The following is a 72089-nucleotide window of genomic DNA, read 5'->3' on the forward strand; positions in this document are numbered from 1 at the left end:
CACTCCCCTCAGATATTTCAACTAAAGAGACCCTCATCATAACTAGAAAGGAGCCTGCACATCACATCTAGCGAGTAGCCCACCAGCACACCACAGATAGAAGGGAGCAGCCACACTGCGGCTAGAGATAATCACCCACCACAACTAGAGAAGAGCCCCCACTGATACTCGAGAGGATCTCACCAGCACACTACAACTAGAAAGAAACCCCTATGCCACAGGTAGAGAGGAGTCCCCAACCACAATTAGAGAGGAGCCCCCCAAAGGAACTCCAGAGGAGCCCCCTGCTTCATCTTGACAGGATCCTCTGCTTCCTTTTAGAGGAGCCCTGAGCCCCCACAGCAAAATGATATGTGTCTCCTGAGACAAATAAGGAGGAGCCCATGACTGCAAATATAGACATGCCCCCACCACAACTAGAGAGCCCCATGAACGAAGCAACTAGTTTAGAGTCCTTTGCCACAATAAGAAAGTTGCACCATGCCACTGCTAGAGAGGAGCCCACACAACACAACTAGAGAGAAGCCCCCCACAACTAAACAGGAGCACCTGGAATTTGACTTAGAGTGGAGCCCGCCTTAACAGCAATAGACAAGCTTCCTCCTGAAACTCCAGAGGAGCCTGCATTCCTCATGTGAAGACCCCCAGACAAACCACAGCTATTGAGGAAAAGCCCCGCCCAACGCAACTGGATAGGAGCTCCCTCACCACAACTAGAGAGTTGACCACCCATCACAACTAGAAGGTGTCAACCCCACCAAAATGAGTGAGGGACCAATAGCACAAAAAGTAGAGAAGACCCCTTGCTGTGTAGCCCACCCCCACATGACAAATGCTAGAGAAGGCACAACCACATCTCAAGGGGAGTTCCGAGTACCTTACAAAAACTCTAGAGGAGACCTTCAACCCAACACGAGAGAAGCCCCCATCCACAACAGGAGGGGAGTTCTCTGGACATCACATCTAGAGAGGAGCCCATTCACTGCAAAGAGAGACAAGCCTCACATCACAACTAGAGGAGACCCCCTGCACATTGCAATGAGAGAGGAATCCCCACAGACAACACAACTAAAGAAGAGCACCTCACTACAACTAGAGAGGACCCTGTACACTGCAGCTAGAAAGAGGCCCCCATATTACAGCTATAGATGAGCCCACCATCACACCTAGAGAGGAGCTGCCCACTGAAACTTAAGTGGAGCTCACCAGCACAATACAACTAGAAAGAGGCACCATGCCACAGCTAGAAAGGAGTCCCCCACCACAATTACAGATGATTGTGTGTTAGCTGCTCAGTCGTCTCCAACTCTTTGTGACCCCATGGACTGTGTAGCTAGCCAGGCTCTTCTGTCCATGGGATTCTACAGGCAAGAATATCAGAGTGGGTTGTCATGCACTTCTCCAGGAGATCTTCCCAACCCAGGGATCAAACCCAGGTCTCCTGCATCCCAGGCAGTTTCTTTACCATCTTAGCCACTGGGGGCCTATGATGAAAAGTGAAAGTGAATTCACTCAGTAGTGTCTGACTCTTTGCAACCCCATAGACTATAGCCTACCAGGCTCCTCCATCCTTGGGATTTTCCAGGCATGAGTACTGGAGTTGGTTGCCATTTTCATCTCCAATTTCAGATAAGCCTGCCATCAAAACTTGAGAGGTGCCTCCTGCAGCAACTCGAGAGGTGATTCATGCTACAACTGGAGAGGAGGCCCAGCCACAAGTTGAGAGCCTCGTGCACCCAGTAGCTACCTCAGAGCCCCCTGTCACAACTAGAAAGGAGCACCCCTCCACAACTAGAGAGGAGCCTGCACAACACAACTAGAGAAAAGGCCCCCACAACTAGAGAGGACCTTTCACTCAGATTGTAATAAGAGAGGAGCCCCACACCACAACTAGAGGGGAGAACCCCACAGGAACTAGATATTAGCCCTGCTGATCGTTGCCACTAGAGAGAGACACACCTACACATCACAGCTAAACATAAGCCCCCTGCTATGAGTAGACAAGAGGCCAACACACCACAACAAAAGAGGATGTCCTTTGCTACAATTAGAGTATATTCCTTCAACTCACAACTGGAAAAAGGGCCCTTTCACATCACAAGCACAGAAGAGGCACCCTCACCAGAGTCCAAGAGGAGTATGTTACCACATCTAGAGAGAAATCCTCATACCACAACTAAAGAGGAGCCCCCCACTCCAGACACAACTGTAGATGAGTCTGCAAACCACAACTAGAGGGGAGCAGAAACAAAAATGTCAGTTGACCCCCACTGCAACTAGAGTGGAACCCTATGCCGTAACTATACAGTAGAATACCACACATCACAACTAGACAGGAGCCAGCCTACTAATTGCTACTAGAGACGAGCTGCCCCACAGAGCTCAAGAGGACACCCCTCCACAACTCTAAAGGGACCCCAAGTTATCTGTCACAACTCGAGAGGAACACCAAGTCCTCCACCACAACTCAACTGGAGTCCTTTGCCATCACAAGGAAGGAGCCCCCAGCGACGAAACTAGGAACCACCCCCCTCACCAAAACTGGAGAGAATTTCCCTGCCAAAACTAGAGAGGAGCCCTCTGGCACATTGTGCCTAGAAAAGAGCCCCTGTGCCACAAACAGTGATGAAGACAGTGAAGTAACTCAAGAGAAGCCTGTCACAACTAGAATGGAGCAACCCCATGTAAAACAGTTAGGAGCCCCCAAACAACAAGTAGTGCCAACATCCACCCCGCAGAGAACCCCCAGATGAGGCACCTTGCAATGAGAGAGGAGCCTCAAAACCCCTCCTGAATTTAAGAGGAGGCCTATGCCACAACTCAAGAGAAGCCAGTGGCCACAATAAGAGAGAAGGTCTTTTCCTTGAAGTGGAGATGTCCACCACAGGAAGCCTTCCACGGGTGAAGAGGGGAGCAACCCACAGACCCAGCAGTTAGGCTGATTGTGAAACGCTGCATAGGAGTGAGCCCAGGACAAGAAGGCATTGTCTTGAGGATTAAATGGCAGACTCAGGATTTTTTGAGTCAGAAGAAGTAGGCTCACATAGATTATCAGGCCCATCTGAAAAGTACAAAGTCAGAGCATAGAAAGTAAAGACATAAAATGAAGTCACTTAGTTCTGGTCAGGGTGCCACCTCTTAACTTGAGTGTGATGTACCCGTGAATCAATTCCTAGCACTTTGACAGCTGTAGGAGAAGAAAGAACAACCTTGTAAGGGCCTTCCCAGAGGGGCTCAAGGGATGGCCCCCAGACCCCAATGTTTTTATGAGGACCTCCATTCCTGGCTCAAATAGAGGCTTGCTTGACTCAGAGGCTGGGTCAGGAGTCCTCTCCCGGAGTTCTGTTAATGTCCGTTGAAAAGCTCAGAGCTGAGTTACATAACTAGTTAATTCCAAGGCTTCAGTGTCTATAACAATGTCCCAATGTCCGTGCATAGGAAAGGCCTTCCATAAATACATTCAAAGGGGGACAGCCCCCTCCTTTTGGGGGGCAGTTCAAGCCTTCATGAAACCTATGGGTAGGGCTTTAAACCAATTGTCCTGTGTCTCTTGAGTTAATTTGCACAGATGTCTTTTGATAATGTCATTAGCTTTTTCAACCTTTCCTGAGGATTGGGGTCTCCAGGAACAATGTAAGTGATATTCTATTCCTAGAGCTTTAGACACCCCCTGAGTTACAGCAGCTTTAAAGGTGGATCCATTGTCACTCTGAAGGCTCATTGGCAGCCCAAACCTGGGAATAATTTCATGGATTAAAATCTTTATCACCACAGCGTAACCTGCTTTATGCTTTCCATCCCAAACAAAAAAACTGCCATCAGTAAATACTTCCATGTCAGGATTGTCTAATGGGGTATCCATTAGGTCTTCCTGAGCTGCATAGTTTAAAGTTAGGAATTGGGAACAATCGTGATCAGGTGCTTCATTTTCCTTCTCAGGAAGGAAAGTGGCAGGATTTACATTTCCACAAACTTTAAGCTTAGCTACTGGTCCTTCTAACAACAATGACTGATATTTAAGAAGCCTACTGTCTGTCATCCAAATATTAATCTTAGAATTTAAGATTCCACTCACATCATGAGAAGTAAGTACACTAAGGTTTTGTCCATTAATTATTTTTAAAGCTTCAGGTGCTAATAAAGCCGCCACCCCAATTACTCTTAGGCAGTGGGGCCACCCACGTGAAATTACATCTAATTCTCTGCTTAGATAAACAATAGGTTGTTGGTCCTCACCTCGGGGTTGTGTCAAAACTCCCAAGGCCACACCTTTTCTTTCAGTGACAAATTAAATTCTGACCCTGTGGGCAAGCTCAGAGCAGGAGCTTGCAGGAGAACAGTCTGAAGAACCTTAAAAGCCTTTTGAGTATCTGGAGACCAAACCAGTTTGTCAATTTGGGCCTGCTGAGTTTCAGCTATAAGTTTATATAAAAGCTGGGCAAGTTCCCCATAACCCAGAATCCAAATGTGACAGTAACCTGTGATTCCCCAAAATCCTCTCAGTTGTCTTAAGGTCATAGGTAGGGGATGATTTAGTATAGGTTTAATTCTCTCAGGGCCTATGGCCCTAGTCCCTTCTGATATGATTAGGCCCAGATATCTAACAGATTGTTAACAAAGCTGAGCCTTTTCTCTTGATGCCTTGTAACCGAAGCCTGCCAGAAAGTTTAGGAAGTCTTCTGAGGCTCGTGAAGAAACTTCCTCTGTCTCATCACAGAGCAAAATATCATTTACATATTGTAACACCACTGCTTCAGGGCTATTAAAGTTTTGTAGATCCCGTGACAAAGTTTGTCCAAATAAGTGAGGACTGTCACGAAATGCCTGGGGCAAAACTTTCCAGGTTAACTGAGAAGCTGGCTGCATAGGGTCCTCAAAGGCAAATAGAAATTGACTTTTCTCCGCCAAAGGCACTGAATAGAAGGCATCTTTAAAATCAATTACTGAGAAATATTTGGCTTGTTCAGGAATTTCAGACAATAGATTATAAGGATTAGGCACCACGGGGTGTGAAGGAATTACAGCCTCATATATTATTTGTAAATCCTGAACTAGTCTCCATTTACCATTTGATTTCTTTGTACCCAAAATAGCAGTGTTGCATGGACTGTTACAGGGAATTAATAGTCCCTGTTCCTTTAAATTTTCGATGATGGGTTTTAACCCTTTCTTAACCTTAGGTTTCAGTGGATACTGCTTCTTATGTGGAAACAAGTTCAGGTCTTTGAGCTTGACAACTACAGGAATAGCATTTTGTGTTTGACCCACAGATTTTCCATCAGCCCATACTCTAGGATTTACATTTTGTTCAGTTAAAGGGAGAGAAAGGGAAGGCTCCATATTCATGAAAACAGAGGCATGGACCTTGCTCAGTATATCCCTCCCCAAAAGGGGTGAGGGAGACTCTGTCAATCAGAAACTTGTGAAAATAGCACCTAATCCCAGTCACAACTGACAGAAACACTGAAGTAATACGTTTTGGCTTGTCCAGACAGTCCCATTATGGAAGCGGATCGGGAAGAAAGTGGGCCAGGGGCTTCAGTAAGCATGGAGTAAGTTGCCCCAGAATCTAAAAGGAAATCAACGGATTGGCCTCCCTACAGTTATTAATACCTGGGGTACCTCAGGTGTAATTAGGACGGGAGCTTTGGTGGGACCCCCTGATTGTTTTGAGAGTCCAACCCCTGAAACCTATGCCTCTGGGGGCAGTCTGTCTTCCAGTGTGGTGTTTTGCAGACCGGACATGGAGCCGGGGGCAGCTTAGATGCCTTAGGGAAATCCCTCTTGAGGTGCCCCTCCTTTTCACAATAATAGCAAGCCCATCCCTTTTCACCTGGGTCCCTCTGGACATTTTTCTCAGGCTGTTTAAGAATGCTTCTCATAGCCATTGAAAGGGCTTCCGCCTGTTCCTTTGTCTTTTTCTGCCTTTCTTTCTTTTCCTCATATTCCCTACCATAATAGACTATCTGAGCCAGTTGTAACAGAGTATCTAAAGACTGATTTGGTCCATACACCTGTTTTAATAGCTTACAGCGGATATCTGGAGCTGACTGAGTGAGAAATCTATCCTTTAAGATCACTTTTCCCTCTTCACTTTCGGGATCAATCTCAGTGACTCTGTGAAGGGCTTCTCAGTCTATCTAGGAATTTACCAGGTGCTTCCTTCTCCTCCTGTTCTATATCTGCCAATTTGCCATAGCTTAAAGGCTTAGCAGGCAGCTGCCTGAGTCCTTCAAGAACACATCTGACAAAGTGACTCTGATCCCATCTTCCTTCAGCTGTGTTGTAGTCCCAGTCTAGTTCTGTATTGGGGACCGCCTGATTTCCAGTGGGGAGGGCGGTTATCTCGTCCTCCCTCTTCCCTACTGATTCTTCCTTTAAATAGTCTCCCAGATCTTCCTTGATTTTTTGTATTTCTTGATAAGAAAAAGGCTTATTAAGTCTCATAGACTGATTACTTCTCCTGGTGGGTGCTTCATGAAGAGGCGACTGCTTGTGTGGCTGTTCCTCAGTGTCTCTGGCTACTCTGCGAATATGATCCCAGAGATAGATTGCAGAAACCTGCTTTTCTTTATCTCTTTGTCTCCTGTCCTCCATCTCATCTAGCGAAGTAGAAGGACAGGAGGGACCTGAAGGAGTCACACCCAAATATATACCCTTAGGACATAAGTCTTCCATATTTCGCAGAGATAAAAAGGGCAACACAGAAATTCCTTCCAAGCGTCACCACACCAGTATAAGAGTCTCCTCTGGTCCACTAAGAGCCAGCATTACTAAAGGAAAAAAAATCCATTATAGTTTCAATCTGAGTAACCTTTAACCTCGGAGATGCTTTTGGAGCTAGAGCTCCATCTAGCTTCCAAACTTTCCATGCCTAGCGAGGCTAGGTGCTTCCTGACTACCAATCCAAGCTTGGGATGTAAGTAACAGTACACAGTAACAGCATAGATCACAAGTCCCTTGAAAGTCTATGATCCGACAGATTAGGTTAGTACTTCTAATTTCCTAGGAGTTATTAAATGGTCAAAGAGACCAAAAAAAGTTTGACCCAGAAAGGAGAGTTCAGTCCTCACGCTTTGCCCATTTCTGGTCAGTCCCCAAAGGAGACATTGGGTGCCTCTTGGCATTGTTGGGTTGGTGTAAACCCCCGACAGGTTTCTGCCATAAGCTGTATGAGGTCATTGTGAAGCCAGAGAGCAGGGCTCTTCATTTGCTTCACACAGGGCATTTCATTCATTCAGGCAAGCACACTGTAGAGTTAGTAAAGTACAGCAGAAAATGTGTTCGCTAGGAGAAGAACTAGAGCTCCAAGCATCCTTACCTTGTCCTGAAGAATCCCAAACAAGCCCCCAAGATGAAAGGTCGTTGCTGAACCACACAAAGATGCCGGGATTCTTGGCCTCCAGGAGAGAAAAATTAAATCTGGGGCCAGAGATGAGGCTTGATCGCTCAGAGCTTTGTATAATAAAGTTTTATTTAAGTATAAAGGAGATAGAGAAAGCTTCTGACATAGGCATCAGAAGGGGACAGAAAGAGTACCCCCTGGCTAGTGTTAGCCATGGAGTTATATACTCTCTAATTGGTTATTACAGTGAATTAAAAGAATGTCTGGAGGTTGTAAAGGCCTCACTAGACATACTCCCATAATTTACATTTTAAGATAACAGGATTAGCCAGCAGGTTTTTTCCAGAGACTGACCTCAAGCAGGATACATTATTGTTATATAATCCTAAGGAATGTAGAGGGACAAAAAAGTTTGTCCTTTCTTCCTCCTTAAGAATTCCAGACCCCTCTCTCCTTGGGGACCCCTGGGCTTCTTATCAATCTGCCTAGGATTTGACTCTCTGAATTGCACCTAGAGAGAGTCACCTCCACAGCAAAAAGAGGTGAACCCACTCCTGCAAGTCGAATAGATGCCCCTACAAATGTCAGAGAGGAACAAACTAGCCAAAACTTTGCAAGTAGACCACACACCACAAATAGAGAGAAGCTCCCTAGTCATTGACACTTGAGAGGAGCATTCCAGCACAAAGCAATTAGACAGAAGTCTCCTGCCAAAACAAGAGAGGAGACACAGACACCACAACTAAAGAGGAGGGGCCATGCCAACATTAGAGAGTAGGCTCGTGGATATTGCACCTGGAAAGAGTGCCTGTGCACATCACTCCCAGAGAGCAAACCCCCACCACAATTCAAGAGGAACACTCCACCACAACTCTAGAGGTGCCCCCTGAACACTACAACTAGGAAAGACCTCCCTTAACACAACTCGAGAGGAGCCTGCACACCACAACTAGAGAGGAGCCCACCCAACACAACTAAGAGTTGACCCCCCCACACCAACTAGAGAGGAGCCCCATGCCACAGGTAGTTTAGCCACGCACATATTGAAGCTAAACAGAAGCAACCCTGCACACTGCTACTAGAGAGGAGCCACCCCCACCCCAAAACTCGAGTGGAGGCCCTACCTCAACTTGGGAGGAACAACAAGTCCCCCAACCCTACTCGATTGGAGTCCCCCACCACAACTTGGGAGGAGCCCAACATGGCAACAAGAGAGGAGCCAAACCGGACACTGCATGTGGAAAGAAGTCCCCCACACCCTGCCCCTAGAGAGAAGCAGTCTTGCACACAACATCTAGAGAGGAGGATCCACTCCAATACTAGAGAGTAGCCATTCAAACGACAAATAGAGATAAACCAGCAAACTGCACCTAGAGAGGAGCAGCACAGCATAATGCAACAAGACAGGAGTTCCCACTCCACAACTAGAGAGGACAACCTCAGGAAGAGTACAACTAGGGAAGAGCACCGCAGCACCTCACCACTAGAGTGAAGCCCAACTGCCAAAACTAGAGAGTTGGATACATGCCACAACTAGATAGCTGACATTCAGGCATAAGGAGCATATAGCTGCAACTACATAGTAAGGAGCATATCGCTGCAACTACAGAGGTGCCACCCCTGCCTTAAATCGCAACTAGAGTGGAGCACCACTGCCATAACTAGAGTCAATAACCCTTGCACACATAGATAGGAGCATGCCCAACACATCACAATTAGAGAAAAGTGCCCATGCACATAAAAACTAGAGTGGAATTCCCACACAAATCAAAACGGAAGAGGAGGCCAACACTGCAACTAAAGAGGAGACTTCTGTCACAACTAGAGATAAGCCCCCCTGAAAATTGCCATTAGAGAGGAGCATACCCACACATCAAAATTAGACAGAAGCCCCTTGCCACGAGTAGAAAGGAGCCTATCATGCCACAACTGAAGAAAACACCCACTACCACAACTAGAGAGTAGCCTCCTGCACATTGCACCTAGAAAAAGGCCCCTTCACATCACAACCAGAGAGGAGCCACACCCATCACAATTTGAGAAGAGCTCTTTACCACAACTAGAGAGAAGCCCAACTACACAACTAAGGAGGACCCCCCCACACACACACACACCCCACAACTAGGGAGGAGGAGCCCACCTACCAAAGCTAGAGAGGAGTCTACAAGCAACAACTAGAGAGGAGCTGACCCACCACAGATCAACAGTGGGTCCCCACTGCAACTGGAGTGGAGCCCCATGCCACAACTAGAGAGTGGAGTCTGACAAATTGCAACAATACAGGAGCCAGCCTGCACATCACTTGTAGAGGATCTTCCCCAGTGCAATTCAAGAGGAGGCTCCACCACAACTTAAAGAAACCCTGAGTCCCCTGCTGAAACTCAAGAGAAATGCCAAGTTCCCCTCTGCAATCTGACAGGAACACTATGCTATAACAAGAAAGGATAACCTGGTCAAATGACAGAGGAGCTCCCCTGGAAAAACTGTAGTGGATTCCCTGGACAGTAGTAGAGTGGAGTCCCCCAGGACATCACACCTAGAGAGAAGTCCCTCTGCAGCAAATAGAAATAAGCTCCCTGAATTAAATGGAGCGGAGTCACTCATAACTAGAGAGAAGCAAGCCCACTAATATTAGGAACCTCTAGTGTCAAAAGTAGAGAGGACCCTTCCCATGGAGCCACCCACACCCCAACCAAAGAGGACATTGCCCTGCAACTCCAGAGGAGACCTCCACCACTACTCAAGAGGAACCCAAAGGACATCACACATTGAGAGGAGCCCCTCTGCTGCTAATAGAGTTGAATATCACACCACAAGTAGAAAGGAGCTTGCACACCACAACTAGAGAGAATCAAACCCACCACAACTAGAGTTGACTCTGACCACAACTAGAGAAATCCCATGCCAAAACTAGTGAGTAGCCACCCGCACACTGCAACAAGAAAGGAGCCACCCTGCACATCCCTGCTAGAGATGAATTGCCCCAAGAAAACTCAAAAGGATGCCCCACCACAAGTTGAGAAGAACCCTGAGTAACCCCCCAATTCAAGAGGAACCCAAGTTCCCCGCCACACCTAGAGTGGAACCCTGAGTTCCACACTGCAATTGGAGAGGAACACTGAGTTCCCACCACAACTAGAGGGGAACAACTCAAGAGGAATCCCGAGTTTCCCACTGCAACTCGAGAGGAACCCCATATTCCCCACTGCAACTCTAGAGGAGCCCTGTGATCAGATTTCCACATTCTCCAGAGTGACACCCTTCACAGACCCTGAAGCGGGGTCACACATCCACATTCACCAGGGTGTATGCACCCAGTTCATGCACCTGGTATCATATGTCCACAGTCTCCAGGTTAACACCCCTCCCATTTCTTGTGCCTGGCTCACTGGAGACTGTGGAGACATCCACAGTCTCCAGTGTGACACCCATGTCTCAGGCACTGCACCTGGGGTCACGTGCCCACAGTCTCCAATGTGACTCCCCTCTTCCACCTGGGGTCACACGTCCATAGATTCCAGGGTGACACCCCTCCCAGACCCTGCAGCTGGCATTACACATCCACAGTCTATAGTGTGACCCCACCTCACCAAACTTTGTACCTCAGTTTATTTGGCCTCAGTCTCCAGGGTGAGCCCATATCTAAGACCCTGTACCTGGGGTCCCATGTTCATGGTGGCCAGTATAACAACCCTCCCCAGACGCTGTACCTGGTGTCACACGGGCACAGTTGCCAGGGTTACCCCAACTTACAGACCCTGTACCTGGGGTCACACATACAGTCTCCAAGGTGAGCCCCTCACAGACACTTCCCCTGGAATCACATATCCACAGTCTCCAGAGTAACATCCAAAATCCTGTACCTGGGGTCACATGTCCAGTCTCCAGGGTGACTCCCTCCCAGACCCTGCACCTGAGGTCACATGTCCACAGTCTCCTGTGTGATGTCACTTCCCAGACACTGAACCTGTGGTCACAGGTCCACAGGCTCCATTGTAACCCCCTTCCCAGACTCTAATTGGGATCACATGTCCTCAGTTTCCAGTGTGACCCCACCTCTCATAATCTGTACCTGGGGTGAGCTGTCCACAGTTTCCAGGGTTACCTCCACCCCCTGCCAGACCCTGTACTTGTTTCCACACGTCCACAATCTCCAGGATGACCGCCCTCCCCTACCCTGCAGCTAGATTCACATGTCCAGTCTCCAGAATGAACTCCATTTCACACACTGAACCTGGGCTCATATGTTCACGTTATCCAGAGTGACACCGCTTGAAGACCCTTTACCCGTGGTTAAAATTCTGGTGTCTCCAGAGTGACCCCCTCATACACTGTACCTGGGGTCACATGTCCAGAGTCTCCTGTGTCATTCCCGCCCCAGACCCTGTACCTAGGATCAGATATCCAAGTGTCTAGGGTGACCCCATTCAGATCCTGTATCTATGGTCACATGTCCAGTCTCCAGGGTGACCCCACACTCAAGACCTTGTTTGTGGGTTCACACATCCATAGTCTCCAGGGTGACCCCACCACCCAGATCCTGCATCCAGGGTTTCATGTCCACTGTCTCCAGGGTGACACCCCTCCCAGACTCTGAACCTGGAGTCACACATCCTCAGTCTCTGGGGTGACAACATCTCACAGTACCTTCACCTGAGGTCAAATTTCCACAGTCTCCGGGGTTACCCATTCCCAGACCCTGTACCTGCAGACAAACGTCCACAGTCTCAAGGGTGACCCCACACTCCAGACCCTTTTCCTGAGGTCACACATCCAGTTTCCATGGTGAAACCCTTCCCCAGGTCCTGTACCTGGGGTCACATATCCACAGTCTCAAAGGTGACACTCCTCCCCACATCCTGTACCAGTGATCACATGTTCAGTCTCCAGGGTGATCCCACTCTCAGGACTTTGTACCTGGCTTCACAAGTCCACACTCCCGGTGACCCCACCTCCCAGACACCACACCTAGGCTCACACATCCACAGTCTCCAGGTTGACCCCACCTCCCAGTACTGTACCTGGGGTCACACATCCAGAGTCTCAAGGGTGACCCCACCTCCTAGACCCTCTACTGGGGTCACACGTCCACAGTCTCCATGGTGAACCCACCTCCCAGAACCTGCACCTGGGTAGCCGTTACAACAGACAATGCAGAAATACAAAGGATTATAATAGACTATTATGAACAACTATATGTCAATAAAATCGATAAAAATGGAAGAAATGGACAGATTCTTAGAAAAGTTCAATTATTCAAGACTGTATCCACAGTATCCAAATTTGGTGAAGATTGAAACACACACCTGGCCAAAGAAGATAAAGAAATTGTAAATAAGCATACAGTAGTATACTCAAGATGCTGGTGGAATGCATGTACAGTCAACTTTGGAAGACAGTTTGGCACTTTTCTCCAAATCTAAAGAGTTTCACCTTAGGAATCAAGAAGTGCACCTCTTGTATTTAGACAACTGCTTTGGAAAACTGAAATAAAAACTAGCATCAAGTAATTTCCTTCTCCAATACATGAAAGTGTAAAGTGAAAGTGAAGTCACTCAGTCATGTCTGACTCTTAGCGACCCCATGGACTGCAGCCTACCAGGCTCCTCCATCCATGGGATTTTTCCAGGCAAGAGTACTGGAATGGGATGCCATTGCCTTCTCTGATCAAGTAATGTATGAGAGCACTATTCATAATTCATAATAATTAAAAACTGAAAAATATCAAGATATCCTTCCATAGATGTACATTCATAGATAAATTAGGGCACAGACAGTTCAAGGGGAGCACAAAATAACACACCTAAAATATGCCTATTTGATAAAAGGATTATTTTAGATGCATTAATTTTAAAAAACAGCAGTCCCCAAAGAATCTTTGAAAACCAAGTAGAAATGCCATTTTATGAAGTAGATTTACATTTATTAAGGATATCTCCATCTGTAAGGATGTGTCCCTCTCTGGACAAGGAAATGGAGGATGACTAAATATCAAGAATGACTTGACTAAATACCAAGAAGATCTATGGAGTAGACTTGGATGTTAATCTGCATAACCACCATACCTTTGTTTACTGTTCTTCCCTTAATAATCTTCCTTAAATGGCTTCTTCCATTCCCTAACCGACTTCTTTCATTCTTAGCTGATGATAGCATTTAAGGTAAAGTCTTGGACCATTTCAGGAAGTGGCCCAGTTTTCCCAGGTATCTTTCAACTATACAGGAGGTATGCATGGCATATATTAAACTTCTGATTGTTTTTCTCCAGTCCATGTCCCTTTCATTATGAGCACCTCAATGAAGTACATTGAGGATAGAGGGAAAATGATTTTTCCTCTCATATATTGCAATACAATGGTATTCAGAGATATAAATTAATGAACAACCAACCCATTTATTAAAAAAAAAAAGAAAATCATGAATCTAACTCATATTACTAAGTAAAGGAATCCAGCCTCAAGTGCTACACACTGTATGACCTTATAAGATATTCTAGAAAAGATAAAACAGACATGATAAACAGTTTATAGAATATGTGGCTGAAACATTTCACATGGTATTTTAGTGATGAACACCTGCCACTATGCATTTGTCTAAGCACATAGATTTTTGTTTTCAGAACCCAATAAGTAAATTATTACCTATTAACATTTATTTATTTATGGTATGGGAGTGTCAAAGGCTGGAATGCAGAATTTAACAAAGAATCTAACGGATTGAGAAATATATGAAAAGCTTCAGACTTCCCCAGGGGGCCAGTGGTTAAGACTCCACATTGTCAATGCAGGAGAGATGGATTCAATTCCTGGTCAGGGACCTAAAATCGCACATGCCACAGCACAGCCAAGAGATTAAAAAAGAAGAAATTTTTTTAAAAGCCACTTAGTGTTAGGACAAAATTATGTGGCCTAAGTTCACTGTGGAAATGAATGGAATCTGCAGGCCAAAGGCAAAATGTACCATACATAAACAATGGGCTCTGTAAGTTCTTTCCATGGGGGTTTGTAGCTAACAGGACTGAAACTACCATATCAGTCATTGAATGGAGCAAGCACTGAATTTGATAAATGACAAGTAGTGGAAGCCAGGTTTCTTACCACTGGAGTGGGAAGTTACAGGCAGACAAAAGGAGAAGGTTATAATACCTGTGTCATAAGAGATCAGGTTGGAGATATCATTATAAACTATCTTTAGCCTAATACAGAAACATATAGCTCTGTCAGGGAATGTTTAACAGGAGGATTCCTGCGTGCTGTTTTCTATTTCTCATAAATCCTCTGTTCCTTATCAGTTCCTGGTAACTGGAACGAGTGGAACGGCACTCTGCTCCCAAGACTGAGGTCATAGGATGAAACACATGCATGGATCTCCTTCAGTAAACATTCTCCTTAGGACAAAACTGCCTAGGCACAATCCTCTTTCTTGAGATATGGATTGTCTCCTGACCTTATGACCATTGTTAATCCCTTGTTCCCTTGATAATGGTTGCTGTACGTTTGGTTTGGTTTTCTGATCTTTATCATTGTTGAAAGAAATTCCTTGTTCAACAGCCTATATGTACTCATAGAAAGATCATTAAAGCACCCTTGCTCCACCAGAGACTTAAGTCCCTGTGTCTTTCTGTCTGTCTGTTTCTCTCTCTGTCTCTCCCTCTGGCTAATTCTCTGGAGTGTGGAAACCTGCCAAGCTCACTCTCCTGCCTGGGCTTTCAAGACCTCCTCAAGAGGGTGCCCTGTGCCTCCATGAGCGGCACAATCCCTGTCCTAGGGCTTTATTGGTTCTCTGCATAACCCAGGGAATATTAGGTTCTTTCTCTCTTTTGCTTTCTTATCATCAACTGTGGACCACCAGGTTCAGTCCATTAAAGGACCACAACATAGCTCCATGTGAAAATCTTCATAACTGTGTATATGCATAGTCTGGGATACATGCATATGTATTTCCATGCGTTGTCTGCTGATATTATTAAGTTCCCACATACAAGTTTTTATTAACATTCTCTAATAAAAAGGAACAAGGACTCTTTAAATATGTGGCTGATACTAGGACTGAGATAGTAAATATGTAAAGCAGCATAATATTAAAATATGAGAAAGAAGAACCAAAAAAAAAAAAACATAAAAGATGAATTATGTAAAATAAAAGCAGGAGAGCATGGAAAAAGCTCTCAAAAGCCAAAGCAAGACTGATCTAAGGAGTCTAATTGGCTGGATTATAGCCAAAAGAAAGGGAAAGTGAAGTTGCTCAGTCATGTCTGACTCTTTGTGACCCCGTGGACTGTAGCCTACGAGGCTCCTCCATCCATGAAATTTTCCAGGAAAGAGTACTGGAGTGTGTTGCCATTTCCTTCTCCAGGGGATCCTCCCCACCCAGGGATCAAACCTGGATCTCCTGCATTGCAAGCCAGATGTTTTTATAGGCTGAGCCACCAGGGAAGCTCCCAAAAGTTTAAAATAATTTTCAGGTGTCCAAACTGGTAAAAAAAAAAAAAAAAAAAGTTTTATGAGTAGTGTTGAATAAAAATCTCCACACAGAAAGATTCTAAAGAATGGACAAGACTCAGCTGTCCATCAAGTATGTAAAGCTAACTCCCCTCTCCTCAGATGTGGGTCCTGCATTATGACTTCCTCCTTAATAAGGCACCCAGGATGGATGTGGGGAAAAATCAACAATAAAGACAAATGACAAATGTTGGCAAAAATGTACAAAATTGGAACTCAAAACTTTACCTGTGGAGATGTAAAATGGTGCAATCAATGTGTGCAAAACCAGCATTTTCTTAAAAACATAAAAATGTAATTATCATATCACTCAGCAATGGCCACAGGACTGGAAAAGGTCAGTTTTCATTCCAATCCCAAAGAAAGGCAATGCCAAAGAATGTTCCAACTATGGCACAATTGCACTCATCTCACACGTTAACAAAGTAATGATCAAAATTCTCCAAGCCAGGCTTCAACAGTACATGAACTGTGAATTTCTAGATGTTCAAGGCGGATTTAGAAAGGACAGAGGAACCAGAGATCAAATAGCCAACATCTGTTGGATCATCGAAAAAGCAAGAGAGAAAAACGTCCAGAAAAACATCTATTTCTGCTTAATTAACAATGTCAAAGCCTTTGACCGTGTGGATCACCGCAAACTGTGGAAAATTCTGAAAGAGATGGGAATACAAGAACACCTTACTTGCCTCCTGAGAAATCTGTATGCAGGTGAAGAAGTAACAATTAGAACCAGAAATGGAACAACAGACTGGTTCCAAATTGGGAAAGGAGTACGACAAGGCTGTATATTGTCACTCTGCTTATTTAACTTATATGCAGAGTACATCATGTGAAATCCCAGGGCTGGATGAAGCACAAGCTGGAATCAAGATTGCCAGGAGACATATCAATAATTTCAGATACACAGATGACACCACTCTTATGGCAGAAAGCAAAAAAGAACTAAAGAGCCTCTTGATGAAAGTGAAAGAGGAGACTGAAAAAGTTGGCTTAAAACTCAGTATTCAGAAAACTAAGATCATGGCATCCAGTCCCATCACTTCATGGCAAATAGATGGAAAAACAATGGAAACGGTGACAGACTTTATTTGGGGGGGGGGCCTCCAAAATCACTGAAGATGGTGACTGCAGCCATGCAATTAAAAGACGCCTGGTCCTTGGAAGAAAAGTTATGACCAACCTAGATAGCATATTAAAAAGCAGAGACATTACCAACAAAGGTCCATGTACTCAAAGCTATGGTTGTTCCAGTAGTCATGTATGGATGTTAGAGCTGGACTACAAAGAAAACTGAGTGCTGAAGAAGTGATGCTTTTGAACTGTGGTGTTGGAGAAGACCCTTGAGAATCCCTTGGACTGCAAAGAGATCCAACCAGTCAATCCTAAGGGAAATCAGCCCTGAATATTCATTGGAAGGACTGATACTGAAGCTGAAACTCTAATACTTTGGCCACCTGATGTGAAGAACTGACTCTTTGGAAAAGACCCTGATGCTGGGAAAGATTGAAGGCACGAGCAGAAGGGGATAACAGAGGATGAGATGGTTGGATGGCATCACCAACTCGATGGACATAAGTTTGAGAAAGCTCCAGGAGTTCGTGATGGATAGGGAAGCCTGGTGTGCTGCACTTCATGGGGTCACAAAGAGTCGGACATGACTGAGTGACTGAACTGAATTATCCTATGTTTTGGCAACTCCACTCCTAGATATACAACCAAAGAATTTAAAAGAGGTGGTCAAATATATACTTGTACACCGATACTTACAGCAGCAGTGTTCTTGAGAGTCCAAGTTAAAAACAATGAAAATGTCCACCAACAGGTGAATGAAAGGGCAAATAGGGTAGATCCATTCATAAGATGCATTACTCTGCCATATAAAGAAATATAGTAAAATAATGCCACAGCTGCAGAAAACAGTAGGGGGCTTCTCAGAAACTTAAACACAGAGTTCATATAGAATCCATCATTTCTGGTCCAGGTTATACACCCAAAATATTTAAAACCAAAAACTGGAACATACATTCAAACCCCATATTCATAGTAATCAAAAGGTGGAAGTGGCACAAGGGTTCAACAGATGACTGGATAAGCACAATGTAGTATATACACCGGAGAAGGCAATGGCACCCCACTCCAGTACTCTTGCCTGGAGAATCCCAGGGATGGTGGAGCCTGGTGGGCTGCCATCTATGGGGTCGCACAGAGTCGGACACGACTGAAGCGACTTAGCAGCAGCAGCAGTATATACACAATGGAATATGATTCAACCTTTTAAAGCAAGATAACTTTCATACATGCTATAATGTAGATGAGATTTCAAGTCATTATGTGAAGTGAAACAAGCCAACACAGAAGGAAAAATGTTCTATGATTCCACTAGTATGAGATATCCATACAAGACAAATTCCAAGTAGAATAAGAGGGCCAGGTATTGGAGGTTGTGAGTGTTTAATGGTTACAGTGTCACTTCAGGAAAAGGAAAAAATTCTGGAGATTAATGGTGGGAAAATTTTTACAACAATGTGAATGCAGTTAACGCTATAGAAGTGCATACTTAAAATGACTCAAATAATAAATGTTATATGTTTGTAAGCACAACGAAAAAATGACACGTTACAACATGGAAAAGCACTGAAAACATCCTCGGTGAAAGAAACCACCCAGAAAAAAGCCACCCAGATCATAGTCATCTTGTCACTTTAAATCCATGAAGGTTTTTAATATGAGGGAAAGCCCCAGTGATGTTTCCAGAAAAAGAAAACTGCTTTAGAATGAAGAAGGACATTTGCACAATGTTTGGGCAGCTGATGAAAGTTGAACTGGCCCTATGGATAGGATTGTAAGGTGGAAACCATAGTTATCCCCCATTTTGGGGTTATGGGCCCGTTCCCTGGGAAAGTGACCATGTTTTGGGTAAAACACACTGCAGTATTTGGTGTGAATGTAGAAAACTTTGTACCACTATTTAAAGTTGAAACATTTGAAATTTAATTAGAAAGTATATTACTTTTCAATACAACCATGTAAGTCACATGACAGAAAATCAGAGATGACATCGAACATTGCAATAGAGGCCAAGACTTAATCAAACCAAATTCAACTAAAGTAGTGATGCTAATTGCCATGTACTAGTCTGTGTGGTATTAAAAGGCACCATAGGAAGAGTATATTAGTCGACACCATGCCTTGGTTGCTGTGGATGACCTACATGGAACTGAAACTATGAGATGACTTAATTCTAGTTTTCCACATAACATTACACCAAAGCAACTGTCAGAACTAAAAAGTGAATTCATGGACTTGCCTGGTAGTCCAGTGGTTAAGACTCTGCACTTCCACAGCAGGGGGTACGGATTTGATCCTTGGTCAGGGAACTAAGATCCAACATGCCGAGCTGCAGGGCCAAAAAAAAGAAAGAAAGTCAATAGAACTGCAAGATCATTTATGATTCTCTACACTAATAATGAACTATCAGAAAGAGAAATTAAGAAAATAATCCCTTTTACGATTGCACCACCCCCCCAAAAAAAAAAAACTAGAAATATAACCAAGGACTTGAAAGACCTGCAAGCTAAAAACTACAAGACAATAATCAAAGAAACTGAATGGACACAAGTAAAAAGATATCCCATGCTTATGGGTGAAAATACCATTAAAATATCCATTCTAACCAAAGCAACGTACACATTCATGCAATCACTGCCAACATTTCAATGACATTTTTCACAGAAACAAGAGCAACCTTCACATCTGTGTGGAGCCACAAAGGAACCAGAAGAGCCAAAGAGACCCTGAGAAGGCAGAATAGGCTGCTGGCATGTCTATCCCTGACTTCAATCTAGAGTATGGACCTAAAGTCACCAGAAGACGTGTGGAATTGGCACAGAAATAGACACAGAGACAAGAGAGCTCAGAAGTAAACCTACAGGTGCATGGTAATTAATTTACAAGAAAGGAACTAAGAACATACATGCAGGAAATGGCAAGCCCCCCTCCCCCGCACCAATAAACTGTGCTGGAAAAAATGGAAACCACACACCAAGGAACAATACAGAACACCATCTTATACCACAGACAAAAGCTGACTAAAATCCCACAACTTTCCACATCAACCCCTAAGAGTCCTGGGTCCTCTTAAGACAGACTTTCAGCAACAGCCACACACAGAAGCTTCTTCCTAATTTTCCTCACTTTTTCCTTCAGCAGAACCATGTCCTTGCAGGCCTTGAGGAAACTAGACTCCTGTCAGACTCAACTGAACCCCACAATGTCCCAAAGCTGAAGCACCAGCAGGTTCTGAGGAGATCAGAGTTCTGTCAGCCTCAACTGAACCCCACAATGCCTGAAAACTGAAGCCCAAGTGGGTCCTGAGGAGGCAAGACTTCCATCCACCTGAGTTGAACCCCACAATGCCCCCAAATTGAAGCCCCAGTGGATTCTGAGGAGACTAGATTCCATCAGCCTGCACTGAACTCCACAATGCCCCAAAGCTGAAAACGCATGGGTCCTCTGGTGACCCATCTCCTGTCAGCCTGAACTGAACCCCACAATGTTCTGAAGCTGAACCCCCAGAGGTCCTGAGGAGACCAGATTCCATCAGCCTGAACTGAACCCCTCAGTGCCCCAAAACTGAAGCCCCAGTCGGTTCTGAGGAGACGAGATTCCATCTGCCTGAACTGAACCTCACACTGTCCCAAAGCTGAAGCCCCAGCAGGTCCTGAGGAAACCAAAGTGCTGTCAGTGGCCACCAACAGCCAGGTGCTCCAGCAGAGCGGGGAGTTCCCCTTGGGGTGGGGGGAGTGTCAGGGAGGCGGGCTCTGCATTACCATGGACAGGAATGATCAAGCAGGTTTGCAGGGGCCAGGACAAGGGCAAAGGAGACAAGCTCCAGCTCCAAGTATTGTAAGTCCCCACTTTCTGAGACTGTGTGACCTACATGATCCAGACTTTGCAAGAAGAAAGCTGAGTTACAGAGGCAGAAGGAGCAGGAGGTGATGTAAAATTTTAATGTTTCCTCTTCAGGTTCAGGAACACGGAGGCCTCCCAGGTTCCCAGTTACTTGTGCCCCAGTGACTGTGAGCTCCTCCTCCTGGGTGTATGGCCAACCCCCACACTAAGTCCCCTCTACACCCATGGCCCTGGCCCAACCCTAACCCCTCCATCAGGCCCTGATGAGGCTCCCTGCCCCCACAGTGCATCTCACATCCCACCCCAATGCAGTCTTTTTGAAGCCTAAACAAGACCATGCCCCTCTCCTCCCTGTGATTCCCTCACCTGATGAAGCCAGGCCTTTATCCATTCCAGGTGACTCCAAGGGCCTCATTTTCTCCAGACTCCACACATGTGGCCACTGTCTGTGCCCATCTATATGGGCCTGTGGTAATCTCCTAAAATGAGGGTTATTTGATACACAGAGAGTGGGGTGAATGGTGGCACCAAAGATGTGTCCCCCCAGAACAGGGCTATATCTTGGAACAGGCACTTTGTAGATGTAGTTAAGGATAGCAAGGTAAGGTCATCTATGGTTAGAGAGAACTTTAATCCAACTGACAGAATCCCTAGAAGAGACTAAAGAGGACACGCAGGAGAAGCTTCTTAAAGGCGGAGGCAGAGATATGAGGGGGCGGGGCACAAGCATAGGGACCCCTGGAGGCCCTGAACATAGAAAAGTCAGGAAAGATCCTATTCTGAAGCCTCTGAAGGGACCTCAGCCCTGCACTACCTTGATCTCAGATGTCTGGTCTCCAGGACTGGGGGAGGATGAACTCCTGTTGCTTTAACACACCCAGCTTGTGATCATTTGTTAGAGAATCCACAGAGCAGCCACACAGACCCTGCTCTGTAGGATCCTAGAAGTGTGGGTCTCACTAAAGCAGATGGAGGGTGGATTACAGAACCCTTAAAGTCAGCACTGGACCCTCAGAAATGCTAAAGCAGTGTCGACTCCAGAATGTTGAGGGGTCAAGTCTGAAGCCTGTCCCTAGAGGTACTGGCTGTACACACCTCCCCAGGTTCTTACACCAGTACATGTGGTATAACATCTCAGTCCTCACAGAGGACATTTAATATCACTGTTCACATTGCTAATTAAGAAGCCACCAGTTGCACAGGTGAAAGCCCAATTAAGACTCTTGCTTCAGGGATGAGCAATTCTGAAGATGGTCAAGGGTGGGGACTTACTCATGTGCATCCAGCAGCCCTTCCACACACCCCACCCCCTCCCCTTCCAAGGAGGGTTCTCAGTGGGAAGCTGGGAGACCCCATGGAGTCATCTCTAAGTAAACGCTGGCTGACCTGCAGGCCAGCCATTCCCGAACCTCATTCACCCTTCACAGGTAAAACACTTGAATACATGCAAAGACCTCACAGACTGGAGAAAAGTGTTTGGAGCCACTCCAGTGACACCACGCTTACTGAGTTGGCTCCTGTAGGTCAGGCAGGATGGTCGTGGCCTGGGTGATCTTCTGGAAGCTTTCCATTTTCCTACCTAAGTTACCCCTCCTGTCCTGCTCCCACTGCCTGTTTTCTTGCTTCCTCATCTCTTCCTGAGAAGATTTCCAACAGCAGGAACAGGTAACACAGCCCATCCTAAGCAAGTCACAGCCTAGCACCTCCTGCAGAAGGTCCAGCAGAACCCCACACAGACCCGATCCCCTGAAACACCATGGCCCCTAACTCTTTCTCACCAAACCAGCCCTGCACTATCTAAGCAGAAAGACAATATCAAGTACAGCTGCAGGCACTTGAGGGGGTTTATATAGACTTCAACCCAGGCACACATCCAAAGGATGGGCCAGTCAGGTCAGCCAATCATTGCCCATATGGGCTTGTGGTTTCAGAAAATGGACCTCATTGTGCTGGCCAAGGTTCCAGGAATAGGTGTGGATCCTGGGGGTCAGGATGAATATGGGGCTGCTGCTCTGACTTGTTTTCTAATCTTTTTATCTGACCCACAAGTGGGAGAGAATTTCAGGAAGGCCTTCTTCTAATGAGAGGGACCCAGGGGTCAGGGAGAGGATGGGTGGTGGGTGGAGACAGGCTCAGTGCCCAGGTGCTGTGAAAGCCTCTAGAAAACCTGCTGGAAGGAGGCCACAACCAGTGAAGCCCAAGGTCACAGACCTGTCCTGAAGCTGCTACCTCAGGTCCTGCTGAGGGGCTCAAGGTCAGATCTGTCCAACAGAGGGGCTGGGGATGCTCTGCAATGAGGGCTTTGTGGACAGTTCCTGGGTGCTGAGCCCTGTGGGATAATTGCCCAGGTGAGACCCATATCCTGGGAGGTGCCTGCCCATAAGAACCCCGTGCTCCTGGGAGGTGTGCGTGAACAAGTATTCTCTCTGTGCAGTCATCACAGAGTGGCTTAGCGACTCTCATGTGGGCAGTACTGGGATTAGATGAGAACAAGGACATGCTGTGGGATGTCCCCTGAAACACTCCCAGGCCCATCCCGAGTGAAGAGTCAGTAGGTGGGTACTGGTTGCTGTGCTGGAGTGTGACCACATGGGTACCTCTTGTTTCTTCCACCTGACATCACAGAGGCCTCTCTAGGACACAGAAGAAAACCTGCCCAGGCATGGTGGGAGCTCCAGGTAACCAGGCACAGGACATGAGAGGGAAGGACCAGGCCGAGGAGGCCCTTTCTGCTCTGAGCTTGGAGTGGACAAGCAAGTGGTGAGTGTGATCCAGGAAAGTGGCCCTGGTGATGGAAGACTTGTTGAGGCCGTCTGAGATCAAGTTGGAAAAGAATTTCCAGACATAGAGCATTTCAGAAGGGAGTGAGGTTTTTATCAAGAACAAGGAGCAGAGATAAATTGGGTACTGTGAGCTCAGCGGGCCAACCCCCTGACAGATTAGGGAAAGTCAACAGATTTCCTGGGTTAAGAGTCAATGTATGTAGTTTCAAGACAAAGAAAATTCCTGCTGGAAGGTTGATGTTAGGTGATTGGATGGGGCACCATAGGGTGTTTACTGGAGTGGGCATCTTTGCCTGGTAGGGAGTCAGGAAGCTCCTTAGTGATGATCAGGCGCTTTTGGCAATAGTTGCAAAGGGGGCTCAGTCAGATTCACAGGTGACCTTGGTTCTGGGCTCCACTTCTGTGGCCGTGGGGTGAGGCCTCCCAGCTGTGGCCTTGGGGAAGGACTCACCTCAACAAGGCTGACCCTGCCTCAGAGTAAAAGTTCCATCAAGTTTTCTCTGTAGGAGAGATCCAGTGATCCTAGGTCTGTTTGGAAAAGTCTTGGACACTGCGGGGACACATACTGAGTGTGAACCTGGATATTGAACCTTGTTGGTAAAACTCACATTTTCTCTCTGTTGGTGCTAAAAGGCTGTGGGCTGACAGCTACCTGAGAATCCATCCAATTGACAATTTCCTACTTATGATATAAATAGGTTTGATCAAATTATTTCTATTTCTGATGCAGCTTGCATCAGAAACAGGCAGCTTGCAACTCCTTGTGGCAGGAGCATTTCCAATAGATTGTCAACTAATCAAGGTAACAACATATGGCACTCAGCACTTTTAGATAATTTCCTAAGTCTGTTTCCTCAGGGACAGACCCAATATGAGCTAGGAATCTGTTCAAAAGGCTCAGAAAGTACAGGGAAATACACCGGCTATGACTCTGGAAATTAGGGTCTCTGTGCAAACCTGGAATTCTGACATCTTACAATCTAGACAGTTCCTGATGGACAGATGCCTGAAAAACATTCTCCGTTTATGTTTTACTTTCATCAAAGGAACATAGATTTCCCAGCATTCTGTGTGCTGAGAGTAACTCACTGCTTTAAAATGCTTGCTTGGATTCACTTTTCAGTAAGAATTTCCCCTGACTGTGTTACAGTCAGGACAGACCTACACTCACAGGGAAAAGCAAACTAACATCCAAACATTTGTTCCATCGGGTTTTCTCTGTAGGAGAAATCCAGTGATCCTAGGTCTGTCTGGAAAATGTTTGGATACTGCACGGACGCATACTGAGTGTGAAGCTGGATCCTGGACCTTGTTGGCTAAAAATCAGCATTTTCTTTCAGTTGGTCCTAAAATGGTGCAGAATAGCAACTGCCTGAAGATCCATCCAATTGCTGTTTTCTTACTTGTGACAGCAATATCTTTGGTCAGACCTTTGGGATTTCTGCAGCAAACATGGGACTTTCAATTCCTTGCCACTGGCTCATTTCCAATGGCAGGTAAACTCATTTGGTAACCAGACTAGATGGCACTCAGCACTCTCAGACACACTCCTACAGTCTGTTTCTTCATGGGCAGTCCCAGGATGACCTAGGAATGGGTTCACTAGTAACAGAAATTCATGGAAACATACTAACTATGACTCTTGAAATTAGGTGCTCTATGCAAACCTGGAGTTTTAACATTTTAGAATCTAGACAGTTTCTGATAGATGTCTGAAATACACTTTTTTTTTTCTTTTTTGCCTTTCATTCATCAAAGAAACAGATTTCACAGCATTATGTTTCCTGAAAGTGACAGACTGCTTGGAAATTCTTGCCTGGAGGTCATTTTGAAGTAACAAATTTCCCCTCCCCTGTGTTACTATGGGAAATGCCCCCATACTGACAGAGAAAAGTAAAAAAATGTTGCAACATCCGTTCCATGAAGTCCCCTGTAGGAGGGATCCCTTGATCCTAAGTCTGTCTGGAAAATTCTTGGATAGTGCTTGGACACATGCTGAGTGTGAACCTGGATACTGGACCTTGTTGGCAAATTAGAATTTTCTCTGTGCTGGCCATAGTAGGCTGGGGCTTAGCAGCTCCTTGAAAATCAGTACAACTGCTCTTCTCCCACTAATGACACCAATAGTTTTGGTCAAAACACTGGAATTTCTGAAGCAAGCAGGCAGTGTGCAACTCCTTGTGGCAAGATCATTTCCATTGGAATTCCAATTAAACTACTTAAATATGGTGTGGAACTTAGTTGTGTCAGACACACTCCTCCAGGCTCTTTCCTCATGGGGAGTCCCAGTAAGATAGAGTACTGTGCTTGCAAACCATGGAAAGTGCAGGGAAACTTACTGGCTGTGTCTCTGGAATTTAGGGCTTCTGTGGAAACATGGTGTTCTCACATCTTAGAATCTAGACAGCAGTCACTGGAAGAGAGGTGCCTGAAAATCACCCTATTTATTGCCACTCATTCAACGAACAAACATAGGTATCCCAGAATTCTGTTTGCTGAGAGTAACCCACTACATGGAAATCCTTGCCTGGTGGTCATTTTTTAAGTAAAAATTTCCCCTCACATGTGTTACAGTAGGGAAGGTACCCACACTCACAGGGAAAAGCAAGCAAACATCAAAATGTCTCTTCCATCAAGTTTTCTCTGTCAGAAGGATCCAATGGTCCCAGGTCTCTCTGGAAATTTCTTGGATACTGGAGGGAAACATACTGACTGTGAACCTGAATATTTGACCTTCTTGGCAAAATTAGCATTTTCTCCCTGTTGGCACTAACAGAGTGTGGGCTGGCAGCTGCCTGATAATCCATCCAATTGATATTTTCCTACTTAAGACATCAGTAGGTTTGGTCCTTTCAGATTTCTGACACAAGCAGGTGGCTTGCAACCCCAATGAGCAGGATCATTTCCATTAAAATGTCAAATACTCTAGGTAACAACAGTATGGATCTCAGCATTCTTAGACAATTTCACAGCCTGTTTCCTCAGGGTCAGACCCAATAGGAGCCAGGAATGTGTTCAAAAGGCTCTGAAAGTTCATTGAAACATACTGGCTATGACTTTGGAAATTAGGGCCTCTGTGCAAACCTGGAGTTCTCAAATCTTAGACTTTAGATAGTTCCTGATAGACAGATGCCTGAAAAACACCCTCTTTTATGCCTTTCATGCATTGAAGTAGCATAGTTTTTCCAGATTTCTGTGTGATGAGAGTGACACACTGGCTGAAAATCCTTGCTTGAAGGTGATTTTTCAGTAACAATTTTCAGTAACAATGGAAAATTGTTGCTGTAGGGAAGGGCCCCAAACACACAGGAAAAAGAAAACAAACAACCAAATGTCTGTTCTATAAAGTTTTCTCTGTAGGAGAGATCCAGCAATCCTGTCTGTCTGGAAAATTCTTGGATACTGCCAGGACACATACTGACTGTGAATCTGCATTCTTGAATTTGTTGGCAAAATTAGCATTTTCTGTTGGTTGAATCTAAAAGAGTGCAGCCTCAGCAATTGCCTGAAAATCCATCCAATTGCTCTCTTCTTAATAATGACAGTGATAACTTTGGTCAAATCTTTGGGATTTCTGAAGCAAGCAGGTGGCTCGCCACTCCTATCCGCTGGCCCATTTCCAGTGGAATGTCACCTCATCTACTTAAGCACAGTATGGCACCCAGCACTCTCAGATACACTCCTGCATCCTGTTTCCTCATGGGCAGTCCCACTTTGAATAAGGAATGTGTTTAAAAGCCTTGGAAAGTGCAGGGAAACACAGTGCCCTAACTATGGAAGTTAGGACCCTGGGAAACCTTGAAGTTTCACTCCTTGGGTTCTAGACAGTTCCTGATAGAAGCCTAAAAATACACTCCTTATGGATGCCTTTCCTTCTTCGAAGGAACATAGCTTTCCCAGCATTCTGTGTGCTGAGAGTCACACAGTGCTTGAAAACGCTTGTAGGTCATTGTTCAGTAGCAAATTCCCCTGACGGTGCAATGGTAGGGAAGGCTCCCACACTCACAGGGAAAGGCAAACCAACATCCAAACGTGTGCTTCATCATGTTTTATCTTTAGATGCAATCAAGTGAGCCTAGGTCTGTCTGAAAAAGTCATGGATATTGCAGGGACACATCATGAGTGTGAACTTGTATATATGAAGTTGGTGGCAAAATTCTCATTTTTATCTCCCACACTCATTTTAGGACCACATTGGTCCTAAAATGGTGCAGCATAGCAAGTCCTAGAAAATCTACCCAATTGCTGTTTTCTTACTTTTTAAAAAATTTTATTATTATTATTATTATTACTTTACAATATTGTATTGGTTTTGTCATACATCAACATGCATCCACCACAGGTGTACACGTGTTCCCCATCCTGAACCCCCCTCCCACATCCCTCCCCATACCATCCCTCTGGGTCATCCCAGTGCATCAGCCCCAAGCTTCCTGTATCCTGCATCAAACCTGGACTGGCGATTCGTTTCTTATATGATATTATACATGTTTTAATGCCATTCTCCAAAATCATCCCCGCCTCCCTCTCCCACAGAGTCCAAAAGACTGTTCTATACATATGTATCTCTTTTGCTATCTTGCATACAGGGTTGTCATTACCATCATTTCAAATTCCATATATATGTGTTAGTATACTGTATTGGTGTTTTTCTTTCTGGCTTACTTCACTCTGTATAATAGGCTCCAGTTCCATCCACCTCATTAGAACTGATTCAAATGTATTCTTTTTAATGGCTGAGTAATACTCCATTGATAGATTTGTCCACCCTTTGGAATTTCTGAAGCAAGCAGGTTGCTCGCCACTCCAGCCACTGGCCAATTTCCATTGTAATGGCACCTCATGCAGGTAAGCACAGTATGCCACCCATCACTCTCAGACACATTTGTGCAGCCTGTTTCTTCAGAAGCAGTCCCAGTATATACTTGGAATATGTTTACAAGGCTCAAAAAGTTAATGGAAACACACTGCCCTGACTCTGGGTGTTAGGTTCTCTGGGCAAGACTGAAAGTCTCACGTCTTAGAATATAGACAGTTCCTGATAGATAGAGGGCTGAAAACACACTCCCTGTTGGTGCATTTATTTTCTCAAAGGAACATAACTTTCCAAGCATTTTGTGTGCAGAAAGACACACACGACTTGAATATGCTTGCATGGAGGTCATTTTTCAGTAGCACTTTCCCCTCATGGTGTGACCATGGGGATGCCCCCCTCCTCCCACTCATAGAGAAAGACAAATTAACATCCAAACATCTGTTCCATCACATTTTCTCAATAGGAGCAATCCGCTGAGACTAATTCCGTCTGGAAACTTCGTGGATACTGCACGGAGACATCCTGAGTCTAAACATGGATACTGGATTTTGGGGGCAAAAATAACATTTTTCTCTTGATTGGGTAAAATTCTGAGGCCTTGTAACTGCTTGGAAATCCATCCAATTGCTGTTTTCTTCCTTCTGACAATGGTAGCTTTGGCCCATCCTTTGGGATTTCTGAATCAAGCAGGCAGCTCACCACTCCTAGCCTCTGGCCCATTTCCAGGGGAATGCCACTTCATCTAGGTAGGCACAGTATGGCACCATACACTCTCAGACACTCTCCTGCAGCCTGTTTCCTCATGGGCAGTCCCAGTATGACCTAGGGATGTTTTTGGGAGGCTTGGAAAGTACAGGAAAAACAGTGCCTTGACTCTGGTAGTTAGGTCCCCTGGGCCACCCTGGAAGTCAATGTTAGATTCTAGACAGTTTCTAATAGATATAGGCCTGATAATACACTCTCTGTTGATGTCTTTCCTTTCTTGAAGAAACATACTTTTCCCTGCATTCTCTGTGCTGAGAGTCACACACTGCTTGAAAACACTCTTTGGAGGTCATTTTTCAGTAGCAATTTCCCCTGACAGTGTAACCTTAGGGAAGGCCCCCACACTCACTGGGAAAGGCAAACCAACATCCAAACTTCTGTTGCATCACATTTTGTCTCTAGGAGTGATCCAGAGAACATAGGTCTGTCTGGAAAATCGTGTACACTGTGGGACCACATCCTAAATGTGAACCCAGATACCGGAACTGGTGGCACAATTCACATTTTTCTCCCGGTTGGTCCTAAAACTGTGCGGCCTAGTACCTGCTTGAAAATCCATCCAATTGTTGTTTTCTTGCTTTGAACAGCAATAGCTTTGGTTCACCTTTGGGATTTCTGAAGCAAGCAAGCAGATCACCAGTCCTAGTCATGGGCCAACTTCCAGTGGAATGTCACCTTATCTAAGTAAGCACATAATGGCCCCTCTGTATACTCAGACACACTCCCACAGTCTGTTTCCTCATGGGCAGTCCTGGTGTGACATAGGAATATGTTTACAAAGCATTTAAAGGGCAGGGAAGACACTGCCCTGATTCTGGAAGTTCGGTCCTCTGGGAAGGCTAGAGGTCTCTTTTGTTAGAATCAATACAGTTCTTCATAGATAAGGCCTGAAAACACACTCCCTGTTGATGCCTTTCCTTTCTCGAAGGAACAGTACTTTCCCAGTAGTCTGTGTGCTGAGAGTCACACACTGCTTGGAAATGCTTGCTTGCAGGTAATTTTTCAGTAGCAATTTCCCATGATGTTGTGACAGTAAGGATGTCCCCCATACTCACAGAGTAAGGCAATCCAAGATCCAAACGTCTGTTCCATCACGTTTTCTCCATAGGAGCGACCAGTGAGCCTAGGTCTTTGTGAAATATGGGTGGCTACAGCAGAGACACCTCCTGAATCTGACAGTGGATACCGGGCCTTGATGGCCAAATTCACTTTTCTCTTGGTTGGCCCTAAAATGCTGCTGCCTAGCAATTGCTTGAAAATCCATCCAATTGTTATCAGTCCAACCATTGGGATTTCTCAAGCAAGCAGGCATTTCTCCACTCCTAAGACTGGACCATTTCCAGTAGAATGTCACCTCATCTAGGTAAGGATAGTATGGCACCCAGCACTCTCAGACACATCCCTGCAGCCTGCTTCCTCATGAGCAGTTTCAGAATGATCTAGGAGTGCATTTGCAAGGCTTGAAAAGTGCAGAGAAAGACACTGCCCTGACTCTGGAAGTTTGGTCCTATGGGCAAGCCTTGAGGTTTCACGTCTTAAAATCTAGAGTTCCTGACAGATACAGGCCTGAAAACACACTCTACATTGATGACTTTCCTTCCTCGAAGGAACATAGCTTTCCCAATCTTCTGCATACTGAGAGTCACAAACAGCTTGAAAATGTTTGCTTGAAGCTCATTTTTCAGTAGCAATTTCCCTTGATTATGTGACGACAGGGAAGTGATCAAAAATCACAGAGAAAGGCAAACCAACATCCAGACATCAGTTCCATCATGTTTTCCATGTAGGAGCAATACAGTAATCCTAGGTCTGTCTGGAAAATTCATGGATATGGTGGGGCTACATCCTGCGTGTGAACCTGGATACCGGACCTTGTTGGCAAAATTTGAAGTTTTCTCTCACTTGGCCATAAAAGAGTGCTGCCTAGCAACTGCTTGAAAATCCAAACAATTGCTATTTTACTTCTGACAGTGATAGCTTTGGCTCACCATTTGGGATTTCTGAAGCAAGCAGGCGGCTCTCCACTACTACCCATTTACCCAGTTCCAGTGGAATGTCACCTCATCTCAGTAAGCACAGTATGGCACCCAGGACACTCAGACACATTCCTGCAGCCTATTTCCTCATGGGTGGTCCTAGTATCATCTAGGAATATGTTTGTAATGCACAAAAAGTGCTGGGAAACCTCCTGCCCTGACTCTGGAACTTAGGTCCTCTGGGTAAGCCTGAAGGTCTCACATCTTAGAATCTAGACAGTTAATGATCATAGAGGCCTGAAAATTCACTCTCTGTTGAAGCCTTTCCTTCCTCAAAGAAACATGGCTTTCCCACCATTCTGTGTGTTGAGTCACTCACTGCTTCAAAATGCTTGCTTGGAGTCATTTTGCCATAGCAATTTCCCCTGACAGTGTAACCATATGGAAGGCCCCCACACTCATAGGGAAAGGCAAACCAACATCCAAACGTCAGTTTCATCACATTCTGTCTGAAGGAGAGAGCCAGTGAGCCTAGGTCAATCTGGAAATTTCTAGGATACTGCGGAATTTCATCCAGAGTGTAAACCTGGATACCAGACTTTGATGGCAAAATTAACATTTTTCTCTAGGTAGGCCCTAAAGCAGTGGGGCCTAGCAACTGCTTGAAAATCCATACAATTGCTTTTTTTTTTTTTTTAACTTCTGACAGTGATCACTTTTGACCCACCTTTGGGATTTCAGAAGCAGGAAAGTGGCTCGCAAGTCCTACTGATGGTCTATTTCCCATGAAATGTCAGGTAACAACATATGGCACCCAGCAGGCTCAGCACATTTCTGCAGCCTGTCTCCTCATGGGCAGTTCTGGGATGATGTAGGAATGTGGTCAAAAGCCTGGGCTAGTAAAGGGAAACACACTTCCCTGACTCTGCAAATTAGTTCCTCAGGGCAAGACTGGAGGTCTCACCTCTTAGAATCTAGACAATTCTTGATAGATAAAGGACTGAAAATTCACTCTCTGCTGATGCCTTTCTTTCCTTGAAGTAACATTGTTTTCCCAGCATTCTACTTCCTGAGTGTCATACACTGCTTGAAAACACTTGCTTGCAGGTCATTTATCACTAAGAATTTCCCCTGAAGATGTGACTGGAGGCAAGGCCCCACAAACACAGTAAAAGGGAAATCACATCCAAATGTCTGTTCCATCACGTTTGCACTGTAGGTGAGATATAGTGAGCCTAAGCCCATCTGGAAAATTCTTCGATACTGCAGGGACACATCCTGAATGTAAATCTTGATAGCGGAAGATTGGTGGCAAAATTTGCATTATTCTCTCCATTGGGCTTAAAACGGTGCAGTCTAACAACAGCTTGAAAGTTCATTTAATACCTGTTTTCTTACTTCTGACAATGATAGCTTTGCTCCACCCTTTTGGATTTCTGAAGCCACAGGCGGTTCATAACTCCTAGTCCCTGGCCCATTTCCAGTGGAATATCAGCTCATTTGGTAAGGACAGAATGACACACAGCACACACAGACACTCTTCCATAGCCTGTTTCATCATAGGCATTCCCGTGTGATCTTGGAATGTGTTTACAAAGCTCAGAATTTGCAGGGAAACACTGCCCAGACTCTGGAAGATGGGTTCTCTGGACAAGTCTGGAGATCTCACATCTTAGAATATAGATAGATCCTGATAGAGGTCTGAAAACACACTCTCTGTTGATGCCTTTCCTTTCTCGAAGGAACATAGCTTTCCCAGCATTCTGTGTGCTGAGAGTCACATACTGCTTGAAAAGGCTTGACTGGAAGTCATTTTTCAGTAGTAATTTCCCCTGACGGTTTGACCATAAGGAAGTCCACCACACTCATGGGAAAAGGCAAAATATTATCCAAATGTCTGTTCCATCACGTTTCTCTGTAGGAGAGATCCAGTGAGCCTACATCTGTCTTGAAAATTCTTCAATACTGAGGGGACACATCCTAAGTGTAAACTTGGATAATGGACCTTGGTGGGAAAATTTTCATTTTCCTCTAGGTTGGCCCTAAAATGTTGGGAATGCTATGACCCTTCAAGGAAGGAAAGGCATCAACAGAGAGTGTGTTTTCAGGCCTCTATCTATTAGAAACTGTCTAGATTGTAAGACGTGAGACCTCCAGTCTTGCCCAGATGACCTAACATCCTGAGTCAAGGCATGTGTTTCCATGCAATCTCTGAGCCTTGTAAACACATTCCTAGGTCATACCAGGACTGCCAATGAGGAAAAAAGCTATGGGGAGTGTGTCTGAGAGAGCTGGGTGCCATGTGGTGCTACTACATTATGTGACATTTCACGGGAAATGGACCACCAGATAGGAGTGGCGAGCGGACTGCTTGCTTCAGGAATTACATGGGGTGGACCAAATCTGTCGCTGTCAGAAATAAGAAAACAGATATTGGATGGGTTTTCAGGCAGTTGGTATGCCAAACCGTTTTATTGCCAACTGAGAGAAAAGAGTGAATTTTGGTTCACACTCAGGATGTGTCCCCACAGGATCAAAAATTTTCCAGATATACCTGGGCTCACTGGACCTCTCTAACAGAGAAAACGTGATGGAACAGGCATTTGGATGCTTGCTTTCCTTTTTTGTGACTGAGGGGCCTTCCCTACCGTTACACTCTCAGGGGAAATTGCAACTGAAAAATGAACTCCAAGCAAATGTTTTCAAGCATTGTGTGTTCCTTCAATGAAGGAAAGGCACCAACAGAGAGTGTGTTTTATTATAGCAGGAACTGTTCAGCTTCTAAGAATGTGAGAGCTCAGGCCTGCTCAGAGGACCTAATTTCCAGAGTTAGGGCAGTGTGTCTTGCTGCACTTTCCGAGACTTCTAAATGCATTCCTGGGTCATACCATGTCTGCCCTTAAGGAAGGATGCTGAGGGAGTGTGTCAGAGAGTGCTGAGTGAAATACTGTGGTCACATGGACGAGATGTTATTCCACTGGAAATGAGCCTGTGGCTAGGAGTTGCGAGCCATCCACGTGCTTCAGAAATCCCAAAGGGTGAACCAAAGCTAGCATTGTCAGAAGTAAAAAAAACAGCACTCAGATGGAATTTCAAGCAGTTTCTCAGCTGCACTGTTTTAGGGCCAAGCAAGAGAAAAATGCATATTTTAACACCAAAGTCTGGTATCCAGGTTCAAACATAGGATGTTTCCCCGCAGTATCCACGAATTTTCTATACAGACTTATGTTGAATGGATAGCTCCTACTGAGAAAACGTGATTGAACAGACGTTGGGAAGTACTTTTGAATTTACCTGTGAATGTGGCGGCCTTCCCTACGGTCACACCTCCAGGGGAAATTGCTACTGAAAAATGACCTCCACCAAGCATTTTCAAACAGTGTGTGACACTGAGCACACAGATTGCTGGGAAAGCTATGTTCCTTTGAGGAAGGAAAGGTATCTTGAGAGAATATGTTATCAGGCCTCTATCTATCACAAACTGTCTATTTCAAACATGTGAGCCCTCCAAGTTTCCCAGAGGACCTAAATACCAGAGTCAGGGCTGTGCGTTTCCCACCACTTTCTGAGATTTGTAAACACATTCCTAGGTCATACCAGATCTGGCCATGAAAAGTCAGGCTGCCAGAAGTGTGTCTGAGAGTGCTGGGTGACATAATGTGCTAACCTAGATAAGATGACATTCCTCTGGGAAGGGGCCAGTGGCCAGCGGTGGAGAGACACCTGCTTGATTCAGAAATCCCAAAGGATGCACCAACGCTATCACTGTCAAATGTAAGAAAACAGAAATCAGATGCATTTTCAGACAGTTACTAGGTCAAACTGTTTTAGGGCCAACTGAGAAAAAAATGCAAGTTTTTCCGCCAAGGTCTGGTATCCAGTTTCAAACATAGAATGTGTAGGAGCAGTATCTACGAGTATTCTAGACAGAGTTAGGTAGAATGGATCGCTCCTATGGAGAAAACGTGATTGAGCAGACCTATGGATGTTTCTTTGCCTTTCCCTGTGAGTGTGGCAGTCTTCCCTAAGGTCACAACATCAGGAGAAATTGCTACTGAAAAATGGCTTCCAACAAGCATTTTCAAGCAGTGTGTGACTCTGAGCACACAGAAAGCTGGGAAAATTGTATTCCATCCAGGAAGGTAAGGCATCAACAGAGAGTGTGTTATCAGGCCTGTATGTATCACAAACTGTATAGACTCAAAGATGTGAGACCTCCAGGTTTTCCCTGAGGACCCAACTTCCAGAGTCAGGGCATTGTATTTTCCTACACTTTCTGAGCATTGTAAACACATTCCTAGGTCATACCAGAAGTGCCCTTGAAAAAACAGGCTGCAGGAGAGTTTCTGAGATTGCTGGGTGCCATGCTGCACTTACCAAGATGATGTGGCATTCCACTGTAAATGGGCCAGCTGTTAAGAGTTGCCAGCTGCCTGCTTGCTTCAGAAATCCCAAAGGGTGTATCAAGCTATCACTGTCAGAAGTAAGAAACCAGCAACTAAATGCATTTCCAGGTAGTTATTATGCAGTACTATTTTTTGGCCAACTGAGAAAGAAATGTGAATTTTGCCACTAAGGTCCACTGTTCATGTTCACACCCAGGATGTGTTTACTCAGGATCCAAGAATTTTCCAGACAGACCTATGCACACTGAATCTCCACTACAGAGAAACTGTGATGGAACAGACATTTGGATGCTGCTTTGCCTTTCCCTGTGAGTTTGGTGGCCTTCCCTATGGTCACACCATCAGGGGAAATTGCTAATGAAAAATGACTTCCAACAAGCATTTTCAAGCAGTATGTGACTCTAAGGACACAGAATGCTGGGAAACCTATGTTCCATCGAGGAAGGGAAGGTATTTATAGACAGTGTGTTTTCAGGGCTCGATCTATCAGAAACTGTCTAGCTTCAAACATGTGAATCCTCCAGATTTGCCCAGAGGACCTCACTTCCAGAGTCAGGGCAATGTGTTTCCCTGCACTTTTTAAGCTTTGTAAACACATTGCTTGGTCATACCAGGACTGCCCATGAGGAAACAGGCTCTCTATATCAGGAACTGTCTAGATACTAAGACGTGAGACCTCTAGGTTTGTACAGAGGACCTAAATTCCAGAGCCAGGGCAGTGTGTTTTTGAGCATTTTCCGACCTTTGTAGACACATTTCTGAGTAATGCCAGGACTGCTCATGAGAAAACAGGCTTCAGGTGTCTGTCATAGAGTGCTGGGTACCATACTGTGCTTACCTTGGTGAGGTAACTGAGAGAGTTATTTCCTAGGCAGGTTGAAAAGAAGTCTAGGGGTCCCCAAGGAGAGGGGGTCTGGAATTCTCAAGGAGGAAGAAAGGACAAACTTTTTTGTCCCTCTACATTCCTTAAAATTATATAAAAATAATGTATCCTGCTTGAGGACAGTCTCTGGAAAAAATCTGCTGGCTAATCCTGTTATCTTAAGGTGTAAATTATGGGAATAGGTCTAGTGAGGTCTTCATAACCTCCATACAGTCTTTTGATTCACTGTAATAACTAATTAGAGAGTATATTACTCCATGGCTAACACTAGCAAGGGGGTACTCTTTCTGCCCCCTTCTGATGCCTATGTCAGAAGCTTTATCTATCTCCTTTATACTTTAAAAAAAAAAAAAAAAAAAAACTTTATTACACAAAAGCTCTAAGTGATCAAGCCTCATCTCTGGCCCTGGATTGAATTCTTCTCCTCCAGAGGCCAAGAATCCCGGTGTCTTTGCATGGTTCAGCAATGATCTTTCATCTTGGGGGCTTGTCCTGGATTCTTCAGGACAAGGTAAGGATGCTTGGAGCTCTAGTTCTTTCTTCTCCTAGCGAACACATTTTCTGCTGTACTTTACTAACTCTACGGTGTGCTTGTGTGAATGAATGAAATGCCCTGTGCAAAGCAAATGAGGAGCCCTGCTCTGTGATTCCATGGCAACCTCATACGGCTTATGGCAGAAAACTGTCCAGGGGTTTATACCTACCTAACAATGCCAAGAGGCACCCAATGTCTCCTTTGGAGACCTACCAGAAATGGGCAAAGTGTGTGGACCAAACTCTCCTTTCTCGGTCAAAGTTTTTGGTCTCTTTGACCATTTAATAACCTCTAGGAAATTATAAGTACTAACCTAATCTGTCAGATCATAGACTTTCAAGGGACTAATGATCTATGCTGTTACTGTGTACTATGACTTAGGTCCCAAACATGGATTGGTAGTCAGGAAGCGCCTAGCCTCGTTAGGCATGGAAAGTTTGGAAGCTAGATGGAGCTCTAGCTCCAAAAGCATCTTGAAGGTTAAAGGTTACTCAGGTTGGAACTACAATAGATTTTTTACGCTGGCTCTTAGTGGACCAGAGAAGACTCTTATACTGGTGTGGTGACACTTGGAAGGAACATCTCAGTTTTATGTTCATATCAGTCTTATTATGGTCAGGAATATACTCAGGGTCATGCACGGGCACTCAGGTGATGAACATTTCCCCCAGCGGTTTAGCCTGGGAGGCATTTTGGAAGGTTACTCTGATTGCACCCCAGGTGGCATCAGAGGCAAGCAAGGTTTTAATGGTGAGGAGCTAGACGTCAGTTTGGGATGCCATCAGGTCTACCCCTGGTGCATCTCCAACCTGTCTCGGTGGTATAACCAGGATGGACGAGTATGTTGCCTGCGTCGGTAAGGGACAGACTAAGTCCAACCAGGAAAACAAAGCTTTGGTGTTCAGTCTGTCTACACTCCCGTCTAGAGCAGGAAGGGACGCCTCCAGTAGGAAGAGGGTGCTGGTCGCTTTTTTTTCTCTCTTACAGATAGAAGCTAACAATTCCAGCGTCACTCCTGTGAACCGTATCCTGAAAAACTTGGATAGACTTGATCCCCAGGGCTTAAAGTAGGCACACCTCGTCTTCCTATGTGATACTGCATGGCCGCAGTATCCACTGGAGGATGGCGAACGGTGGCCAGTTGGAGTGTCTCTTAAGTACAATACTGTTTTACAATTAGACCGGTACTGTAGAAAACAAGGAAAATTGGTAGAAGTAGCTTATGTGTTGCCCTTTTTCTCTCTGTGAAATATGCCAGGCTTATCTCCTAAGGGTATAGATTTGGGTGTGACACCTTCAGTTCCCTCCTGTCCTCCTACTTTGCTAGATGAGATGGAGGACAGGAGACAAAAAGATAAAGAAAAGCAGGTTGCTCCAATCTTTCCCTAGGATCATACGCACACAGCAGCCAGAGAGACTGAGGAACAGCCACACAAGCTGTTGCCTCTTCGTAAAGCACCCACCAGGAGAAATAATCAGTCTATGAGAGTTAATAAGCCTTTTTCTTATCAAGAAATACAAAAAATCAAGGAGTATCTGGGAGACTATTTAGAGGACCCAGAAAAATATATTAGAGCTCTTAAAGGTGTTATTCTGCTTTATGACATTACTTGGAAGGATGTGATGTATATCTTGGGACAAACACTGACTCCCAACCCAAAGACTTGAGTTTTGGGAAAAGCGGTTTCTTGTGGAGATGAATGGTATGGTAATGAATCAGTAGAGAAGAGGGAGGACGAGATAACCACCCTCCTCACTGGAAATCAGGCGGTCCCAACTACAGAACCAGACTGGGACTACAACACAGCTAAAGGAAGATGGGGTCACAGTCACTTTGTCAGATGTATTCTTGAAGGACTCAGGCAGGCGTGTGCTAAGCCTTTAAACTAAGGCAAATTGGCAGACATAGAACAGGAGGAGAAGGAAAGCACCTGGTAAATTCCTAGACAGACTAAGAGAAGCCCTTCACAGAGTCACTGAGATTGATCCCGAAAGTGAAGAGGGAAAAGTGGTCTTAAAGGATAGATTTCTCACTCAGTCAGCTCCAGATATCCGCTGTAAGCTATTAAAATGGGTGTATGGACCAAATCAGTCTTTAGATACTCTGTTACAACTGGCTCAGACAGTCTATTATGGTAGGGAATATGAGGAAAAGAAAGAAAGGCAGAAAAAGACAAAGGAACAGGCGGAAGCCCTTTCAATGGCTATGAGAAGCATTCTTAAACAGCCTGAGAAAAATGCCCAGAGGGACCCAGGTAAAAAGGGATGGGGCTTGCTATTACTGTGGAAAGGAGGGGCACCTCAAGCGGGATTGCCCTCAGGCATCTAAGCCACCCCCGGCTCCATGTCTGGCCTGCAAAGGACCACACTGGAAGAGAGACTGCCCCCAGAGGCAAAGGTTTCAGGGGTTGGACTCTCAAGACAATCAGGACCGAGGTTGCCCGGGGGGTCCCCACACAAGCTCCTATCCTAATTACACCTGAGGTCCCCAAGTATTAACAACAGTGGGCAAGGGGGTAATCCGTAGATTTCCTTTTAAGATACTGGGGTAACTTACTCCGTGCTTACTGAAGCCCCTGGCCCATTTACTTCCTGATCCGCTTCCATAATGGGACTGTCTGGACGAGCCAAAACGTATTACTTCAGTGTTTCTGTCAGTTGTGACTGGGATTAGGTGCTATTTTCACACAAGTTTCTGATTGTGCCAGAGTCTCCCTCACCCCTTTTGGGGAGGGATATACTGAGCAAGGTCCATGCCTCTGTTTTCATGAATATGGAGCCTTCCCTTTCTCTCCCTTTAACTGAACAAAATGTAAATCCTAGAGTATGGGCTGATGGAAAATCTGTGGGTCAAACACAAAATGCTATTCCTGTAGTTGTCAAGCTCAAAGACCCGCACTTATTTCCACATAAGAAGCAGTATCCACTGAAACCTGAGATTAAGGAAGGGTTAAAACACATCATTGAAAATTTAAAGGAGCAGGGACTGTTAATTCCCTGTAACAGTTCATGCAACACTCCTATTTTGGGTATAAAAAAATCAAATGATAAATGGAGACTAGTTCAAGATTTACAAATAATAAATGAGGCTGTAGTTCCTTTACACCAAGTGGTGCCTATTCCTTACACTCTATTGTCTGAAATTTCTGAATGAGCCAAATATTTCTCAGTAATTGATTGAAAAGATGCCTTCTATTCAGTGCCTTTGGCGGAGGAAAGTCAATTTCTATTTGCCTTTGAGGACCCTATGCAGCCAGCTTCTCAGTTAACCTGGAAAGTTTTGCCCCAGGCATTTCGTGACAGTCCTCACTTATTTGGACAAACTTTGTCACGGGATCTACAAAACTTTAATAGCTCCAAAGCAGTGGTGTTACAATATGTAAATGATATTTTGCTCTGTGATGAGACAGAGGAAGCTTGTTCACGAGCCTTAGAAGACTTAAACTTTCTAACAGGCTGCAGTTACATCAAGAGAAAAGGCTCAACTTTGTCAACAATCAGTTAGATATCTGGGCCTAATCATATCAGAAGGAACTAGGGCCATAGGCCCTGAGAGAATTAAACCTATACTAAATCATCCCCTACCTATGACTTTAAGACAATTGAGAGGATTTGGGGGAATCACAGGTTACTGTCACATTTGGATTCCGGGTTATGGAGAACTTGCCCAGCTTTTATATAAACTTATAGCTGAAACTCAGCAGGCCCAAACTGACAAACTGGTTTGGTCTCCAGATACTCAAAAGGCTTTTAAGGTTCTTCAGATTGCTCTCCTGCAAGCTCCTGCTCTGAGCTTGCCCACAGGGTCAGAATTTAATTTGTCACTGAAAGAAAAGGTGTGGCCTTGGGAGTTTTGACACAACCTCGAGGTGAGGACCAACAACCTATTGCTTATCTAAGCAGAGAATTAGATGTAATTTCACGTGGGTGACCCCACTGCCTAAGAGCAATTGGGATGGTGGCTTTATTAGCACCTGAAGCTTTAAAAATAATTAATGGACAAAACCTTAGTGTACTGACTTCTCATGATTTGAGTGGAATCTTAGATTCTAAGGTTACTATTTGGATGACAGACAGCAGGCTTCTTAAATATCAGTCATTTTTTTAGAAGGACCAGTAACTAAGCTTAAAGTTTGTGGAAATGTAAAGCCTGCCACTTTCCTTCCTGAGAAGGAAAATGAAACACCTCATCACGATTGTCCCCACTTCCTAACTTTAAACTATGCAGCTCAGGAGGATCTAATGGATACCCCATCAGACAATCCTGACATCGAAATATTTACTGATGGCAGTTCTTTTGTTCGGGATGGAAAGTGTAAAGCAGGTTACACCGTGGTGGCTGCTGAACAGGTTTTAGAAGCAAAATCTCTCCCCCGGGGAACCAGTGCTCAGTTAGCAGAGCTTGTGGCTCTGACCCAAGCTCTAGAGTTAAGCAGAGGCAGCGGGTAAAAATCTACAATGATTCTAAGTATGCTTATTTGACTTTACATGCCCACGCTGCAATATGGAGAGAAGGCAATGGCACCCCACTCCAGTACTCTTGCCTGGAAAATCCCATGGATGGAGGAGCCTGGTAGGCTGCAGTCCATGGGGTCGCTAAGAGTTGGACACGACTGAGCGACTTCACTTTCACTTTTCACTTTCATGCATTGGAGAAGGAAATGGCAACCCACTCCAGTGTTCTTGCCTGGAGAATCCCAGGGACGGGGGAGCCTGGTGGGAGGCCATATATGGGGTCACACAGAGTCGAACACTGAAGTGACTTAGCAGCAGCAGCAGCAGCTGCTGCAATATGGAAAAAAAGACAGTTTAAAACAGCAACAGGAAAACCTATTAAGCATTTCAGAGAGATTGGGAGACTTTTAACTGCTATATATTGTCCTAAAGAAGTAGCTGTTATGCATTGCAAAGGACACAACAGAGATGGGAGTAAAGTAGCCAAAGGTAATCAGCTGGCTGACTGTCAAGCCAGAAAAGTGGCACTTTATGAAACCCCTTCATTACAGTTGACTTTGATCTGGACAGGTCCTATGGAACAGGAAAAACCACAATGTACTGCGGAAGAATTAGAAAGATATGAGAAAAGAGGAGCAAAAATTGCTGATAAAGGATGATTACAGTCTGGATGGACAATTAATAATTCCTGAAAGTGCTCAATGGAAAATTCTTAAGGGTTTACACCAGACTTTTCATTTGGGTACAGAAAGTACTTAAAGATGGTTTCTCATTTGTTCGAAGGTAAAAATGTAATGAAAACCTTAAAGAATATTATCAAAAGGTGTGACGTTTGTGATAAAAATAACCCAAAGACTGAAAAGCTAGCAAAATCTGGATTATATTGAAGTGGAAAGTGTCCTGGAGAGGACTAGGAAATTGATTCTACTCATATGCCAAAAGCTAATGGATATTCTTGCTTACAAGTTTGGGTGGATACTTTTACTGGATGGATTGAGGCTTTTCCTCATTGTAGTGAGCAGGCTAAGGAGGTTATAAAGATTTTAATCCATGAAATTATTCCCAGGTTTGGGCTGCCACAGAGCCTTCAGAGTGACAGTGGCTCCGTCTTTAAAGCTGCTGCAACTCAGGGGGTGTCTAAAGCTCTAGGAATAGAATATTACTTACACTGTTCCTGGAGACCCCTATCCTCAGGAAAGTTTGAAAAAGCTAATGGCATTATCAAAAGACATCAGCACAAATTAACTCAAGAAACGCAGGACAATTGGATTAAAGTCCTACCCATAGCTTTAATGAGAGCTCGAATTGCCCCAAAAAAGGAGGGACTGTCCCCCTTTGAATGTATTTATGGAAGGCCTTTCTTATGCATGGACATTGTTATAGATCCTGAAGCCTTGGAATTAACTAGTTATGTAACTCAGCTCTGAGCTTTTCAACAGACATTAACAGAACTCCAGGAGATGACTCCTGATCCAGCCTCTGAGTCAAGCAAGTCTCTATTTGAGCCAGGAACCAAGGTCCTCATAAAAACACTGGGGTCTGGGGGCCCATCCCTTGAGCCCCTCTGGGAAGGCCCTTACAGGGTTATTCTTTCTTCTCCCACAGCTGTCAAAGTGCCAGGAATTGATTCGCGGGTACATCACACTTAAGTTAAGAGGTGGCACCCTGACCAGAACTAAGTGACTTCATTTTATGTCTTTACTTTCTATGCTCTGACTTTGTACTTTTCAGATGGGCCTGATAATCTATGTGAGCCTACTTCTGCTGACTCAAAAAATCCTGAGTCTGCCATTTAATCCTCAAGACAATGCCTTTCTTTCCTGAGCTCGCTCCTATGCAGCATTTCACAATCAGCCTAACTGCTGGGTCTGTGGAGCACTCCCCTCTTCACCAGTGGAAGGCTTCCTGTGATGGACATCTCCACTTCAAGGAAAAGACTTTCTGCAAGTCTCCAAATACCTTCCACAACAATCATATGCGATGTCGCTTCTTAAACTGATGACATCTAACCTTAAGATGGACTGATGTAACTATGGACATAATGTGACTTTTCATTTTGATTTTAACTTGGTTTAATGACTATTTTGCCTTATGTCTGTAACTGTATAATGGGGTTTTCTAACCATCTAAAACTTTTAAGTTATGCCACGCGAGTGTATGTTCCTCGGTTCTTTGTCTCATCACAACAAAGATTTGGAGCAACGGACATTAAATCCCTTGGCGCATCACAGCTCTCGGGTCTTGGACAAACCGTGTTACAGCTCTTAGGCAAATCAGTATTACAGCTCCATTTTATTTAGAAGATAGCAGGAGAATCCAAGACTCAAAGAGAAGAGAGTGGAGGAGTGTGTAGGGAGAGAGAGAGAGAGAGCGCGCGCGCGCGTGCACTCGAGAGCATGTGCGCACGCGGGAGAGAGAGTCTGAGAGAAAGCGCTTTGGCTCCTCCTTTTATATGTTTTTTCCTCCACCTGGGCCTGCCCTATGCAAATTGGGCTTAGCCAGGAGTGCTGTTTGTTCTGTTTGTTCTGCCTGAAATCTTCACTCTGGTCCTCGGACCTTCCTTGTCTTTTAGCCACCGCCATTTTAGACTCCTTTTCCCTATTCTACCTATCTAACATTCCCCCCTCAAGAGATGGGAGGCCCAATTCTTTGGGAATACGGGCGTCGAGGTCTTTCTGGCTACTTCCTGCTGAACTGGGGCTGCGAGGGGTATTGGGCCTCCCCCTCTTGCTAGTCTCAATCTTCAGAGTCCTTATAGCGGTGTCCAAGGGTGTGGTGATATTTTCCATGGTCAGCTGTAATTTTATATCTTTGTTGAACTGGCACTGCATGTTGTAGCTGGTTGACCTGGTGGCAGAGGCTTAGCCTCTATGGTCTCAAAACTGGAGACTACTGCATACCTGGCTCTTCTTTTTCCATCCAAGACAAAGCTGCTTCCATCAGTGTACCAGATTTCCTCAGGATTGGTCAGAGGATCTTCTGACAATCCCTCTCGGGGTTTTGTCCAGTGGTCCAAGGTTTCTAGACAAGACTGAAATGGGAGAGAGCCCTCGGGGGTAGGTAGGAGGGTGGCTGGGTTAAGAACCTCACAAGGGGATATAGTGAGGCCTGTATTTTTCCATCAGCATTACTTGACATCTGAGGATTCTTTGATCAAACATCCATAAATGGCCTCTCCCATTTAGGAGTTGTTTTACTTGGTGGCTGGTAAAAATAGTTAGTTTGTCCCCAAAGGAGAGTTTTAAAGCATCTTCTATCATGATTGCAATAGCTGCAAGATTTCGAAGGCAGGGAGGCCAACCTCGGGAAGTTGGATCGAGCCTCTTGGATAAGTAAGCTACAGGCTGGGGCTCAGATCCCAACATTTAAGTTAACACTCCCAAGGCTATTCCCTCTCTTTTATGGACATAAAGTTGGAATGCTTTTTCTGGGTCTGGCAACCTCAAGGCAGGTGCCTGAGTTAAGGCCTGTTTTAGTGTAGCCTCTGCCTCCTTTTGAGGAGTTCCCCACATCAGTGGGATTGAATCATCTCGTCCCTTTAAGCTTTCATATAAGGCCTGGGCAATTAGACCATAGTTGGGTATCCAGATTCTACAATAACCAGTTAGCCCCAGGAAAGCTCACAATTGTTTTCGAATCATGGGGGAGGGCAACTGGAGGATTCCTTGTACCCAATCAGAGGACAGCCTCCTGGACCCATGTGTAATCTGAACTCCCAGGTAAGTGACCTTTGTCTCGACCATCTGTGCCTTAGCACGGGAGACTTTATATCCCCTTTCTGCCAAGAAGTTTAGAACCTGAATTGCATGTTGTTGGGCACTTTTCTCATCTGGAGGGCAGATTAGTAGGTCATCTACGTATTGTAATATTTTCCCATTAGGTCCCAGGTCCAGATCTAGGAGATCTAGGCTAAGGGCCTGTCCAAACAGGTGGGGGCTATCTCTGAACCCCTGAGGTAATACTGTCCAAGTCATCTGTTGTTGTTTTTCTCCTGGGGCCTCCCACTCAAAGGCAAAAAGGTATTGGGATTCTTTAGCCGGTGGTGTGCAAAAAAATGCATCTTTGAGATCCAAGACTGTAAACCACTTGGCACTGGGTGGGATTTCTCCCAAGATTACATAGGGATTGGGTACTGTGGGATGGAGGGGGACTACAGCTTCATTTATGATCTGGAGATCTTGAACCATTCGCCAGGTTCCGTCTTTTTTCTTTACTGAGAGGATTGGGGTGTTACATGGTGAACTGGTGGGGACCAATAGCCCACAAGCAAGGAATTTATTTATTAAAGGCTGTAGTCCCTCCTGAGCCTCTCTTTTGAGAGGATATTGTTTCCAGTTAGGAAACCGAGTGGGATCTTGGAGGACAATGATGACCGGTTCAGCTTGGTGGGCTCGTCCAGGAATCCCCTGGTCCCACACCTGGGGGTTAATTTTGTCTTCCCATAGTTTTTGGTCCCTCTCTATTGAAGGTGTAATGGGTTCTTCAGTAGTAACCAGGAGCTGTAGAGCTCTAGGGGCTGAAAAACTTCCCATCACAAGGGTGTTCCCCAGTTTAGTGAGTATATCTCTTCCCAATTAGGGGGTAGAACACTCAGGGACCACCAGAAATTGGTGGGAAAATATTTGTCCATCCCAGCAACAAAGAAGTGCTCGGGTGAATCTTTTAGTAGTTGTTTTTCCTGTAGCACCCAAAATGGTACAGGTTTGGGAGGAGAAGGCTCCGGAGTAGGAGATCAAGACAGAGTAGGTAGCCCCTGCGTCAACCAAGAAATTCTCGGACCTACCTGCCACATCTAGTTGCACCCTTGGCTCCAGCCCCGTGATGGTTATCTGTGACAGGCGGGCTGGCTGGAGCGGGCCGCTTCAGTCCTCTTGAACCATTGTGAGGGTAGGCTTGGCGCTTGACCTTGAGGCTCTTGGGTTCCCAGGGCAGAGTGCCGCCCAATGTCCCAGTTGATGGCATTTGTGGCAAGCCGTTCTAGGAAACTTGTCATGGTTTGGACACTCTTTGGCCCAATGCCCCACCTGTCTACAGATCAGGCATGTCTCGTGCCTTGTCCCTCAAGGACTCGGGGTTTGCCATAGGGCTTCTCTGGAGGGTGGCCAACATCTGGGCATGCCTTTTCTCTTTCTTTCTCTCCTTTTCCTGGGCCTTGGTGTCCTTCTCCTGTTCCCTGTTATAAAAGGTATTGGTGGCTGTCTGGACCATCTCATCTAAAGAGGCAGCAGGGTCCTGCTGTTGTAGCTGCTGTAACTTAATTCTGATATCTGATGCACATTGGGACAGAAATTTGTCCTTTAAAATCACCCGTCCCTTGTAAGAGTCTAAGTCCAGGTTGGTAAACTTTTGGAGTGCCTCTTTTAGCCTCTCCAGAAAGGCAATGGGGTTCTCATTGGGCTCCTCAGTTATTGTTGAGACTGGGCACAGTCCCACAAGTAATAGGCTTCTTTATGTTTCCATGAGTGGACTTCCTTAGGGGTGAGTCTTTCTGAAGCTTATCCTACCCAGTACTGTTGCAACCTGAGAGCCAGGCGTCCCCGGGTCAGGGTGCAGATCCCCAGGCAGGCTGAGGCATGACAGCCTCCTAGAGATCGAATCCTCGGGCATGTCGAAGCGTGACGGCCTCCCGAGGATTGGGTCCCTGGGCAGGTTGAGGCGTGACCACCTCCTGGGACCCCTGGGACTAAAGGATCCCCGAACCGGTTGAAGTGTGACAACCTTTCAAAGACCGATCCCTAGGCAGGTCAAGGCGTGATGACCTCCTGGGACACCCTGAACTGGAGTTTGGGCATCCCCAAGATCTCCAGTGTGACCAGTATTGGGTAGGATTAGGGGTTGGATATTACAGAGTATTTCCCTCCCAAGGCCAGCTATTTTCTGGTTGTCTCTCCAGAAGATTGTAGAAACCTTGTGGGTCTGGAAGGGGCTCAGGAAAAGAGCATGAAACAGGAGGGAAGGGGACAGAGTACAACCTTTGAAAGAATGACATAGCACAAGGGTATAATGTAAACCAATTAAAATCAATTGGGTCCAAGATGACAAGTCAACTTCAAGTAAACCTTAATCCCCAATCTATAAGCCAACAAACACACCCAGAGGTGGCAAGACAGCTCCAAGGCACAAGGTCAGAAGAGGGAGGAGTGGGTGATTCCCCAGTGGCTGGGATGATCCTCTCACTCATTAGCATATGAATTCCATCCCCTCACAAAACCTAGCCAGGCCTAATTCCATCGGCAATGGTTCACACCCTGAAGGATGGCTTCTATCTGGATCCTAACAAATCTACCTCTTTGTCGCTCAATGAATTTTTGCAATGAGACATCAGAGTCTGAGTTTCATTAGTTTTGGCCGGGCTTGAGTTCTGGGAGAGAGCTGAAGGACAGGAGGAAAAAGCAGTGGGGAAAACGTGCCAAGGAATCCCCTTCATAGCCCGCTGGAAAATTTGCTAAATATCTGACCAGTGCTCACAGTTTCATTGGTCTAATCTTTGGCAGAGAAGAGAAAGGACAGAAAAACCCCCACCAGCTTGTGTAAGAGCTACTGAGTCTCAGCAGATAGCACCTTTGGGACATACTGAGGAGCAGCCTCTCCAAAGTCCCTCAATTGTGCCCCTGCCGCCCACCTGTTCGTGGGAGGTTTGAGGAAACAAGAAACGAGAGATTGTTAAGATCCCTCCAGCCATAGGAGCGAGGACCTCTTACCTTAACTGGATGTCTTCTGGAATCTGAGACTGGGCTGCATGAGCTTTCTGCTGAGTTCGTTTTTCACTGTCCCAGTTTCCAGCAAGATGGGCCTTCCCCTGGGCTGGGTTTCTTCGCCTTCTGCTTCTAGCGCAGGAGCGTCACTGAATTGGGCTCCTGTTGTGCTTGGCCTCTTCCACGTAGAGGTTGTTTCAGCCAGGTTAAATCCGAATCACAGCACCATAGATGTCACACGAGTGTATGTTCCTCGGTTCTTTGTCTCATCACAACAAAGATTTGGAGCAATGGACATTAAAGCCCTCGGTGCATCACAGCTCTCGAGTCTTGGACAAACCGTGTTACAGCTCTTAGGCAAATCAGTGTTACAGCTCCATTTTATTTAGAAGATAGCAGGAGAATCCAAGACTCAAAGAGAAGAGAGTGGAGGAGTGTGTAGGGAGAGAGAGAGCGCGCACGCACGCACGTGCGCACGAGAACGTGTGCGCATGCGGGAGAGAGAGTCTGAGAGAAAGCGCTTTGGCTCCTCCTTTTATATGTTTTTTCCTCCACCTGGGCTTGCCCTATGCAAATTGGGCTTAGCCAGGAGTGCTGTTTGTTCCATTTGTTCTGCCTGAAATCTTCACTCTGGTCCTCGGACCTTCCTTGTCTTTTAGCCACCGCCATTTTAGACTCCTTTTCCCTATTCTACCTACCGAACAGTTACAAATGGTTGTCTGAGCTCCTATGAGTGCCACAGCCTCCTCCAACTATTACTTGGAGCCCCTGGATCAGAGACCCTCAATATGAGTGTTAGGAGAATATGTTGTCTTAACAATTTAGGAACCACACCCCTAAACAGCAGGAAGTAGTTATGGAATGAAAATGATGCCCTTTTCCCTTGGCAACATAATTCCCCTAAAAGAAAAGGGGGGAATGAGAGAGTCATTTCTTAGGCAGGTTGAAAAGAAGTCTAGGAGTCCCCAAGGAGAGAGGGGTCTGGAATTCTCAAGAAGGAAGAAAGGACAAACTTTTTGGTCCTTCTACATTCCTTAGGATTATATAACAATAATGTATCCTGCTTGAGGACAGTCTCTGGAGAAAACCTGCTGGCTAATCCTGTTATCTTAAAATGTAAATTATGGGAGTAGGTCTAGTGAGGTCTTTACAACCTCCAGACATTCTTTTGATTCACTGTAATAACTAATTAGAGAGTATATTACTCCATGGCTAACACTAGCAAGGGGGTACTCTTTCTGCCCCCTTCTGATGCCTATGTCAGAAGCTTTCTCTATCTCCTTTATACTTAAATAAAACTTTATTACACAAAAGCTCTGAGCAATCAAGCCTCATCTCTGGCCCCAGATTGAATCCTTCTCCTCCAGAGGCCAAGAATCCCAGTGTCTTTGCGTGGTTCAGCAACAACCTTTCATAACTTTCCATGGCATATCAGCCAGTGGCTAGGAGTTGTGAGCCACCAGCTTTCAGAAATCCCGAATGGTGTTCCAAAGGTAGCACTGTCAGAAGTAAGAAAAAAGTAATTGGATGGATTTTCAAGCAATTGCTAGCCGCACCTCTTTAGGGCACCCAGAGAGAAAAATATGTATTGTGCACCCTAGGTCCGGTATTCAGGTTCACACACGGGGTGTGTCCCCTCGTGATTCAAGAAATTTCCAGACAGACCTGTGTTCACTAGAGTTCTCTTACAGAGAAAACTGGTTGGAACAGCCTTTTGGAGGTTGCTTTGCCTTTCCCTGTGAGTGTGGGACCCCTACCTACAGTCACAGCCTCAAGAGGATATTGCCACTGAAAATAGACTTCCAAGCAAGCGCTATTCAAGCAGAGTGTGACTCTCTGGTCACAGAACGTGAAGAAAGCTATCTTCCTTCAAAGAAGGAAAGGCATCCACAGAGAGTGTTTTCAAACCTCCACCTGGCAGGAAAATTTTCAGCTTCTAAAACGTGAGACCAGCAGGTCTGCTCAGAGGACCTAAATTCCTGAGCCAGGGCCATGTGTCTCCCTGTAATTTCCGAGTCTGGCAAACACATTCCTAGGTCATCATGGTACTAACTGTGAGAAAGCTGGCAGCAGGAGTGTGTCTTAAAGGGCTGGGTGCCTTACTGTGGTTAACTGTGCGAGGTGACATTCCAGTGTAAATAGGCTCAAAGCTACAAGGTATGAGCCACCCACTTGCTTCAGAAATCCCAAAGGGTGGAGCAAAGCTAGCTCTGTCAGAAGTAAGAAAATAGCAGTTGGGCAGATTTTCAAACTGTTGCTAGGCCGAACCACTTTAGGGCCCCCTGAGAGAAAAATGAGAATTGTGCCCCCTAGGTCAGGTATCCAGGTTCAAACACAGGGTGTGTCCTGGCAGGATCCAAGAATTTTCCACAGAACTAGGCTCACTGGACCTCTCCTACTGGGAAAATGGGATGGAACAGACATTTGGAAGTTGATTTGCCTATCACTGTGAGTATGGGACCCCTCCCTATGGTCACAGACTCAAGGAGAAAGTGTCCCTGCAAGATGACCTCCAAGCAAGCACTTTTCAAGCAGTGTGTGACTCTCAGTTCACAGAATGCAGAGAAAGATATCTTCGTTCGAGGAAGGAAAGGCATCAAAAGAGAGTGTATTCTCAACCCTCTATCTTGTAGGAATTGTTTAGCTTCCAAGACGGGAGGCTTCCAGTACTACTCTGAGGAACTAAATTCCAGAGTCAAGGCCGTGTGTCTCCCTGCACTTTCCGAGCCTTGCAAACCCATTCCTAGTTATACCGGTACTGCCCATGAGTAAGTAGGTTGCAAGAGTGTGTCTGAGAGGGCTAGATCCCTTACTGTACTCACCTGTGAGAAGTGACATTCCACTGTAAAAAGGCCCAAACCTGGGAGTTGTGATTCATCCACTTGCTTCAGAAATCAAAAAGGATGGAGCAAATCTAGCTCTCTCAGAATCAAGAAAAGAGCAATTGGATGGATTTTTAAGCTGTTGCTAGGCCACACTGCTTTAGGGCCCACAGAGAGAAAAATGCAATTGTGCCCCCTCTTTCTGGTATCCCGGTTCACAAACAGGGTGTGTCCCTGAAGGATCCAAGAATTTTCCAGACAGACACGCTCCCTAGAGCTCTCCTACAGAGAAAATAGGATGCAACAGACATTTAGATGTTGCTTTGCCTTTCCCAGTGAATGTGGGACCCCTCTGTATGGCCACAGCCCCAAGTGGAAATTATCATTGAAAACTCATATCTAAGCGAGCACTTTTCAAGCACTGTGTGACTCTCAGTTCACAGGATACTGGGAAACCTATATTTCTTCAAGGAAGGAAAGGCATCCACAGAGAGTGTGTTTTCAAACCTCTATCTTGCAGGAACTCTTTAGCTTCTAAGACGTGAACCCTCCAGGTCTACCCAGAGGACCTAAATTCGAGAGTCTGTGCCATGTGTCTTGGTGCATTTTCCCACCTTTCAAATACATATCTAGGTGATACCAGTACTGCCCATGAGAAAGCAGACTGCAGAAATGTGTCTCAGAATGCAGGGTCCCTTACTGTGATCACCTCTGTGAGGTGACATTCCACTGTAAATAGGCCCAAAAATAGGAGTTTCAAGCCTCCTGCATACTTCAGAAACCCAAGGGGTGGAGCAAAGTTAGCTCTGTCAAAAGTAAGAAAATAGCAATTGGACGGATTTTCAAGATGTGGATAGGTTGCACCACTTTAGGGTCACCTGAGAGAAATATGCAAATTTGAACCTGGGTGTCCAGGTTCACACAAAGGGTGTTTCCCCGCATGATTCAAGAATTTTCAAAACAGACCTAGGCTCACTAGAGCTCTCCTGCAGAGGAAACACACATCCAGAGTCTTCAGTGTGAACCCTCCAAAATCTATACCTGGTGTCACAAATCCACAGTCTCCAGGATGACCCTACCCTCAAGATCCTGTACCTTGGGTCACAAGTCCACTGTTTCCAGGTTGAGTCCACCTCCAAGAACTTGCACTTGTGGTCACATGTTGAGAGTCTCCAGGGTGACCCCACCTCCCAGAAGCTGTCTGGTATGAAATGTCCACAGTTTTAAGGATGGACCGAATTCCCAGAACCTGTACCTGGGGTCATACTTCCATAGCCTAAGGGTTACCCCACCTCCCACACATTGAACCTGGTTTCCCATGTCCCTGTTAGCCAGAGTTACCTCCTTCATGACCCTGTGATGGGGGTCACATGTCCACAGTCTGCTGTGTGTCATCACTTCCCAGACTCTTCACCTGGAATCACAAACACAGTTTCAAGGGTACTCCCTGGCAGACCCTGCACCTGGAGTCACTTATCCACAGTCTCCAGGATGACTCATCCAAAACCCCGTACCAGGGCTCACATGACCACAGTCTCCAGGGTGACCCAAGCACCCAGATCCTGTACCCAGGGTCACATGTCCACAGGCTCCTGGGTGTACCTCTTGCAGACCCTGTACCTGGGGTCACATATCTACAGTCTCCAGTGTGATCCCCATCCCCAGACCTGGTCTGGGTGAGAAACATCCATAGTGTCCAGGGTGAACCCACCTTCAAGACCCTATCCCTTGGGTCATAGGACCACATTCTACAGGGTGACATTACCGCCTGCACCCTGCACCTTGGGTCACACATCCATAGTCAACAGGGTGAACTCACCTCCCAGAGCCTGTACATAGTGTCAAATGTGCACATTCTCCAGGGTTACCAAGCGCAGTTTCAAGGGTGACCCCCTATCCAACCATTTTCCTGGGATACATGGCCAGAATCTCCAGGATGATCTCCCTCCAAGATGAAGCATCTGATGTCACATGTCCACAGTCTCCAAGGTGACCCCATCCTCAGAATCTGCACCTGTGGTTACATTTCTCCAGTCTCCAGGATGACCCCCAATCTCAGTATTTATACACTGTCACCAGGGTAACTACCATAGGCCCTTTATCTGACATAACATTTCCACAGACTCCTGAAGGACTCCCTTCCCAGACTCTGAATCTGGGATCCTACCTCCAGGGTCTAGAGGGTGATGCCCTTCCCTGTCCCTTCACCTAGTGTCAAACGTCCACAGTCTCCATGGTAACATCCACACCAGAGTCTGATATTGGGGACACAGATCCGCAGTCATAAGGGTGACTCCCCTCCCCAGATCATGTACCTGGGTGGGGTTACATGTCCACAGTTTCCAGTGTAACCCCGCCCCCCGCACCCTGAACCTTGGGTCACATGTCCATAGTCTCTAGCATGACCCCATCTTCCAGACACTGTACCTGGGATCACATGTCCACAGTCTTTAAGGTGAACACTCTCCAAAACCCGGTTTATGGTGTCACATGGGCATATTCACGAGGGTGAAGGCAAATCCAGGACCCTGTACCTAGGGTCACAAGTACACAGTGTCAGCATGACCAAACCTCGCAGAACCCGCACCTGGGTAAATAGGTCACACTGTCTCTAGGGTCACCCCAACTTCCAGATCCTGGTAATGGGGTCAAACATCCACTGTTTCTAGGGTGACCCCACTTTCAAGTTTGTGTACCTAGGGTCAAACATCCACAGTCTCCTGGGTAACAACCCCTCCCAGATCATGCACCTGGTCTCACACGTCCTCAGTCTCCAGGTTGACACCCCTCCCAGACAATGTAGCTGGGGTTACACATCCACAGTCTCCAGGGTGAACCCACCTCACTGAATAGTGTACCTCCGGTCACATGGCCTCAGTCTCCAGGGTGACCCCATTATCTCAGACACTGTACTTGGGGTCACATGTCAATGGTGGCCAGGATGACACCTCTCCCCAGACCATGTACCTGGGGTCACATTGGCACAGTCTCCAGGGTGATGCTAAATTCCCAATCCTGTACCTGGGGTCACAAGTCACAGTCACCAGGCTTTCCCCACCCTCAAGAGCCTTTACCTGGGGTCACATGTCCACAGTCTCCAGGTGACTCCCTCACAGACCCTTCACCTGGCACCCCATGTTCACAGTCTCCTGTGTGATATCACTTGCCAGAGATACACAATCTCCATGATGATCCCCTTCCCAGACCCTGTATTTTGGATCACATGTCCTCAGTCTCCAGTGTGACACCACCACTCATACCCTGTAATTTGGTGACTTGTCCACAGTTTCCAGGATGACCCTCCCCTTAGAGACCCTGTGCTTGTTTTCATAAGTCCACAATCTCTAGGATGCCTGCCCTCCCACACCCTGCACCTGGAGTCATTGTCAACAGTCTCCAATGCGAGCCCCATAGCACACACTTACCTGGTCTCACATATCCACATTCTCCAGGGTGACATCTCTTGCAAACTCTTTCAGTTCAGTTCACTTCAGTCACTCAGTCGTATCCAACTCTTTGTGACTCCATGAACTGCAGCACTCCAGGCCTCCCTGTCCATCACCAACTCCCAGAGTTCACCCAAACTCATGTCCATTGAGTCGGTGATGCCATCCAGCCACCTCATCCTCTGTCATCCCCTTCTCCTCCTGCCCCCAATCCCTCCTAGCATCAGAGTCTTTTCCAATGAGTCAACCCTTTGCATGAGGTGGCCAAAGTACTGGAGTTTCAGCTTTAGCATTAATCCTTCCAAAGAACACCCAGGACTGATCTCCTTTAGAATGTACTGGTTGGATCTTCTTGCAGTCCAAGGGACTTCTCCAACACCACAGTTCAAAAGCATCAATTTTTCGGCTCTCAGCTTTCTTCACAGTCCAACACTCACATCCATACACGACTACTGGAAAAACCATAGCCTTGACTAGACGGACCTTTGTTGGCAAAGTAATGCCTCTGCTTTTTAATGTGCTGTCTAGGTTGGTCGTAAGTTTTCTTCAAAGGAATACGCAGCTTTTAATTTCATGGCTGCAATCACCATCTGCAGTGATTTTGGAGGCCCCAAAAATAAAGTCTGACACTGTTTCCCCATCTGTTTCCCATGAAGTGATGGGACCAGATGCCATGATCTTAGTTTTCTGGATGTTGAGCTTTAAGCCAACTCTTTCACTCTCCTCATTCACTTTCATCAAGAGGCTTTTTAGTTCCTCTTCACTTTCTGCCATAAGGATGGTGTCATCTGCATATCTGAGGTTATTGGTATTTCTCCTGGCAATCCAGCTTGTGCCTCTTCCAGCCCAGCGTTTCTCATGTTGTACTCTGCATAGAAGTTAAATAAGCAGGGTGACAATATACAGCCTTGACGTACTCCTTTTCCTATTTGGAACCAGTCTGCTCTTCCATGTCCAGTTCTAACTGTTGCTTCCTGACCTGCATACAGATTTCTCAAGAGGCAGGTCAGGTGGTCTGGTATTCCCATCTCTTTCAGAATTTTCCACAGTTTATTGTGATCCACACAGTCAAAGGCTTTGGCATAGTCAATAAAACAGAAATAGATGTTTTTTTTCTGGAACTCTCTTGCTTTTTCCATGATCCAGTGGATATTGGCAATTTGATCTCTGGTTCCTCTGCCTTTCCTAAAACCAGCTTGAACATCAGAAAGTTCATGGTTCATGTATTACTGAAGCCTGGCTTGGAGAATTTTGAGCATTACTTTACTAGCGTGTGAGATGAGTGCAATTGTGTGGTATCTTGAGCATTCTTAGGCATTGCCTTTCTTTGGGATTGGAATGAAAACTGACCTTTTCCAGTCCTATGGCCACTGCTGAGTTTTCCAAATTTGCTGGCATATTGAGTGCAGCACTTCACAGCATCATCTTTCAGGATTTGAAATAGCTCAACTGGAATTCCATCACCTCCACTAGCTTTGTTAATAGTGATGCTTTCTAAGGCCCACTTAGCTTCACATTCCAGGATGTCTGGCTCTAGATGAGTGATCACACCATCATGATTACCTGGGTCATGAAGCTCTTTTTTGTACAGTTCTGTGTATTCTTGCCACCTCTTCTTAATATCTTCTGCTTCTGTTAGGCCCATACAATTTCTGTCCTTTATCGAGCCCATCTTTGCATGAAATGTTCCCTTGGTATCTCTAATTTTCTTGAAGAGATCTCTAGTCTTTCCCATTCTGTTGTTTTCCACTATTTCTTTGCATTGATTGCTGAGGAAGGCTTTCTTATCTCTTCTTACTATTCTTTGGAAGTCTGCATTCAGATTCATATATCTTTCCTTTTCTCCTTTGCTTTTCACTTCTCTTCTTTTCACAGCTATTTGTGAGGCCTCCTCAGACAGCCATTTTGCTTTTTTGCATTTATTTTCCATGGGGATGGCCTTGACCCCTGTCTCCTTACAATATCATGAACCTCCATCCATAGTTCATCTATCTATCAGATCTAGTCCCTTAAATCTATTTCTCACTTCCACTGTATAATCGTAAGGGATTTGATTTAGGTCATACCTGAATGATCTAGTGGTTTTCCCTACTTGCTTCAATTTAAGTCTGAATTTGGCCATAAGGAGTTCTGCTGGGGTCCAGCCCCAGTGGATCCAGGGAAACTCAAAGGAGAGACGGCGTTGGCTTTGATCAGGAAACAACAGCTAGATTAAATATTAACTCGAGGTTTACAGAGTGGTTAAGTGAGGATAGCTCAGCAGGGAAATTCAGCAGAGAAAAGAGGCTGAATAACTTGGTTTACATGGAAAACCAATAAAACTTCAAGACAAGAAGTTTGCATCAGCTATGTAGGCTGCAGGCGTCCTTCCATTCTCCCAAAGGAGAGGAGACACTGAGGCCTCCCCAGTCGGATCTTAGAAGCCCAGGCAAAATTAGTAGGCTTGACGGGCCACCACACTCCAGATGGGAATTCAGCCAGAAAACGAGAGAAAGAACGACATGAGGAGACCAGTCGTTCGAGGAACTGATCCAACTCTTTATTTTCCAGGGTCTGTTTTTATACATTGAGATGTTATACAGAAGTCACACGGGGTCAGCATTCCTGACTTTTATTAAAGTCAGGTGCTTCATACAAATGTATACAAAGGTTTTAGGGGTGTTACATCATCTTCTTGCCAGGGGGCCTGCTAACAATTTATGACCCTCTCCTTGTGACAGCGGTCAGTCAACCAGAACACTTATTTCTCCAGGGGTGATTATTCTTAAAACAGATGCCACCTTCCAAAGGTACCAGATAAAGTTACATTCCTATAGGGTGAGGGTGCAATGGGTTTTAATTAAGGAAAGAATTTGCTTAGCCTAGGGTCTAACGTGATTATATCAAGGGTTAATACTTATTTCTTCTATGTATTCATCAATGTGTATAAGGGCAGGGGATGTGGAGACTTAGCAGCAAACATTGGCTCAACAAATGAAAAACCCTTCACCAATACAATTTCTAATCAGCCCACTATACTACACTAATAATTTCCTAACTTCTCAAAATAATCTATTCTTAGAAGGTTTAAAGCATCTCATGCCTCTCACAGTTGAGAGGCTGTGAACAATCACATATGGCCCAACAAACCTGTCAGGCAGGCTAGAGAACCTTCAGAGGAGTTTGTAGGTTGAAACACTCTTGTCACGCCCAGGAACTTTTATTAACTGAAGCTCTAAGTTAACTCCTTCTCTGAAAGAAGTGGTGGGGGACAGCCCCCCGTAAAGTCAGAGGTGTAGGTAAGAGCACAAAGCAGTAAAGTGGGCAGACTCTGGTTTTGGGGGTAGATGCTCGAGAATTTCCAGGGGGACTCCTGAGGCTCAATCCCGCCTTTGTGTATGTCGAGCCTCCTTCCTCATGACCTTTGCCACGGGCGGACTTCCTCAGGCTGGCTCCCAGCAGAGTTCATGATCTGAGCCACAGTCAGCTCCCAGTCTTGTTTTTTTCTGACTGTATAGAGCTTCTCCATCTTTGGCTGCAAAGAATATAATCAATCTGATTTCAGTGTTGACCATCTGGTGATGTCCATGTGTAGAGTCTTCTCTTGTGTTGTTGGAAGAAGGTGTTTGCTATGACCAGTGCGTTCTCTTGGCAAAACTCTATCTATTAGCCTTTGCCCTGCTTCGTTCCTTATTCCAAGGCCAAATTTGCCTGTTACTCCAGGAGTTTCTTGACTTACTACTTTTGCATTCCAGTCCCCTATAATGAAAAGGACATCTTTTTGGGGTGTTAGTTCTAAAAAGTCTTGTAGGTCTTCATAGAACCATTCAACTTCAGCTTCTTCAGCATTACTGGGGGGATTGGGGGGGCAGGGGGCGGCAACCCACCTGGATGTGTGCTCCCTTTGGGGCCGGTGCACTTTCTCCAGGCCCAGCTTGGTGAAGATGCGCACGAGCACCATGACAGCCACCACCCCGCAGATGAAATAAACGATCAGGTCATGGGCTGATAACTTCAGGGACACAAGACCCGGCTGTGAGTTGTCTAATGCCAGCTATAGCCGTTTTGAAACGTTGCAAGAAAAAAAAGTGTGCAAGGCCTTCAAGAGGATATAAAACCTCTCCCTATTCCCGAGAAAGAAGGAGCACAGTTCTTGAGGCACTAGCCCGCTGTTTCCCTTTTGTCTGGCAAAGGTTAAGGGGCTCTCAAGAGTCTCCTTCCTTATTTCTGCATCCCCTCCCTTCCCTGATTAGCAACTGTTTGGATCTGCCCTTTGGAACTCAGGGAAAATCTAGGAGGCTGGATGAACCTTATTTCCTGCAAACAAGAAACTCAGGACATGAAAAGCATTCTTGCCTGGAAGCCCACAGAATCCTACTCAGCTTCAGTAGATAGCCTCCAAGATATTCCCCAACGAACTTTGAAGATTGATTCACGTCCTCCCACTCCACTTCCCTCACCTCCCACCATGGCACACTCCCCCCCAACCCCAGGCTCACAGGAGTGGTCAGGATTTGAGCCTGATACCCTGAAGTGACCAGATTTCTCAAACTTGAAAGTGGCATACTTTCTCCACCACTGCACTGTTCCTGAATCCGGAGCCTCATGCTGCCTGGAAGGCTATTCTGTGTTTCTTAATTAGTGCTAATGGAACTCGGTGATTTCCTCCAGGCACAAGGACTTTCTGCATCTTTCTGATTATTTAACCACGTATTCTAATTGGTATCTTTCCCCCTCCCCACCCCCGCCCCACCACCCGATTTATTTACTAATGAAAACTGTTCAAATGATTCATGCTTGAATCAGGACTCTCCTTTGCTGGTTTACAGCAAGCTTCAAGGAAGCTCCTGGAAAATCTTCTTTGGGGTGGTGCTCAGTTTGGGGATAAACGTAGGACCTCTTCTTTGTATGACATAAGGAATGAGTCAGGCTGACCCCAAACAGGGTTGGGACATAGTCTTTGCACTGGCAGCTGGCAGCACTCAGTGGCGATGACCTGCTGCATGCCAGCACGTAGATGGGCAGGAGACTTCATGCATGATAGTCCAGGCAGCCCAGCACAGAAGAATGGCCAGCTTCTCTACCCAGGCAAGCCTTGAATGCACTGTGTGATTTGAGGAAAGTTAGTTGACCGCTCAGAGCCTCTGGCTCCTCCACTGAAAAACTTGTTTAATGACAACTAGGACAGGGACATACTGAAACCATAATCACAGAAAACTAGTCAATCTAAACACAAGGACCACAGCCTGGTATAACTCAATTAAACTAAGCCATGCCATGTGGGGCCACCCAAGATGGGAGGGTCATGGTGGAGAGGTCTGACAGAATGTGGTCCACTGGAGAAGGGAATGGCAAACCACTTCTGTATTCTTTCCTTGAGAACCCCATGAACAGTATGAAAAGGCAAAATGATAGGATACTGAAAGAGGAACTCCCCAGGTTGGTAGGTGACCAATCTGCTACTTGAGATCAGTGGAGAAATAACTCCAGAAATAATGAAGGGATGGAGACAAAGCAAAAACAATACCCAGTTGTGGATGTGACTGGTGATAGAAGCAAGGTCCGATCCTGTAAACAGCAATATTGCATAGGAACCTGGAATGTTAGGTCCATGAATCAAGGCAAATTGTAAGTGGTCAAACAGGAGATGGCAAGAGTGAACATCGACATTCTAGGAATCAGCAAACTAAAATGGACTGGAATGGGGGAATTGAACTCAGATGACCATTATATCTACTACTGCGGGCAGGAATCCCTTAGAAGAAATGGAGTAGCCATCATGGTCAACAAAAGAGTCTGAAATGCAGTACTTGGATGCAATCTCAAAAACGACAGAATGATCTCTGTTTGTTTCCAAGTAATCCAAGTCTATGCCCCCACCAGTAATGCTGAAGAAGCTGAAGTTGAACGGTTCCATGAAGACCTACAAGACCTTTTAGAACTAACACCCAAAAAAGAAGCAAACTCTTTACCTGCCATTAAATGCCTGCAGTCTCCAGAGTGACCCCCCTCCTTCCCAGACACTGTTCCTGGGGTCACATATCCAGTGTCTCCTGGGTCACCCCAATCAAAGACCCTGTACCTCGGTTCAGATATCCAAGTATTTTGGAGGACCCCAATCAGACCTTGAACTTAAGGTCACATGTCCAGTATCCAGGTTGACTTGCCTCCCAAACGGTGCGTGTGGAGTCACATGTCCACAGTCTCCAAAGTGACCCCATCCCCTAACCCTGCACCTTAGTCTCACAACCACAGTCCCCAGAATGACCTCACTCCAAACCCTGCACATAGGGTCACACCTCCACCATCTCCATGTTGACCTCCTCCTTGAACTTCTACCAGGTTTCACACATGCACCGTCTCCACAGTGACCACCACCAGATCCTGTACCTGTGGTCAAGGTCCACAGCCTGCAGGGTGAGACCCTTTTTGTACCCTAAATCTTGGGTCACCCAACCACAGTCTCCAGGTTCATCCCTGCCAAACCTGAACCTGGGGTTACATGTCCATACTCTCCATGATGACATCCCCCAGACCCTCTGCTACTGCTGCTGCTGCTAAGTCACGTCAGTCATGTCTGACTCTGTGTGACCCCATAGATGGCAGCCCACCAGGCTCCTTCATCCCTGGGATTCTCCAGGCAAGAACACTGGAGTAGGTTGCCATTTCCTTCTCCAATGCATGAAACTGAAAAGTGAAAAAGTGAAGTCGCTCAGTCGTGTCTGACTCTTAGCGACCCCATGGACTGCAGCCTACCAGGCTCTTCCGTTCATAGGATTTTCCAGGCAAGAGTACTAGAGTGGGTCGCCAGTGCCTTCTCCACCCAGACCCTGTACCTAGTGTCATATATCCACAGTTTCCCACTTCCCATATCATGCATCTGGGATCCACATTCACAGTCTGTAGGGTGACCCTGATCCTACACCTGTACCTTGTGTCACAAGTCCCCAGCCACCAGGATGACCCCACCCTCAAGACCCCATACCTGGCATCACATTCCTGTCTTCAGGGTGACCCCACCTCCCGGTGAAACGTCCCCTAGGTACTCAGGTTGGCCCCAACTCCCAGAACCTGTACCTGGGGTCCCACTTCCATAATCTCAGGGTTACCACACCCCCCAGACATTTAACATAGTGTCCCATGATCTTGGGTGCCAGGGTTACCCCCTCCAAGACCCTGTAATGGGGTCACATGTTCACAGTCTCTGGTGTGTCATCATTTCCCAGACCCTCCACCTGGAGTCACACAAACATAGGTTCCAAGGTGACTCCCTCACAGGCCCTGCACCTGGAGTCACATATCCACAGTCTCACCTTGGGGGACCCCATTCAGACCCTGGACCTAGGGTCACATATCCAGTCTCCAGGATGATTTGCCTCCCAAACAGTGCATCTGGGGTCACATGACCACAATCTCCAAAGTGAACTCATCCCCTAACCCTGCACCTAAGTCACATGGCAAATAGTCTCCAGAATGACCTCAACCCAGACCCTGAAATGAGGGTCACACGTCCACAGTCTTGGAGGATGACCCCCTCCATGAACTTCTACTAGGTTTCACATATCCACCGTCTCCACAGTGAGTACCACCAGATCCTGTACCTGTGCTCATAGATCCACAGTCTGCAGGGTGAGACCCTTTTCCTACCCTGAACTTTGGGTCACACAACCACAGTCTCGAGGGTCTGGACCCCAGGGTCTTTGACCCCACCCAAACCTGCACCTGGGGTCACATGTCCACACTCTCCATGGTGACATACCCAAGACACTGTACCTAGTGTCATATATCCACAATCTCCTGGGGTACCACACTTCCCATACCATACACCTGCAACCACATGTCCACAGTCTCGAGGGTGACCCCCTGTATAACCTGTACCTGGTGTCACAAGTCCACAGCCTCCAGGTGACCCCACCCTCAAGATCCTGTACCTGGTGTCACAAGTCCACTTTTTCCATGGTGAGTCTACCTCCCAGACCCTACATTTGGAGTCACATCTCCAGTCTCTAGGGTGACCCCACATCCCAGAAACTGTACCTGGGGTGAAATGTCCACAGTTTTCAGGATGGCACCAACTCCCAGAACCTGTACCTGGGGTCACACTTCCATACTCTCAGGGTATCCTCACCTCCCAGACATAGAACCTTGTGTCCCATGACCCTGGTCACAAGTGTTACCCCCTCCAAGACCCTGTAATAGGTCACATGTCCATAGCCTGCTGGTTGTCGACACTTCATAGACCCTCACCTGGAATCATATTCACAGGCTCCAGGGTGACCCCCTCGGAAATCCTGTACCTGAGGTCACATATCTACAGTCTCCAGGGTGAACCCTATCCCCAAACACTGTCCGAGGGGAATCATCCAGTCTCCCAAGAGACCCCAACGTCAAGACCTTATCCCTTGGGTTTGAAGTCTACATTCTCCAGGGTGACATTATCTCCCATACCCTGCACCTTGGGTCACATATCCACAGTCTCCAAGGTGACCTCACCTCCCAGACCCTTTACCTGGGGTCACATGTGCACATTATCCAGGCTTTCTGCCACTCCGAGACCCTGTACCTGGGCCAAAAGCCCACAGTCTCAAGGGTGACCCCCTATCTGACCATATTCCTGGGGTACATGGCCAGAATCTCCAGGATGATCTCCCTCCAAGATGAAGCACATGAGATCACATGTCCATAGTTTTCAAGATGACCCCCTTCCCCAGACTCTACACCTGTGCTTTCTCTTCTCCATTCTCCAGGATGACCCCCCCCCCCCGCCCCATCTCAGAACTTATACTAGGTGTCACATGTACATGGTCTCCAGGGTGACAATTTCAGACCCTGTATCTGTCATAACATTTCCACTGAGTCATGAATGACTCTTTTAAAGGCCTCTGAACCTGGGGTCACACCTCCAGGGTCTTGAGGATTATGACCCTCCCTGTCCCTTCACCTGGTGTCAAACATCCACAGTTTCCATGGTAACACCCACACCAGTCTTATATTGGGGATACAGATCCACAGTGGACAGAGTGACTCCCTACCCAAGTTCATGTACCTGGGTGGGGTTACATGTCCACAGTCTCCAGTGTGACCCTGGACTCAAAGTGTGACCCTCTAGTGTGACTCCCCCCACCCTGCACCTTGAATCACATGTTTACAGTCTCTAGCATGACCCCACCTTCTAGACACTGTACCTGAGTCACAGGTCCACAGTCTCTAGGGTGAACACCCTCCAAGACACTGTACACATGGTGTACACTGTACCCATATACACTGTACACATGGACCATGTACACATGGTGTTACATGGGAAAATTCACCAGGGTGACCCCAATTCCCAGACCCTGTACCTAGGGTCACATGTACACAGTCTCATGGTGACCCCATCTCTCTGAACCTGCACCTAGCTTCATAGGTCTACAGTCTCCAGGGTCACCAGACCTGCCAGACACTTGTTCTGGGGTCAAACATACACATTTTCTAGAGTGACCACACCTCCAAGCCTGTGTACCAAGAGTCACAAGTCCAAGGTGTCCTGTGTCACAAGCCTCCAAGATCGTGCACTGGTCTCATGTCCACAGTCTCCAGCATGACCTCCCTGAAGACCCTGCACCTGGAGTCACATGTCTACAGTCCCCAGGGTGACATCCCCCTGACCTTTTACCTTGGGTCACATGGTCAAGTCAACAGGGTGAAACCATCCCAGACACTCTACAGGTACATGTCCATAGACTTCAGGGAGACTCCCTTCTCAGAACTTTCACCTGGGGTCACATGTACACAGTCTCTTTGGTGATATCCCCCAGACTCTGTACCTATTGTAATATATCCAAGATCTTCTGGGTTACCCCACTTCCTATTCCATGCACCTAGGATCACACGTCCAGTCTCCAGGTTGACCCCCCCTACAAAATCTGCACCTCATGTCACAAGTCCACAACCTCCAGGATGACCCCACCCTCAAAATTCTGTACCTGCAGTCACGAGTCCACTGTTCCCAGTGGGAGTCCACCTCCCAGACCCTGATCTTGGAGTCACATGTCCACAGTCTCCAGCATGACTCATCCAAAACCCAATAAAATATTTCTTAGTTCTCTGTTCATTACAATGAGTATAGCTATCATTGCTTCATTAGTGGAAGAGAAGAAGGAAGCTACTCATGATTTCAAACCCAACTCCAGAAACAGTTCTCCTGGGGATAGGTAACACAGAAGTCTTCAGGGTGAAAAAAGCACCCAGAAACTGCCCCCAGGGTCACATGTCCACAGGCACCAGCATGTCCCCCTCACAGACAGTGCACCTGGTGTCACATATGTACATTCTCCTGGATGACCTCCATCCCCAGACACTGTTCGAGGGGGAAACATCCACAGTCTCCAGGGTGACTCCACCTTCAAGACCCTATCCCTTGCATCATAGGACCTCCAGGGTGACAGTACCTCCCACACCCTGAAACTATGGTCATATACCCAGTCTCCAGGGTGACTTCACCTCCCAGAACTTGTACCTGGGGACACATGTGCATATTATCCAGGGTAATTACCTCTCCAAGACCCTGTAACTGGGTCAAAAGCCCACAGTCTCAAGGGTGATCCACTCTCACACCCTGTTCCTAGGGTCACATGTCCAGAATCTCCAGGATGATCTCCCTCCAAGATGAACCACCTGAGGTCACCTGTCCACAGTCTCCAAGGTGAAACAGATCCCCACATACTGCACCTTGATTTCACTTCTCCAGTCTCCAGGATGACCCCCCATCTCAGAACTTATAGTAGGTGTCACATGTACATGTTTGCAAGGGTGACCACCACAGATCCTGTATCTGTCATATTTCCAGACTCCTGAATGACTCCCTTCCCAGACTCTGAACCTGGGGTCACACCTCCAGAGTTTTGAGGGTAAAGCCCCTTCCCTGTCCCTTCACCTGGTATCAAGCATCCAAAGTTTCCATGGTAACACCCACACCAGAGTCTGATACTGGGTACAAAGATCCACCATCTCCAGGGTGACTCCCCTCCCCAGATCTTGTACCTAGGTGGGGTTAAACGTCCACATATTGTAGTGTGACCCCCCCCCTGCACCCTGCACTTTGGGTCACATGTCTACAGTCTCTAGCATGATCCCATCTTCCAGACACTGTACCTGGGATCACATGTCCACAGTCTCTAGGGTGAACACTTTACCAGACCCTGTACGTGGTGTCACATGGGCACATTCACCAGGATGACACCAACTCCCAGACCATGTACCTAGGGTCACATGTACACAGTCTCAGGGTGACGACAATTCCCAGAACATGCACCTGAGTTCATATGTCCACAGACTCCAGGATCACCTCACCTGCCAGACACTGGTACTCGGGTCAAACATCCGCAGTTTCTAGGGTGACAGCACTTCCAATCCTGTGTACCTTGTTTCCACATCCACGGTCTCCTGGTTGGCAAAGCCTCCCAGATCATTCACCTCGTCTCACACGTCCACAGTATCCAGGGTGACACATCTCCCAGACCCTGCAGTTGGGGTTACACATCTGCAGTCTCCAGGGTGTCCCCACCTCACTGAATATTGTACCTCCAGTCACATGGCCTCAGTCTCCAGGGTGACCCCATATCAGACCCTGTACCTGGCATTGCACATCCATGGTGGCCAGGATGACACCCCTCCACAGACACTGTTCCTGGGGTCACATGAAACAGTCATCAGGGTGACCCCATCTTCCCAACCCTGTACCTTGGGTCACATGTCCACAGTCTGCAGGTTTTCCCCACCCTCAAAATCCTGTACCTTTGGTCACACGTCAGCATTCTCCATGATGACTCTCTCCCAGACCCTTCACCTGGCGTCTCATGTCTACAGTCTCCTGTGTGATGTCATTTCCCAGACTCTGCACCTGTAGTCACAGATCCACAGGTTCCATGTTGACCCCCTTCCCAGACCCTGTAATTTGGATCACATGTCCTCAGTCTCCAGTGTGACACCACCTCTCATAACCTGTACATTTGTTGACTTCTCCACAGCTTCCCTTCCCTGCCAGACTCTGTGCTTGTTTCCACAGTCTCCAGGATGACCACACTCCCATACCCTGCACCTGAAGTCACATGTTGATAGTCTCCACTGTGATCCCCATTTCAGACACTGCACCTGAGCTCACATATCCAGGTTATCCTGGCTGACACACCTTGCAGGCACTTTCAGTTCAGTTAAGTTGCTCAGTCTTTTCTGACTCTCCCATGGACCACAGGACACCAGGCCTCCCTGTCCATCACCAACTCCTGGAGTTTACTCAAACTCATGTCCTTTGAGTCCGTGATGCCTTCCAACTATCTCAATCCTCTGTCCTCCCCCTCTCCTCCTGCCTTCAATCTTTCCCAGCATCAGGGTCTTTTCTAATGAGTCAACTCTTTGCATGAGATGGCCAAAGAATTGGAGTTCCAGCTTCAACAACAGTCCTTCCAATGAACACCCAGGATGGATTTCCTTTAGGATGGACTGGTTGGATCTCCTTGCAGTCCAAGGAACTCTCAAGAGTCTTCTCCAACACCACAGTTCAAAAGCATCAATTCTCCATTGCTCAGCTCTCCTTATAGTCCAACTCACATCCATATATGACTACTGGAAAAACCATAGCCTTGATTAAATGGACCTTTGTTGGCAAAGTAATGTCTCTGCTTTTTAATATGCTGTCTAAGTTGGTCATAACTTTCCTTCCAAGGAGTAAGAATCTTTTAATTTCATGGCTGCAGTCACCACCTGCAGTGATTTTGGAGCCCCAAAAAATAAAGTCTGACACTGTTTCCACTGTTTCTCCATCTATTTCCCATGAAGTGATGGGACTGGATGCCATGATCTTTGTTTTCTGAATGTTGAGCTTTAAGCCAACTTTTTCACTCTCCTCTTTCACTTTCATTAAGAGGTTTTTTGTTCCTCTTCACTTTCTGCCATAAGGGTGGTGTCATCTGCATATCTGAGGTTATTGATATTTCTCCCTGCAATCTTGATTCCATCTTGTGCTTCTTCCAGTCCAGCGTTTCTCATGATGTACTCTGCATATAAGTTAAATAAGCAGGGTGACAAGATACAGCCTTGACGTACTCCTTTTCCTATTTGGAACCAGTCTGTTGTTCCATGTCCAGTTCTAACTGTTGCTTCCTGACCTGCATACAGGTTTCTCAAGAGGCAGGTCAGGTGGTCTGGTATTCCCATCTCTTTCAGAATTTTCCACAGTTGATTGTGATCCACACAGTCAAAGGCTTTGGCATAGTCAATAAAGCAGAAATAGATGTTTTTCTGGAACTCTCTTGCTTTTTCCATGATCCAGCAGATGTTGGCAATTTGATCTCTGATTCCTCTGCCTTTTCTAAAACCAGCTTGAACATCTGGAAGTTCACGGTTCACATATTGCTTAAGCATGACTTGGAGAATTTTGAGCATTACTTCACTAGCATGTGAGATGGGTGCAATTGTGCAGTAGTTTAAGCATTCTTTGGTATTGCCTTTCTTTGGGATTGGAATGAAAACCAACCTTTTCCAGTCTTGTGGCCACTGCTGCATTTTCCAAATTTGCTGACATATCGACTGTAGCACTTTAATAGCATCATCTTTTAGGATTTGAAATAGCTCAACTGGAATTCCATCACCTCCACTAGCTTTGTTCATAGTGATGTTTCTTAAGGTCCATTTGACTTCACATTCCAGGATGTCTGGCTCTAGGTGACTGATCACATCATCATGATTATTTGGGTTGAGAAGATCTTTTTTGTACAATTCTTCTGTGTATTCTTGCCACCTCTTCTTAATATCTTCTGCTTCTGTTAGGTCCATACCATTTCTGTCCTTTATCGAGCCCATCTTTACATGAAATGTTCCCTTGGTATCTCTAATTTCCTTGAATAGATCTCTAGTCTTTCCCATTCTATTGTTTTCCTCTATTTCTTTGCATTGATCGCTGAGGAAAGCTTTCTTATCTCTCCCTGCTGTTCTTTGGCACTCTGCATTGAAATCGGTATATCTTTCTTTTCTCTTGTGCTTTTCACTTCTCTTCTTTTCACAGCTATTTGTAAGGCCTCTGCAGAAAGCCATTTTCCTTTTTGCATTTCTTTTTCTTGGGGATTATCTTGATCCCTTTTTCCTGTACAATGTCAAGAACCTCCCTTCATAGTTCATCAGGCATTCTGTTTATAATATCTAGTCCCTAAAATCTATTTCTACATCTGTAAAATATACCAATGAATAAAGGAGACAAATGACACTTAGAATCTAGCTGAGGGCTTTCCCTTTCACAGGTGTAGAAAAGTGTCTTTTATTTCTAAAAGATTCACAGTTTATCTTAATATATAAAGGATACTGCTGATTTTTAAATAATGCTCACAATTCACAAGCTGAGATAATTATTTTACTATAGAGTACTTTTAATTAAAATAAACATCTGCCAATTATTTTCTTTATTATCTCCTCAACTTTATGTCTATGGTAACCACAAAAAAGTGCAAAATTTTACCTCAGCATTTCCTAATATATTTCTTACTAGTGTGTAAGTCAATAACATATGAACCCAGCCAACTACACAAACGGTTCAGTCATCCAAGCACTTATCAGGTGCCTGATACTCCAGTAGGCATGATGGTACACAATGTATGTGCACCATACAGGAACACACTAAATATTTCTGATACATATTAAAGGAATAAATATTTAAAATATTGATATAAAGGAAATGGTAAATCTGATGAAGTTATAAGAGATTATGCATTGTCAGATATAAATGTCATATTCTATAAGTTCAACATATAAAAATGGGGAACAGTGGACTACAGTGTAAAGAAATATATACACATTAAAACCATCTAGTGAATGTTATCTGGCAATAAAAAATTAATTTCTGTTACACTAAAACACTAAACTTATTTTTGTTAAAATCCTAGATATTAAAAGCTAATACCTGGTCCTTTCAAAGGCTAAACAGAATTGGCAAACCCTCGGAGAAGGCAATGGCAACCCACTCCAGTACTCTTGCCTGGAAATTCCCATGGGCAGAGGAGCCTGGTAGGCTGCAGTCCATGGGGTCGCTAGGAGTCGGACATAAGTGAATGACTTCAATTTCACTTTTCACTTTCATGCATTGGAAAAGGAAATGGTAACCCACTCCAGTGTTCTTGCCTGGAGAATCCCAGGGACGGGGGAGCCTGATGGGCTGCCGTCTGTGGGGTCACAGAGAGTCTGACACGACTGAAGTGACTTAGCAGCAGCAGCAGCAAGCTGGACTCATTAAGAAAAAAATGGAGGAGGGCCTAATGAATAAAATCAGAAGTGAAAAATGAGGCAGTACAATAGATACCACAGAAATACAGTGGACTGGAAGAGACTACTGCAAGCAACTACAGCAATCAAATGGAAAGCCTAGAAAAAGTGGACAAATTCTTGGAAATGTATCATCTCCCAAGACTAAACCAGTAAGAAACAGAAAATATTAACAGACCAATTACCAGTAATGAAGTCAAATCAGTTATTTTAAAACTCTGAAAACATAATCGTCCAGGACAAGATGGTGTCACGGGTGAATTCTACCAAATTTGATAGAGGTAACACCTATATTTCTGAAACTATTCAAAAAATTGTAGTGGAAGGAACACTTCCAAACTCAATCTAAATGTCACCATCGCCTTGATATCAAAATCAGAAAAGATACCACAAAAAAATAAAATAAAATTACAGTCCAATAAGCCTGATGAACATAGAGAAATCTCAACAAAATACAAGAAAACCAAACCCAACAACAGATTAAAACAACCAGACACAATGGTCAAGTGAGATTTATCTTAGAGATGCAAGGATTTTTCAATACCTATAAATCAATCATTGTAATACACCACATTAGCAAATTGAAGGATCAAAGCAATGTGATTATCTCAATAGATGGGGGATGGGGGCTTTTTAACAAAATTCAACAGCCACTTACAGTAAAAAATAAATAAATAAATAAATAAAATGCTCCAATAAGTAGACACGGGAGAACCTACTTAAACATGATAAGGATCATATACAACAAACTCACAGCAAGCATCATCCTCAATGGTGTGAATTTAAGGATATTTCCTCTAAGATCAGAAACAAGTCAATGATATCCATTCTCACTGTTTTTATTAAGAATAGTTTTGGAAGTTCTAGTCATGGCAATCATTTTGATATTTGGCAAAACTAATACAATTTTGTAAAGTTTAAAAATAAAATAAAATTTAAAATAAAAATTAAAAAAGAGAAAAAAAAGAAAAAGAAATAAAAGGAATCCAAATTGAAAAAGAGTAAGCAAAACTATCACTGTTGATAGATGACATGATACTATACATGTCTGTACTAGGTCACTTGAGTCATGTCTGACTCTTTATGAGCCTGTGGACTGTATCCTGCCAGTTTCGTGGGATTCTTCAAGCAAGAATACTGGAGTGCGTTGCTGAACCTTTCTCCAAGGAATGTTCCTGACCTAGGGACTGAACCCACCTCTTTTACATCTCCTGCATTGGCAGGCAGGTTCTTTACCACTAGCACCAACTAGGTACAGAATTAGGTAAAGCCAAATTCTATACATAGAAAATACTAAAGACACTTCAGAAAGTTACAAGAGCTAATCAATGAACTGAGTAAATTTTCAGGATACAGAATTAATACACAGATTTCTCTTGCATTCCTATACACTAAAAATGAAAGGTCTGAAAAAATTAAGGTAACAATTCTTTTTTACCATGACATCAAAAAGAATTAAACTGCTAGGAATAAACTTACTGAATAAGGCAAAAGGCATATACTCAGAAAACTATGAGATATTTTGTACGAAATCAAAGATGATACAGATGAAGAAATATAGCATGTTTATGAATTGGAAGAATCAATGCTGTCAAAATTACTCTACTACCCAGAGCAATCTACAGTTTCAACGCAATCCCAATCAAATGACCAATGACATTTTTCTCAAAACTAGAACGAAATTGTTTTACAGTTTGTATTGAAACACAAAAGACCCCAAATATCCAAATCAGCCTTGAGAGAGAAAAATGGAGCTGAAGGAATCAAGCTTCCTGACTTCAAACTATGCCACAAAGTTAGAGTCATCAAAAATATATGATACTGGCATAAAAACAGACATATAGATCAATGATGCAGAATGGGAACCCAGACAAAAAACCCACATACTTACTTCCAATTAATCTATGACAAAGAAGGCAAGAATATACAATGAAGAAAACTCAAGATCTTCAATTGTGGTGCTGTAAAAACTGGACAACTGTATGGAAAAGAAAAAAATTAGAATATTTTTTAATATCATATACAAAAATAAAGATAAAATGGATCAAATACCTAAGTATAATGCTAGATACTATAAGTCCTGGAGTAAAACGTAGGTAGAACAGAAATTGCAGCAGAAACTCTATTTAGATATCTCTCGTAATGAAAATAAAAAACAAAAATAGACAAATAGAACCAAATTCAACATTCAGAAAACTAAAATCATGGCATCCAGTCCTGGCACTTCATGGCAAATAGATACAAAACAGCAGAAACAGTGGCTGACTTTATTTTAGGGGGAATCCAAAATCACTGCAGATGGTGATTGCAGCCATGAAATTAAAACACACTTACTCCTTGGAAGGAAAGTTATGACCAATGTAGATAGCATATTCAAAAGTAGACATTACTTTGTCAACAAAGGTCCATCTAGTCAAGGCTATGGTTTTTCCAGTAGTCATGTATGGATGAAAGTTGGACTATAAAGAAAGCTGAGTGCA

The 72089-nt window shown here is 45.4% G+C and overlaps 2 long non-coding RNA genes across 4 annotated transcripts; one reads left to right on the plus strand and one right to left on the minus strand.

Moving 5' to 3' along the window:
- Positions 1-18978: 18978 nt before the first annotated feature.
- On the minus strand, positions 18979-22470 carry LOC123330247. The gene is made up of 3 exons (XR_006546000.1): positions 22267-22470; positions 21127-21239; positions 18979-19246 (listed from the first exon to the last, which is right to left on the minus strand). It is a non-coding gene; the product is annotated as an uncharacterized LOC123330247 (long non-coding RNA).
- A 136-nt stretch (positions 22471-22606) lies between these two features.
- On the plus strand, positions 22607-43529 carry LOC123330246. Of its 3 annotated transcripts, none has more exons than XR_006545998.1 (3): positions 22607-22731; positions 23386-23520; positions 43111-43529. It is a non-coding gene; the product is annotated as an uncharacterized LOC123330246 (long non-coding RNA). The 3 variants fall into 3 exon arrangements; XR_006545999.1 differs by lacking the exon at positions 22607-22731 and adding an exon at positions 22844-23108; XR_006545997.1 differs by lacking the exon at positions 22607-22731 and adding an exon at positions 22855-23014.
- Positions 43530-72089: the final 28560 nt, after the last annotated feature.

Source organism: Bubalus bubalis, chromosome 18 (genome assembly GCF_019923935.1).
Source record: "Bubalus bubalis isolate 160015118507 breed Murrah chromosome 18, NDDB_SH_1, whole genome shotgun sequence".
Classification (NCBI taxonomy): Eukaryota; Metazoa; Chordata; class Mammalia; order Artiodactyla; family Bovidae; genus Bubalus; species Bubalus bubalis.